We start from the raw sequence: 64,089 nt of genomic DNA, 5'->3' as shown, positions 1-64,089 counted from the left end.
TGGTGTACAAAAGAGTGAGATGAGTGATGATATTTATAGTGAGCAACAATACATAAAATAACAAAGATGGTGCTTGATTTGGTAAATGAGTGGGTGATCATAGTGCTTGATGAGTAGATGATCATAGTGCTTGAGTTGGTAAAGAAGTGGAGGATCATTTCAAAGTTTATCTTATAACACAAACGAATTTTTTCAGATTTCAAAAAAGGAAATTGCACGCTATAGGTCTAAAAAATGTATAATTCACTATCTAATACTTTGACATACTTTGCTACAATACAGTGTATATTTCTATAATAATGCAATTATGTTTTTCTCAACAACAACCAAAACTTGCAACCAAAATTAATTTAAAATAAATAATAAATTACTGTAAAATATAAACCGTGGTTAACCACATATCTCTCTCAAGTTAGATTTTAATAGGTTGAAAAGGTAAATAGATTTCATCTCAGATTTACATCACCGGCAAACAACCGCCTGAATTCCCGGTGGCGAGAGAAGAAGACCGATTTCCACGTCTCATGCACTGAGAGAAGGGTAAGCTTCTGGGATTCTAAAACTGAGGCGCGCGAGTTAGACATCACCGTAGCGGCAGCGAGATGAAGTCACGATTTCCAGTTCGACTTCACAGATCCGTATTCTAGAAGAGAATTTCAAGCCAATAAGATTTTGGTGTTCTCTTATACTATCCAAATTAGAAATATTTTTTTGTTGCATGTGTGAATCGCTATTGGAAAACTCAGAAACCCGAAAAATTGTTTATCTGCGTTTGGATGTCCTGTACATTCTATTCTATTTTTGAATCTTGTACATAGAATAGATTTAAGAACACATGTAATAGATTAGACTTATGTATTCTTGTAGATGGAATAATGTATTATCATATGTATAACATTGGAATTTTGTGTATGGCTTATTGTTCTATTAGAATTGCACGCGTTGGGAAAGATCTTGAATTGTGCATTTTTAACTGAAGAACATGTTCGGTCATAAGCTGAGAACTACGCAATTGAGACGTTGGAAATGTGTAAACTTCACATAAATTTCTATTATTCTATTTATAATAATTATATTTTACATTTAAATGTAAATTATTACAATGAATGATATATATTATATTGTTTAATATTACATGATATCATGTACCATTTTAAGATTTTAATATTTGGGTTTAGGATTTATATTTGGGTTTGGGTTTAGTAATTATAGTTTAGGGTTTAGTATTAGGAAGGTGGAATTTGAGGTTGAGGTTATCATTAACTTCTTTCATTTAATCATAGAGATTTCATAATTTCACCAATATAAACTATACTATTTATTTGGTTTCATTTTATTTGGATTAAGGGTTTATATTTGGGTTTAGGGTTTATTAATTAGAGTTTAGGGTTAGATTAGGACTTGGGGTGGGGTTGGGATAGGGTTTATTTATTAGGGGTTAAGGTAGGGTTTGTGTGCTATACTATTTTGGTGATATGGAATAGAACTCTGGTTTGATTGTGAGAAGTAAATGGAATACACCATTTTATTGAAAGAGTGTTCTATTTGTATCCACATATTTTCTGAGCATTTTGAAAACGTGTACGGTTATTGGGTATTTTTTGAGTCTAATATTACTTTAATGATATGAAATACTCTTTATTGAAAAGTCTTCTATTATCCACTCATTTTATTGACCCTAATATGTGTAACGTAAATTAATGTGTTACATGACTGACTTTGCATAATTTGATAGTGGATAATCTTCATTCTTGTTCATATCTTCCATCTTTGACGTAATCTACTCTCTCCTTCTTTTATCGTTTACTTGCAAATGAAGAGCGTATAACCGACTCAAATGATGCTTAAATGTTAGTTTGTTAATAATGTCAAAAACGATGACATATTCTTAATTTTTATTCAGAATTTGATTATTCATTAAATTAACCCATTCAAAAATAGTGACTGAATAAAGAGTGTGGTTGGCAAACACCAAGATGTAAATAATCATTTTAGAATAAATAATTCGGAGTTAAATTGATTTAGTCTGACTTCAGCTGGAAAATCACCGATCAAATAGAATACATTCTTTTTTTACTCCAAGACTTTGATTGTATTGTATATCTAGCGCATCAAATAAAGATGAAAAATATTATACTCCAAATTACACTGTCAAGGTACCAATCAAATAAAGCTAAGAATGAGGAGTTGAGCAAAGGTGGGTCATACAGTAATGTGGAGCCTTCACCTTATAATTCTTCATTCAAAAAAATTACAAATTAATTAAAAAAGATATACGAACCACAAGCAGTACAAATATGTCTATCTTTTTGTGAAAAAAGTGGAAGAACCATTTGATATGCAATATACATGATAAAATGAGTGTTTCATATACTTTTTATTTGTATACACGTGATAATTACTTCTATCTAATTAAAAAAAAAATAATAACAATACTAAATTAATATTGGCACTTAAGTAAATAATATTATCATAATACTAAATATAGTAAATAAATAATTCACACCAATATAAAATTTACACATTGATATTTATATATAGTTGATATATATAAGAGTTTATATATTATATTCAAAATATTCAATGAGGAGATAGTTTGAATTAATTATGACAGTATAATTTATTTATAATATTCAATGAATTCAGAAATAACTATTTTAGAAATAAATTAATTTATTAAAAATTAATAACAAAATAATTCCTCGAAAAATAATTAAAAAATTGATCTTACATGAATTTTTAATCAAAATATAGTTATTTTAAAATCATCCAAAATCAGATACATATTTAATTTTAAAACCTAAAATAAAAATATATATGTTTAATTTTCTATTATACTGTGAATATTTTTTTTATTTCTTTGTAAAGTATTTTTATATATATATATATATATATATATATTAATTTAAACTTGTACAATATTTTGGACCACATTTTATACACTTTCACCATTCAAGCATATGTTTTGAACCGCTAGATCCGTTTGATCCACACTTGTACCACTCGAAACACTTGATCCACTCTTGTTCCGCTTTATCCGCTAGATCCACAATGCTTGATCCGCATTCTCTATTCGGAGTCTTACTCTTGCTATTATTCAAACAGTAGAAAACTTTGACTCATTGTTGCGCTCTGTTTTGTGAGAGTAACTCGTTATCTTTCTTTTTCGTCCTTTTTCCACTTTTTTATTTTCTCTCAGTTTCACTTTTTTTCATTTCTCTCGTTTACTCCAAAACTTATCAATCATATTTGAATTACTGCTGCTAGATTAAAAAAGCACTCAAAATTTTACTCTTAATTTTGCAAGATAAATATATTAACGCTTAGTTTTGTTTCTCTCCTTTTCCACCTTTTTCACTTTCTACTCATTACCATTTTTTTTATTTACACCATTTTAATCTCATATTTACCGATCACAATCCAAGAGTGTGACCGGTTAGTTATTATTAAATGAACATTTACTTTAAACGTTAATTTCTTTCATATTTCACTAAAGGTTTGATTGGTAAAATTTGTGTAACCCAAGGTGTAATTGAATAACACAAATAGCGATGATGCTACAATTGAAAAAATTATTTACTCCAGTTTCAGCTAAAATTTTACCAGTCATGTAAATCAGAATTTAATCATTTTAATAGTTTTGCACTGGCTACTATTCAATAAAGGGAAAACAAGTCACTTTTTCTCTCTCTTGGAGTGTGCTTTGATGATATACTCTATCTTTCACCGGACAAGAGTGTAATTGAATGGCACATATAGAATAACATTTACTTTGAACTATAATTTACTCCATGTTCAGCTAAAAGTTTACCAATCACATAAATTTTTATTATGCAATATTTACTCTATGCAGGGTAAATAGAGTGAAAAAGAACTCTAAATTTTGTTTCCTGATTTTTGTAGATAAATAATTTATTTTACTTTTCTATTGTCTTTTTTCTTTTCACTCATTTTGTGTTACTCCACTTTAAACCATTTAATTTGCTCTATGTTAAGCAAAAATTTTTCAGTCGCAACCCAAATAAAATATGTTTTCTCATTTACTCCAAAAAGTAATAAAAGTGGTGAAATCTATTACTCTACAACGAACCGAAAGAAAAGTTTTACTTTAAGTTTAGCGTCTTTATTTCCTTTGTATTTCTCTTTTTCACCTTTTTACTCTATTAAATATCTATCACATCCTTAGTTTTGGAATAGTAAAACCAATAACGTAGATTTCCACTTTTGTTTATTATTATTATTTTATTTACTCTTCACTTTCAATTTCATTTAGTCTAAGTTAATTACTCTAATCTATTATACTAGTTACCGATCAAAAGCTGAGAGGAATAAAAGTTAAAGAAAACAAGTGGAAAATAAATGAAAGAGAAAAAGTAAGTTTGGAGTAAAACTTTTACTCTATAAGAAAGGGAAAGAAAGTTTTACAGTAAAAAATTTATAAGAAGACAGAAAAGTTACTCCGCATCAAAATCATACATTTTTATTTTGAAAGATTTTATTTTAAAGTAACTTATCTAAAAATAACTTTTATTCTAATATTCTACTCTAAAAAAGCTATCCAGCCAGACTCTAAAATTTTATCATTCAAGTGAGATATTATTTTCATATTTACTCTTGGTACTATTGATTAAGAGGAAAATATACACTTATTTTACTTTAAATTTTGGTAGAGTGATTTTTACTCAACATCTCTCTCTCTCATTTTTTCACCATTTATTTTCACCTCTTTTTCACCATTTTTACTCCATTTGACTTTTAAGTTACCATTCACACTCTAGAATAAAATAGAAGTAATTAAAGTGGAATGATTTAAAGTAAAAGCTATAGAGTATTTTAGAGTAAAAGTTATAAAGTAAATAAAAATAAAAGTTGACGCAACTTACTTCCAGTTAAAAAATAAAAGTGTGATTGATATTATTGGGAATAATATGGATTCAACTGAGTGGAAAATATCTGAAAGAAAAGAAGTAAATAAAAAATAGAGTAAATTGTTTTACTCTAACTAGATTTATGGACTGACAAAATAGTTTTTTTAAAGTAAAAATTTAGAGTACAAGTTTTTGTTATTCGAGTTTTCGTTGAGTTTTCACCAATCAAGTGAAAAGATAAAAATTAAAGTTTACTCTCTTTTTCGCTAATATATTTTCCTCTTTCTTACTTTATCACAAATACTTTTCTTCTTTTTTATTCAAGAGAAATTGAGAGTAACACTGATATTTTACTTTTCATTCCAATCAATTATATGTACTCTATTTATATTACCTACATTTTACCAATCAGATTATTAGAATAAAATTGTGTGTATGCTTTTTTAGAATAGTAACTAGAGTACATAGGTGAAAATAGTATTTCACTTTATTGATATATTTTTAGTAGAATTTGGAGTAATGTAAAGTTTAGAGTAAACACTTACTCTACAATGACCATACAATAACATCAAAAGAGAGAAAATACAAATGCTTTACCTTCACTTAAATAATACCTAAAGTAAATGAACAAAACGAAGATAAGTTTTTGTGCACCTGACTGGTAAACTTACAGATTAAAACGAGCGAAAATCATTTATAGCGAGAATTTAATGTTATATGTGACTTACAATCGCACCTAAAGTAAATCACAAACCTCTAATGAAACAATGATGATATTAAGAAAGATAATAAAAATGATAAAATTTGTTTTAAAGTGATTGGCAAAATAAAAATTGAACTGAGGGAAAAAAATTTGCTCTAAGAATATCTCCAACCCATTGTTATTTTTTACTCTAAATTTTATCATAGAGAAAAAATTACTCCAACCTACCTTTTTTTTTTTTCTAAAATAGAGATTACTATATTTTTCTTCGATATTTAGAGGAGAAGATATCATTCCCCTATTATAAAGGCATATTTTTTATTTACGAAATGGTCACTTAACTTTTATTGTTTTTAGAATCGTGATTAAACATTATACTTTAGTGGATTAGAATTTATATAAATAGAATTATAAACAGTATAATAATTTTATGAAAATTTGACAAATATTAAAATAAATTGGGTTAATTTTAACTTCACAAATGAAAGATGTAATTTGTAAAACAAAGAGAATATATCAAGAAGATTTATTTTTAGAAAAATAGAGGAATACGTCGAAGATAAAGTCATATTATAGAAATCTCTTATTTTAGAAAAAAATTACATTAGAAATGGTCTAAAATATTTAGTCATATCCTGCTAGTATCTCAAAAATAGAAAAAGGAAAAAATAATAAAATATAAAAGAGGTAAACCAAAATGAAAAAAATAAAATAAAATATGAAAGAGGCAACCCAAAGCTTTTTAAGAAGTAGCTTTCAGAGGCACTACATACTTGTTATATAATATGTCGATATTTGAAAAGCTCACTTTCAAATAGACATTTTAGTTTAATTAGATATTTTAATTAGTATTATTATAATAGTTGTATGTGTGTTTTAGACTCACTCTAATATTTTTATAAGCACATTCTATTTTGAAGTTTGCAAAATTTCATATTTAAAGTATAAAAGTGTTATTCTCCAAAAACAAAACTTTAAACTTAATTTTATATTTTATAATACAGTCATTATATTTGTTATAACTACTTTAAATACTTAAAACTTTATAAATAACTACTACATATATATAAATACTACAGCAATGTTAATTAATAAAATGTCACACTAAAATATAGAATTTTACATTGAAATAAATAATTAAATTACGAGTAAAATATCATATTTTTCCATAAAACTATTCTTGTAATACTCTCATATATATCAACCTGTTCTTTTACTAAGTTTTTTTTTTGTAATATTGTTGTTGTCTAAATCTAGCTTTAAATTATTATTTAATTTTATATGTAAAATTTAAATTTATAGAAAAATCTGAAATATTTATGAGATATATATATTTAAAATATTAAAACGATAAACAACTAAATATATTAAAATATAAATGTGATGTGTCATTGTAATGGCCAAAATGAAATAAAATATAAAACTTCAAATTTAAAGTTTTGACTAGTGATACTTTATACTTGAAGTTTCACTATTAATCTGAAGTTTTGAAATTCTTTTTTAAAGAGTAACAAATTTCATTTTAATTTATTTTCTTTTAAAAATGCTCTTAGACTTTGACTTGAAATTGTGATAATGGATTGAATGGTATGAAATAAATGAACAAGATAGATCATGATGGTTTAAACGCGGTAAACATCGTGCATAACAATATTTTATATGAAACAAATTATGTAAAATAGTATTTGAATGATAACAATGACAAAGAAGATACACGATTACTTTTATATATTTAAGATTTCGACATTTTGAATTTATGTAAATTTATAATATATACTTATTTTACTTTTGCTCACAATAGATATTAATAAATAATATCTAAATATAACCGTACAAAATAGACAATTTAAAATACATTGGGTGTCTTCTGTGAATTTATACAGAATTAAAACACATTTTATTCTTGTTATTAAATGAAAAATTCACTTACGTCTGAAAATAACGTTGAATGGAAACTGAAGATGCGGTCACGTTGTCCTGCATCTAAACCATTTCTCACATTCAAATCCTAAAGGTAAATACTTTTTGTTACCGTATCAATTTATTTTCTCTATTGTTGTCAGACACACTAATTAGACCATGTACATTGGTATAAAAGATTCAACAACCTAATTTCTACTTTTTACACTCCACATCATCTTTTCTCTCTTCCATCTAACAATTCAACATCCATTCATTTTTTATACTATACAATAGTTTTGTTTAATAAAATTCAACATTCAATCCCATCTTTTTTATATTAATAAAAGTTCACAATTAGTTTAATTAAATTCTTTAAAAAATAAAAAACTTTTATTTTTCAATTTTAATTACATTTTTATAAATAAAAAATAGAAAATATAGATAGTCATTAAATATTTGTTTAAAAAAATTAAATTATTAAAAAACATTTACAGCAACTTAATATACATTACAACGCAATAATAAACCCACAACACAACTAATAGAACACACATAACTTAATTAATATAATAGAAACAATACAAATCTCTTTCGGTAAAAAAAAATAGTTAAGGATATAATCAAGAGTTTAAGGGTAAAATGATAGAATATTATAGTAGAAATAGAAGTTTTTTTTGTATCCAAATCAAATAAACAAATCTTTATTTATAGAATAAAAAAAGTTATGAATTTTGATATATAAAAAATAAATTTATAAATTAATTTAGTTATAAATAATTATTGTTGAATAATTGAGATAATAAAAAAATTTAGAATCTACACAAGTCAATAACAAAGAGACACATGTGAAAGTGGATCCCATTTTCTTGTTTATTCAACAGTTGAATTCTTTCAACTTGTTGAATCCCACTCAGCATTAAACATCCTCGTTGCTTCCTCTTTTATTTTTTCAACTGTTGAAAATATTGTTTTAACAGGTTCAATGTAAGTAGCCTTACAACAAAAACATCAAAAAGTAATGTTTCAGGTAAAATATGTAAAACATGTCCCCTATATATTAGTTCTGGAGCATTACAACATGTTTTCGTAGCCACGTTTTAGAATCCTTAGAAAAATAAATTGGTCCATATAAATATATGTTATATTTTTATTAAACTAACTATCAAAATGATTAGTAGTGTACAAAAGAATATTTTCAATTCTTTTCTTAAATAAAAGTTAAGAAATTACCTAATATGATTAACATATATATGATAATTAATGATTATGAATATACATATTTGATAACAATTTTTGTATCTTTTCTATTTTCTGTTTAATTTTATATTGTTAAAAGAAATTAAACAATCATATTATGCATATAATAAATCTTTTTAGATATTCATATATTTTATATTTTGAATTTTTTTTAAACGACTATAAATTACTAAAAAAGGTAAAGGCCCCACACAGAAAATTTTGTGATCAATTGTTTAATTTTTTTTTATTCAAGCAAGATACAAATGATCATAAATCCTATGAATATGAAGTTTCATTAATATATATTTATATTTTATATATATATATATATTAATATCATTAAATTAAATTACATACTATATAAAATATATAAATATGTTAATTTCAAAATTTACATTGAAAAATTATTGAGATATTAATATTTTAATTTTGAAAATTGTATTGATAAATCTCATTTTAAAAGTTTTGTGATTAACGGTTTAAATTTTTGTTCTATCAATTATATAAATGTTATTAATAAAATCATATAAATAGTAAGTGTCAATAATAAATATTTATATTAAAATATATTATATACATATCTATGTCAATATGAATAAAATTTAATTATTTACCATATAAAGTAAATAAAATTGTTGTTTTGATTTATTTAACATTTCAACAATGATGATACATTTAGGCTTCAAATGGTATGCAGATCAAGAAAACGCAGATCAAACCTAAAACACAGATCAAGCAGAACAAATGCAGATCAAGCAGATCATGCAGAACAAATGCAGATCTAACTGGTTAAGCTAATTTATCGAATTAGTGTATTTAACCAAATGTTAAAAATAATTTTGTAAATTAAATATCTAAAACAAAAATACAAATTATTATCAATGATTTTTTTATTAATTTAATAAATACAAAGAAAGTTTAAAACTTATATAAAAGGTAAACACAATTACAACAAAAAAACCGTAAAACAAAAAATATATCATTCTAATAAATATATTGTAACTTAAAAATTATATAAAAATTATTAAAATGACAAAGAGTATTCCTTTTCCCTTTAATTATAAAAAAAAACGGAACTGAAAAATCAAATTGGAACCGAACCGGAATCGGACCAAAACCCTCAAATAACTGAACGGTTCCTATATTTCTATATTCGAAATAACCAAACCGAACCGAGAACCGAATGGGTACCCGAATATATAAAAATATTAATTATATATACATATAATATAACTACATATATATTTTTAATTTAAAGATCTGTTAAAAACATCCGAAAATAGTTGAGAATAACTAAATTATTATAATGTATCCGAACTACCCGAAATTATCAGAAACTATCTAGATAGTTTTATCCGAAATATCCAAAGTAATCCGAAATATCTGAAATTCTTAACCGAAAGTGACTGTAAAATAATATTTAAATTAAAATATATGCGAGTAAAATATATATTGTCATATCAAATAATATGCATGAATTCATCAAACTACTTTATATAAAAATATAAAATTACAAACTAATTAAATAGAAGATAAATATGTATATGTTATTTTTAACATCCTAATTTTTTATTCTTTATTTAATGAACTAACTAAAAATACTCCTTGAATTTTTGAATCTTTTTTTTATAGAATACAAATTAATGTGTAAATTCTTTTTACAAAAATTATGTTAAATTTATGAATATGTCAATTAAATATATATAAGTGTTTATAAAAGTATAATAGAATTTTCTGGTTTATAATAAAAGTAAGGAAGTTGGGTGTAGTATTTAAAGAAGAAAAAAAAGAGAAAATAAACCCATTGGGCACCTGTTTTTGGCCACCTACGTTTTTGCTATGTTTGCAGGAGAACTGTTTATACATTACAATTGATCTGTAGAGCAGTTCAGTACATTTTTTATTATTTAATTTATGTTCTGTATTTTATTGATGAAAGGAAAAGAAAATGCAGATAGGACTGCAGACCAATTCTCTTGTGTTTCTTCTGCTTTTTAACTGCACTACATTCATAGCCTTAAAATACCAAGATTTGTATTCGTTATTTTACGACAGATAAAGATTACAATGTTGCAAAAAGTTAAAACTATTTAAAGAACTAATTCTTCGAGTAGGTTTGATCGCAGAGGATCTACTCTCACTCACACTGTGTCAGAGACTCGAGATTCAGACAGAGAAGAAAAGAAAGTCATAAGACAAGGGAACAAACCTTTGACAATCTCGAGGATATCTCGCTTCCATAACTAATCTTCAATCTTATTTCATTTTGTCTTCTTCTTCACTCGAATCAAACTCATAACTCAGAAACCAACCGGGCCACCAAATAATTTAATGAATTAAATGTATTTTAAAATGTTAACTTCATTGATTTTAATGGCGCTATTGATTTGCCCTAGACAATGGGGCAAGAACCCAGCAGACAAATAATTGCGGCAAAACGATAAAAACACTGAACAAAGTAAAAGAAAGAAAGAAAACTTGTTCTCACTTGAAATGGAGATTGTGATGAAGTTCATGTTTTTAGGCTTCTGGGCTTTTAATTCTGTTTACGCCATGGACAGTCTCTTATCTCCAAAGGGTGTTAACTATGAAGGTAATGTGTTTTCCTTTTCAGGACAAAATCAATAGTGAAAAAATGTTTTAACTTTTTTTTGTTTCGTCTTGTAGTCGCTGCGTTAATGTCAGTGAAGAACAAGATGAAAGATGAAACAGAGGTTTTGTCTGGTTGGGATATAAACTCTGTTGATCCTTGTACTTGGAACATGGTTGGTTGCTCTGCTGAAGGCTTCGTTGTTTCTCTGTAAGTATTATCACACACCGCAACAAATGTCTCTTCTTCTTCTTCTTCTTTTTCTTATTATTGAATCTCTTTTATGCAGAGAGATGGCTAGTAAAGGATTATCAGGGACAGTATCAACAAACATTGGAGAATTTACTCATCTTCATACACTGTGAGTAAAGAAATTGTGTTCAATCTTTGAAAACCAAGAATGTGACTATTGTGTACAATGGCTTATAACTTGTTTAATGTTTGTAGGTTACTGCAGAATAACCAGTTAACCGGTCCAATACCTTCCGAGTTAGGCCAGCTCTCTGAGCTTAAAACTCTAGATCTCTCTGGGAACCGGTTTAGTGGAAAAATCCCAGCTTCTTTAGGGTTCCTAACTCACCTAAACTACTTGTGAGTTTTGATACAATGATTCTTGGTTTAGTCAATCTTGTGGTTTGTTAATATCTTACAAGTCTTGTAGGCGGCTCAGCAGAAACCTTTTATCAGGGCGAATCCCTCAGCTTGTCGCTGGCCTCTCAGGTCTTTCCTTCTTGTATGTCTTGCTCCACCTACCATTACCTTTTATCGATTTACTATTTCATATAATTAATCTTTAAGACTAATGTTTCTTATGAAAAACTTGAATAGGGATCTATCATTCAACAATCTAAGTGGACCAACACCGCGTATATTAGCAAAAGACTATAGGTAAGATTTGTCGAAAAACGCACATTATAAACTATGTGAATAGGTTCTTGATAAATTGTAGCTGTTGTAGGATTGTAGGAAATGCATTCCTCTGTGGTTCAGCTTCCCTAGAGCTTTGCTCAGATGCTGCTACACCTGTGAGGAATGGTATGTTGTCTTGAAAATAAGCTCTTTCAATGTGAAACATGAAAAGTTTTTAACTTGTGGTAATTGATCTGCAGCATCAGGGTTGTCTGAAAAAGACAACAGCAAACATCACAGCTTAGTGCTCTCTTTTGCATTTGGCATTATTGTCGCCTTCATCATCTCTCTAATGTTTTTCTTCTTCTGGGTACTTTGGCATCGATCACGCCTCTCAAGATCATATGGTTAGTCTCTCCAAAACTATGTTTGTGTATGTCAATGTCGAGACTTTGCTAAAATCTGCTACTTCTTATGGATGTTATAGTGCAGCAAGACTATGAATTTGAAATAGGACATCTGAAAAGGTTCAGTTTCCGCGAGATACAATCTGCAACAAGCAACTTCAGTCCAAAAAACATTCTAGGACAAGGAGGATTCGGGATGGTTTACAAAGGCTACCTTCCGAATGGAACCGTTGTAGCGGTTAAAAGGTTGAAAGATCCGAATTATACAGGAGAAGTTCAGTTTCAAACCGAAGTTGAGATGATTGGTTTAGCTGTTCATCGTAATCTTCTACGTCTCTTTGGTTTCTGTATGACATCAGAAGAGAGAATGCTCGTGTATCCATATATGCCTAATGGAAGTGTCGCTGATCGCCTAAGAGGTTATTACACCTATAAACACTTCTCATTTGGTTCTTCTTTCACAATATAAAAACATGCATTAAAATAGATATTTTGACAATTTTTTTTTCATTTCTCTTGAGCAATTTAGGCAAAATTTAGTTAAAATTTCTAAAAACCATTTTGGAGAAGTTTTAATTTTTAGAAAATACATTTTTTAATAATAAAGTCAAATTGTAAACTCTATTGAGTTGATTTTTTATTTAATTTAATCTCACGACTGAGTAAAAACTTGTTAAAATTATTTTGAACAAGTTGCCTTTATGGTGAAATTGGTAGACACGCTGCTCTTATGAATAAAGTTACTTAAAAGATGACATTGTTATGGATTTTATTCAGATAGTTATGGAGATAAGCCGTCTCTAGATTGGAACAGAAGGATATGCATTGCACTAGGTGCAGCTCGAGGACTTGTTTACTTGCATGAGCAATGCAATCCGAAGATTATTCACAGAGACGTCAAAGCTGCAAATATACTACTTGATGAAAGCTTTGAAGCCATAGTTGGTGACTTTGGTCTGGCAAAGCTTTTAGACCAGAGAGATTCACATGTCACTACAGCAGTGAGAGGAACCATTGGACATATTGCTCCTGAGTACCTTTCCACAGGACAGTCTTCGGAGAAGACCGATGTTTTCGGATTCGGGATACTGATTCTTGAACTGGTAACGGGTCATAAGATGATTGATCAAGTCAATGGTCAGATTCGAAAAGGAATGATATTGAGTTGGGTAAGTAAAAAATATTGGATCTTTCTGTTACATTCTTTGAGTTGCATATGGCATTGAATCAAAGTCTTTTGGTTGTTTTGGATCAGGTAAGGACGTTGAAAGCAGAGAAGAGATTTGCAGAGATGGTGGACAGAGATTTGAAGGGAAAGTTTGATGATTTGGTGTTGGAGGAAGTTGTGGAGTTGGCTTTGCTTTGTACACAGCCAAATCCGAGTTTAAGACCGAGGATGTCTGAAGTTTTGAAGGTTTTAGAAGGTTTAGTGGAACAATATGGTTATGAGCAGACACAAAGTGGGTATGAAGCTAGAGGTCCTAGTGTTTCTAGGAATTTTAGTAATGGTCATGAAGAGAATTCGTTTATAATTGAAGCTATTGAGCTCTCTGGACCACGATGAGACTCAAAAGAATTGACTATAGCAAAAAAAAGAAAAGGGTAATTATTCATTGGGTTTTCCTAGTTTTGTTGTCATTATCATTATCTGTAAATTATTTTTTTTTGTCTTTCTTTGAAACTTTTTTCTATTCTTTTGGTATTTTTGTCTAAAAGGTTACTGTACAATCTAGGAGAACTTTGTTATCTACCATGGTTTGCATGAGCTAATTTGTCAGATCTAAGAGAACCTCTAACTCATGTATCTGTTTTATAATAGTGTTAGGAGGCAAAACTATTTGAATTTTCTTTTATTTATTTAACTAAAACAGAAATTATTATTTTCACTCTTTGTATAGGAAAAATTACATTCTTTTATTTTTTATTTAAAAATTGATATTTTACGGAAACACATCGGAATAAATCTATTTTCTTTTAGAATTTTTTCCTTTTTAGAGAAAAAATGGCATACACATTTTTACAAAAAAATAAATTTGGGAAGTCAAACTGAAATAAAATAACTAATAAAAACAAATCAAGTTGAAACGATCTAGTAGTTCTAACTAATGAATCATCAATTTTGTTTTGAGCCCGAAGGATGTAGGAGATCTTGTAGGATTAAAATCTTCTTTTGGGTGATGCAAACTCTTTCAGTTATGTTAAGAAGCTTGACCATACCTGAGTCTTCTCGGTCATCGAAATCATTTATTTGTAACTGATCCAAAATGCAACAAATTGTGTGTCGTAACATACTTTCTATTACCCAAGTAAGCACTTCCAGCTTTGATGACACTTGTCTTTTTTTTCATCTATTAACCGACTTTTTCATGTCGTGTCTTTTTAATCCCATCCACACCCTGATATATAAGTTCAAGAACCATCCATCATACAAATATTAGGTAAGAATATAATTGGAACTACTAGTTGTGGTGGTTGCACCTCTGTAGTGAATGTTTGCTGCATAGCAAACTTGACCTTTTCTTTCTGCATGTCTAATCTGCTATAAAGGAACATTGTTGATACTTGGAAATAATTTTTCTTTTCGAGTTTCCAGAAATATCAAATTATCTACGAATAAAGATTTGCATAGTTCTCTACATCTTCAGGTCTGTGCCTCAGTTGGAGAAAATGAAGCTTTCGCCTTGGGCATCGAATTTTTTTTTTTAAAATAATAGGGCATCTTTTCATTAGTTAATGTTTTTAATTAAGGTATTTTATTAACTGTATAATTTTAAGGGCAATTAGCTGGAAAACCATGAATCGAAATATAATTAGGAAGTCATGCAAAAAATAAGTTAATTAGGTACTCAAATAAAGGCACCAAAGCCAAGTTACCATCTTGTTCCCTAGTGATGTCGTTCGTGTAAAGTAGAAAGCGACGTTTGTGTTTACCAATATTCCAACTTGTAGGTCAAATTCAAAACTCACAAAGGGGCGCGTGAATTAAACATAGAAGTAGTTGCCCTGTAGATAAATTTATGAGTATATTTATACGTTTTGATCCTTAAGTTGACCAAAAGAAAATTATACGGTTTAATACTATTGCTGGGTGTTTATAGTATATTTTTGCTATCACAAAAATTATTTTAAGTTTCAGATTCGGGTTTTTAGATATTAAATTTTAGAGTAAAATTTAGATTTTCAAAAATATAATTTGGATAATTGAATAAAATTTATGGTATTTTTCGTTAAGGGCGGACGTTCTGGTACCTATTCGGGTTAAGTTTGGATCTATTCAAGTTTTGAGTTTTTAAACCAGTTTGGATATTTAATTATTTTCGGTTTGGATTCGATACTACTTTTTGGATCGGATTCGGTTCGATTCTTCGGATTCAGGTTTTTTGCCTTACCACATTCGTGTCTTCGGATCATATTTTAAATAAAATTTCAGGTACGTTTTCAGGTGTTTGAATATTTTTGAATTTTTCTGGGTTTCGCGTATTTTTGAGATTTTCTTGTCATTTTGGATTCAAACTACCCGGACTGATCCAAAACCACTATGAACAAAAAAATAGCAAGTATTAACAGTTCCTAGACAACTAAATTTGACAGGACCCAAACCGAACACAAACCAGTAAATTGTAATGTGTTTTTATTATGAATTTGTATGTTGACCACTAAAATGATAACCAATAAAAATTTCCAAGTCATATTATGTTTATAAAAAATTTAAAATAATCAAAAAATCAATTGAAAAAGGAAAACAAATATTGACGTTGTTAACGTGATTAACAAAATACTAAACTCCATAATCTAAACTCTAAGGGGGTGAACTCTAAACCCTAAGCCATAAAACCTAAACCCTAGGGTTTAGAACTTAGTTGATGGCGTTAACAACGTCAAAAAAAAATTCTTTCTTTTTCTTGGTAAGTAATACTATTTTCTAAATTTTTTAACTTTTGTTATAAATAGAATTTGACTTGATAAATTTTTATTGACTATCATTTTAGTGAATGCACATGTTCGTCTCGAGGGTGAACAGAAAAAAAAGTTAATTATAATTATTCTATTAAATCCAAATATCTAAAATCTGGAGAATCTGGACCTAACAAGACCGACACAAACCTGACTCGAAGATCTGAATGCCGAAATTTAATTCTCCCTCCGTTCCCAAAAAAAAAATTATAGAGTATTCATGCATATTAAAAATATAATAAATGTTTATCATTAAATTTATTATTTATTTTACTATACATTTTTCTAATAAATATCAACCAATATTATTTAACCAATTCAAATATTTTCAATTAATGTTTATTAAAATTATACAATTTTTCAACATTAATTACTAAAAATACTTTAATTTTTTAGAAAATCTATCGTTTTGGAACAAAAATAAATCTAAAAGTTCTATTTTTGCCAAAGGAGGGAGTGTTAATCATATCTGGCCTAATTAGCTCGAAATCTCTAATGTCGTCATTTTAATATTTAATCATTTAAAAAAACTCTGTAGATTAGAAGCTCCGATAAAATCGTGTCCTCTCGATTCAGATTAACATGAATGGCGTTATAACATCGGTGATGAATGAAGCTTTTATTCAGAGGAGAAAGAGAGAAGCATGAAAGATAATTAAAAGAAAATATGATGTCATATCTCCAGCTATATAGGTTCTGCACATGTCGGAAGTATACTAGAGATAGGGGCAAATATTGGGATTATGATTTTGTCGACAGTGCATATGCCAGTAAGCTAAATAATGTTTGAAACATAGACAGCGGGTGCAATTGCCCTAATTTTAATCTAAATAATTAAACATGTCTACACACATCGATTTAGATAAATTGAATATGGGTTGACAAAAAAAAAAGAAAAGATAAACTGAATATGAGTTTAGATGAAGTGGGTTTAGATGAACTGAATTATACAAGGCTCATGATTGGTCTCGTGGTAACTTTTTTTTTTTTTGGTTACTCTGGTATCTGAGCAGCCACATTCTCAATTATCTCCCGTAGGGAGTGCAGCGCCCCAACGAAAGGGATGTTAAATCCGCTGTGGCCGGAGCTCGAACTCGTGATGGCGGACACCTCAGCCGAGATTCCTATACCACCAGACCACGAGAGCCGGTTAACTTGATAACGTTTTAACAGTTTTAGAGAATTTTCATCCCTCTTTGTATTTATCTTTTAGTAACAATTAGAGGTAAATTTATTCCAATCCATCTATATTTTTTTATAAATAGAATGCACAAAAAATTAAAATAAAAATTGATATTTTTTCTTTTGTAAATAGAAAAAGAAATAACAAATCCTTATTTTTATTGTTATAATTAGAGATTGTTATTAATGCGGCTGTGATGGGGGGAACGCATAGAAGAGACTGGTGCAGGGTTTTGTCTCTCCAAGGAACAAAGCAATGGCAAAGCAGGCTAGTAAGGGGGTTGGGAAGGGTCCAGCTCCCACAAAGAAGGCTTCGGTGAAGCCGAAATCAGACCAGGACTAGGTTTCCTGTTGGCTTTATCTTAATTTAAGTTTATGAATAAGTGTTGGGCTTTTGATATAAAGTCTCTATTATTTTCTGCTCAGTTTTTCTGGTTTAAATTGCCTCTGATTATGTCAGGGTGTTGGAATAAAAGAGTTGGTTCTAGTTATCATAATGGTGTCATGTCTTCTTTTTCTAATTCCCGAGTGTTGCTTATGGTATGTCTGGAGAATTATGTTTCTATTTTGATCATGAGGCTATTAGGTTCTCGTAGCTGTGTGTATGAGGTGTGGAGTTGGTTAGTTGATTGGATAGGGAGATGGGATGGTTACTGGCTTGTTTGCCAAAGTGTTAGGATGATGTGGTCTGGTTACAAGAGCAGGACGTGTGGTTTGGTTATATATTTAAGGGAAGATACATTTGGTTTATATAGTTATGTTGTGGTTTACGTTTTAGATGATGATGGTGTGGGATTGATGTGTCTAAATTCATACACTCTGTATGCAAAAAATGGTTAGAGATATGTTGGAGGACCTGTCCTGCGGACTCTCTGGCTCTCTGTGGTATGGACCAATTTTGGTTGCTTCTCGGGTTTTCCGAACAGCTTGGAACTCTAAATAGATTTGTTGTAGCGGAGATCCTCGTTATTGGTGGTGGTTTCTACTCTAGGTTAAATTCAAAGTTGGGCATGATAATTCCGGTTGTTGAAAAGGAGGCTCCAGTTATTGATGATTTGATTTTGAGACTGTGGTATGTGTTTGTCTTTTATGAGTTTTGGTGGTTACGGAATTGGTTACGTAATTGGTTTCAGGGTTTCTGTTTGGGTAGTCATATGAGGTCCTCTTGGATGCTCATTTTGAAAAACTGTGGAGAGGGGGCTCGGGCTAAAGTATTTTCTAGGTCTCATGGACAGACACAAAGAGTTTCTTTTGATACTATAGATGCGTTTTATTGTTTCATAAGATGGTCTAGACAGGCTGATTCCCAATTATATGCAACGGTTTTAGAAAAGGGTCTATCACAGTATGAAGAGAATCTAATGATTAATCAAAGGAGAATAGTAGGAAGAACGTGGAATATGATTACCAAAATTATTTTACTATGGTTGGAGAGGTTTTCAACGGATTATATCCAGAAGTGTGTTATGGAAGCGATATTTTGTAATGGTTACAATTATCGTAACGAGGGTTTTGAGAAATTTTAAAACAATATAAGGAAATTGGATATGAAAATATTGAGTTGGAATTGTAGAAGAATGGGGAGCAACTATACGATTAGTTATCTGAGGGAAATATAGCATAAACATAAACCTGCTTTTCTTTTCTTGTCGGAAACAAAACAACAGTTTAGTTTTGTTCAGAATTTTCAATTTCATTTTGGTTATAAACATCTACATACTGTGGATCCAATTGGGAGGAGTGGAGGACTGACCCTTTATTATAACCATGATTCACCGGTTTCCGTTATCTATTCAAGTAATTGAATCATAGATATTGAAACAAGCTATAAAGGAAAAACGATTTTTATTTCTTTTGTATATGGGGACCCTGTTCAGGGTCTTCGAGACCAAGTATGGGAAGGTCTTACTCGAATCGGGATAAATAGACTGGAACCGTGCTTTGTTATTGGGGATCTAAATGAAATAACAGGTAACCATGAGAATGAAGGGGGGGGGGGTGTTACTACATGTATCCACCTTTGTAGATTTTAATAATATGATCGAAAATTGCGGTCTTTTGGAATTTCCGTCTTTGGGGAATACCATTTCATGGAGCGGTTCGAAGAACAAACAAACGGTACGATGTAGACTAGGTCGGCCTTTAGGGAACGTGGAATGGAACACCCTATTCCCGTCCTCTTTTGTGGAGTATTTGGGAATGGTAGGTTCGGATCATAGGCCTATTGTGACGAGTCTAGATGGGAAACTAGTAAGGACGAGAAGGCAATTTCGGTTTGATAAGAGATGGATTGGAATGGATGGTCTTATGGACTCCATTTCGAAAGGTTGGTCTACAGAAAGGCCAAGAAATAATTCAGGTATTGTAGATAAAATTATCAATTGTAGACGTGAAATTTCGGTTTGGAGGAAAAATAATCCTCCATATGGGAAGGAAAAGATTAATTCTCTTCGGAAGGCTTTGGAGGAAATCCAGTGTGATAACACCAAAACATATGAGGAGGTGTTAAAGGTTTCCAGGAAATTAAAAGAAGCTTATAGGGATGAAGAATTATACTGGAACAAAAAAGTAGAACGACTTGGCATGCAAAAGGGGATCGAAATACAAAATTTTACCACGCTCTAACTAAGCAGAGACGAATACAAAATAAAATTGTGGGTTTGCATAATAGTGACAGTAATTGGGTTACCTCGGAATCTGAGGTAGAAGGCGTTGCGATAGATTATTTTAATGACTTGTTTGCGACGACATCACCATCGGGGCTATTAAGAATTTTTAAAAGAGGTACTCACCTTGATTACAGAGGATCAAAATAGGTCTCTAACTTCTTAGGCATCAGAGGAGGAAGTAAGATCAGCTTTATTCATGATGCATCCAGAAAATGGTCCAGGACCGGACGAAAAGACATCTTTATTTTTCCAACAATCCTGTTCGATTATTAAATCAGATATCACAAGTATGGTTAATGAGTTTTTTAGGACTGAATATTTGGATGAGAGGATAAATATGACCAATATTTGCCTCATCCCAAAGACCGTGCGACCGAGTAGGATGACGGAATTGCGGCCCATCAGTCTATGTAATGTGGGATATAAGATTATTTCGAAGGTGCTTTGCCAACGACTGAAAAGGCTATTGCCACAACTGGTATCAGAAACAGAATCAGCTTTTGTCTCTGGGAGACTGATTTCAGATAATATATTAATTGACAGGAGATGTTTCATGGATTAAGAACGAATAATTTATGTAAGGAGAAAATTTTGGCTATAAAGACAGATATGAGCAAGGCGTATGATAGAGTTGAATGACATTTTATTGAGGTGATGCTGCTAAAGCTGGGTTTTGCACAAAGGTGGGTATCTCGGATAATGTATTGCATTTCTTCGGTACAATATAATGTTTTGATTAATGGTCAGCCAAAAGGACATATTGTACCAAATTGAGAACTTCATCAGGGTGATCCGTTATCACCTTATTTGTTTATTTTGTGTACTGAGGCACTAATATCGAATATTAGGAAAAAAGAAGAGGAAAAGTTACTAACGGGGCTAAAAATTGTGCGTGGTAGTCCGGAAATTCCACATTTATTATTTGCGGATGGTAGTCTCTTCTTCTGCAAAGCCAATAGGCAAGAATGTGAGATTATTCTACAGATTTTGAAAGACTATGAAAGAGCGTCAAGGCAACAAATTAATTTTCTGAAGTCTTCCCTACAGTTTGGACATAAGGTCCCAGACGCAGTACGTTTAGAGGTACAACAGGTTTTGGGCATTACTACAATTGGTGGTATGGGAACATATTTGGAAATATCCGAGAGTCTTGGTGGATTTAAAACACAAGTTTTTGGTTTTCCTAATGAAAGGGTTAATAATAAAGTTAATAATTGGACAATACGATTCATTACAAAAGGAGGAAAGAAAGTTTTGATTAAAGCAGTGACATCCCCTATGCCAACTCATGTTATGTCCTGCTTTTGTTTACCAAAAACGGTTACGAAAAAACTTACCAGTACAGTTGCCCATTTTTGGTGGAGTGGCAGCGGCAATACAAAAGGCATGCATTGGTTTTCATGGGATAAAAACATGCAAAGATAAAGCGGACGGTGGTATTGGTTTTAAAGATATTCAAAATTTTAATACGACGTTATTAGCAAAACAACTATGGAGGTTAATAGATAAACCTGATTCTCTTTTCGCAAGAGTTTTTAGAGGAAGATACCATAGAAAATCTGATCCTTTGGATCCAATCCGATCATATTCTCCTTCATATGGGTGGAGAAGTATTACGTCAGCTAGATCTCTGGTTAATACAGGGCTAATCAACAGAGTTGGAACTGGCTCAAGCATTTCAGTCTGAAATGATCCTTGGATCCCTGCTCCTCACCCGAGGTCAGCAATACCAAAATTTCCGAATCAATATTTGAATCCATTACTTAAGGTGGAAGATTTAATTAATCCAGTCGATCTTTCATGGAATCTGGATTTGCTCAAAGTATATATTCACCATGATGATGTGAATATTATACGGAGTTTAGCCATTAGTTGTAACCCAAAACTAGATTCATATGGCTGACATTTTACGGATCACAGTAGATATACGGTTAAATCAGGTTATCGAACAGATAAATTATTTTTGGATATTGGAGCTCAGGATAGAGTGTTGGGACCAGATACTAAACCACTGATGGCTCATTCTTGGAAGCTTCAATGTTCACCAAAATTGAAACATTTTGTTTGGCAAATACTTTCGGGTATTTTACCGGTAACTAAGAATCTTCATTCACGAAGGATAAAATGTAATATGCAATGTCAAATATATGGTGATGAGGAAGAATCTATTAATCATGTGTTGTTTGAGTGTCCATTAGCACTACAAACTTGGGCTTTATCCAATATTCCCTCATGCCCATGAATTTTCCCCACCCCGTCTCTTTTCACAAATATGGACTATCTCTTCTGGCGGTTACCCAAGGAACCGAATTTGAATTATTTTCCATGGATATTGTGGTATATTTGGAAGAATCGAAACGCTAAAGTTTTTAAGAATCAGACAAGTACCCCTTTTGATATTCTCCGGACTGCGGAGATAGAAGGTGTTTTGTGGGCAGAATCTCAGACTGACGAGTCTATAAATCGTGCATCTCTACATATTGCAAATAACCCTTTTCCACATGGCGTCAACAAGTGCTATATTGATGGAGCATGGAAGGAACATGATCTTTACACGGGGCAAGGATGGGTCTACAGAAAAGATGGATCAACTGATACTATGATGGGTGTTATGTCTATTCGCAGGAGTCTATCACCTTTACATGCAGAATGTGGCTTTGATATGGGCGATAGAGTGCATGAAGACCCTACAAATCTCAGAGGTGGTGATTGCAACTGACTGCTCTCAATTGGTGAAGATGGTGTCTACACCGGCATAATGGCCAGCGTTCACTACACACATGGAGGAGTTTTTGCGATGTAAGGAATTATTTCCTAACTTTACTATCCAACATATCCCAAGGGCGCAAAATACTCTAGTGCTAGGACTTCGCCATCTGCTATGGTTTATGTTGATTCAGTTCCCCCGAGGTGGCTCTCGAACCAGAAATCTTCTTAGTTTCTTAGCCTTTTGTTGTAAAAAAAATAAAAATAACTAGAGATTGTTATTTAAGTAATATGTTGGAGTAAACTCTACGTTCGTTATAGAATTCTTCTATTTATAGGTAAAATAGTCTTAATAGTTAAATAATCAAATTAAAATTACAAACAATGCCATAATGCTATAGATATAAAATTTAAAATATTAAATTCAAGAAAATTATTAAAATTAAAATTAAAATTTAGTTTTTTAGTTTTTATTACTTTGTAATGCAATGATAATATTTAATATAGTAATTAAAAAAACTGAGGCATCAATACCATTAAAAAATGATCATTCCCAAATTCTACCCTTAATGAAAATTGCAGTTTTCTCAAAAATACTTTTATTTTTACAAGGGATTAATAAAATTCATTAATGACATTTAAGTATTTTGGTTTTGGGCCTACAGATACACCTAAATGAATTTATAAATAATGGGCATATATATATATATATTTAAAAGATATACTAACTTTAAATTTAAAATAAGTATAAATATATTATGAACTATAAATAAATTAACAAACATGAAAATATTATTTTCTTAAATATACATATCAATATTTAAAATAGATCATTTGAATATTATACATATTTTCAATACAAACCAAAATCATATATCCTACATCATATATCATATACATATTTGAATATCATTTTTCATGTATAATGTCATTTTATACATAATATTGATATGGCAACTACGAGTGTTCAATAATATTTTAAAAACTATCTTAAAATAAATTTTTTAATCTAAAATAAAAACACAAACTTATAATAGGTTATTAATAACGAAAATAAACTGATATTGTCATATCAATAAGTTTTTTATATTATAATTTTTTTATTTAGATAACATAATAAAATTTCATCAAATTCTAAGGAATCACCAATTTATGTAATATTAAAAAAAAGAGTAATTTAATCAACTTTTTTAAAAAATACTATCAGATGTTTTATGTTTTGTCGGATCAATGATATCAGATCGCAGGTTAATAGTGAGTTTTTTGGTTTTAACCGGGGTATATAAGATTTTTAATTAACAAATTTTTCATTAAATCTGAACGATTATATACAATGTATCGGATCTATAGGTTCAACCATGAATCTAGGTCGGATATTAAAACAAATCTTAAAACTCAAACATTATTATAGAACAACTACCATATTTCGAAGAAATACCGTATTTTGAAAAGAAAAAAAAAACAAATGATAAAAACCTAAAAACTCAATTGTTATGGTTCGAAACAAAAAAAATGATAGTTTGTAAATCAGTTTTCGATCAATAAATGAAAAACAAACAAATTCACGTTTTTTAAGCGCGGATCAATTTTATTTTAAACCGCTTATGTTAGTGAGTGTTCTCACGGCTTTGCATCTTCAATGCTGTTTTCGGCTAGACATTCGAATATAGCATAAGAAATATTGAGCCCAGTATCAGATGATACTAGATAGGTCGACTACCGACTTTGACTTCACACATTCGTTTAATAAATACCCCATGCCGAGTTGGTATTTGAGCCCAGTAATTGAGTGGACCGGAGTGCGAGGTTATTAAAACTATTGCGAATGGGTGTTTTTTTTTTTTCCAACTGAGTTTGTTAATATTAAGGGTCAAACCCATCCAAGAAACATTACAATAAAAGTCCACGCATCCGGCCCAACTAGCAAAAACAAAAAACGGGCCTAAATTTTAAATCCCACAGTCCAACTTCTGGAAACCTTAGTTTTCCAAGCAAGCTGCCGTCACCTGCGTTGCTGGCTACCAGATCGAGACCGTCCGATTTTCACCGCTTGAGAACCTTCCTCGGAGAGCATCCATCGATCTAACCCATCGAGATCTCGTCTGAAACCCAAGCCAAACGGTTAACCACACACCAACACGGATCTATGATATCACTCGAGCAAATAACCGCCTACAATCAATCCATCACCTCCGACTTCCATGCAGCGGTTTCAGATGATAGATCAAGAGACAGAGAGGCTTTGAAGCGCCGACTCATAGATCGAGAAGAAAGAGAATAAAAACTGTGAGCCAAAGAAAACAAGACCGAAGAAGGCGATACTAGAGGAGCTACCACCCCCCGGGAACACAAGCCGACGACAGCGGTACTGACAAAGCCACCGCCTCCCGGTAGCAAAAGCCGACGCGGCAGAGCTGTGGAAGCCTCTACCTCGCGGTTACAAAGCCGGCGATGGCGGAGCTGTCAAAGCCTCCACCTCCTGGAACCGGAGAACCACAACTAAATCGAGACAAAAGAAAGGCTTAAACGAATACCAAACAACAAGAATAAACCGGACCGGCGGTGGCTGTGGAAGCCCACTCCGCCGGTCGGCGAGATTCTCGCAACACTTTCTAAAAATTCCTCATTTTATTATTCTCTACGGTAGTATTTTCTATCATTCTCTTCACGTGGATGTAGTAATTTGCTCTGTTTAACCTACTGGATTACTACTTTTATTAAATGGAAAATTTGGAGAACATATAAACATCAGTATGAGATCGTTGAATACACACACACCCACTTTGCGCGTGAACATTGGCATCGGTCGGAGGTGGGGCTTTGCAGGGAGTAGGCTGACAGCATAGGAAGAGGCCACGTTTGGCTCCCACAACCACTAATTAGTAATCCCCGACTCTATAAACAAAACGACTTCTTCATTTGATCAACTCTCCGGAAAAAAATTAGTTTAATAATCAAAGTATTTAGCAAATAATCTATCTATCTTATTAAAAAAGAAACATTGCAACTTCTTCTAGGTGGATTTTTAAATTGGACATCACATTATTATTCATACCATAACTTTATATATCCTTAAACAGTTCAATATCAACCACCTTTTATTTAACTCCACTGTAAGATCTATCTTATTATATGTTTTACATTATTCTTCTCTTATTATACATCTATTAAACAAAACATCTATTATATCGTTATAGTATACTCACATTATCACGTTTATATTATATCATAGTACAATATATAACAAACCCTCTTTTTATTATAGTCAAATGAATACAACAAATGTCTCCAATCAACTATTTTGATCGGCATGCTTACGCACCTGCTATAAGATAGATAAGAATAAAAATTAATATTACACATGTTACAATAATTCTGTGAAAACAAGTCACTGCATCACGAGTCAGTCATTAGCGAGTCGGGTCAGCGAGTCATTAGCGAGTTGAGTCGACCGCAAGTCATTAACGAGTCCTTAGCTAGTCATTATACAATTCTGAACATCTTGGTATGGTTATCTCCTAAACCAATTGATTAAATTAACCAAACCGATTATGGAAAAACCTTTTTTCCAAGTTAACGAGAATATACTAATGTATATTCTTATTTCAATAAAAGAAACATCAATTTTTACTTTAAAAAAATCTATTATGGAAAAACCCCTTCTCCAAGTTGAGTCTACTATGGCTAAAACCTCAGTTACAATCAAATATTTCCAATCAAATTGTCAGATTTGAAAAATCATGAATATGGAAAACCTCATTCTCCAAGTTTATTCTACTAGACCTAAAATCTCGGTGTCAATAAAATCCGAAGATTTTGTAATTATTATACCTAACCTAATAGGTTAGGGAATACCCATTTCCTCCCAATATAATGTGTCCATAAATACTTGTCGATATCATTCATCATTCGACATTCACAAAAAGCTCCCAAAAAGCACAATGTCAAAAGAAAGACATTGACCAAGAAAACATACAGAGAATGTAAGAAGCTGGCATGTCTCAATCGAGCATATTGATAAAAAACGGGCCTAAATTTTAAATCCCACAGCCCAACTTCTGGAAACCCTAGTTTTCCAAGCAAGCCTCCGTCACCTGCGTTACTGGCTACCAGATCGAGACCGTCCGATTTTCACCGCTTGAGAACCTTCCTCGGAGAGCATCCATCGATCTAACCCATCGAGATCTCGTCTGAAACCCAAGCCAAACGGTTAACCACACACCAACATGGATCTATGATATCACTCGAGCAAATAACCGCCTACAATCAATCCATCACCTCCGACTTCCATGCAGCGGTTTCAGATGATAGATCAAGAGACAGAGAGGCTTTGAAGCGCCGACTCATAGATCGAGAAGAAAGAGAATAAAAACTGTGAGCCAAAGAAAACAAGACCGAAGAAGGCGATACTAGAGGAGCTACCACCCCCCGGGAACACAAGCCGACGACAGCGGTACTGACAAAGCCACCGCCTCCCGGTAGCAAAAGCCGACGCGGCAGAGCTGTGGAAGCCTCTACCTCGCGGTTACAAAGCCGGCGATGGCGGAGCTGTCAAAGCCTCCACCTCCTGGAACCGGAGAACCACAACTAAATCGAGACAAAAGAAAGGCTTAAACGAATACCAAACAACAAGAATAAACCGGACCGGCGGTGGCTGTGGAAGCCCACTCCGCCGGTCGGCGAGACTTTTCTTTTCTCTCTCTTTTCTGTTTTCTCTCTCTTTGAGCGAGTGGGTGTTTTAAACTTGAATAATGTTTGTGAATTTTGCTTAAAAATATTCTTATTGTAACGCTACGGAGTGTCACTATTTAGGCTCGAATTTCATTACTAAAGTTACAGTATTTTTTGAATTAATCCGATAAAATTGTTTAACTTTTAATTAAAATTTTAAACATCTTTTCAAAGATTTTCTGATCGGTGCGTTTCAGATTGCTCTCGTTGTACGTAACTGTCCTTTAGAGTTTGCAGAAGACGATTCATTCAAGTGGTGATCTCTTGGTTACTGTACTCGTCATCGACTTGTTAAAAAAAATGGAACTAGAAGGTAATCAAGTAAATTGCATATTTCATGATGCAGGAATTCATGTTCATCATTATTTATGCTTTTAATCTTTCAAGTCTATTTTAGTGTTTGTGTCTTATTTTATCTATGCTTTGGATACTTCAATCTTTTACTCATATAACTGAACTCTAATATTAATTTGGAAGAATCATCAAATAGTCAACCCAAGTCTCAACTATGAATCATAAGGAAATCTTAAGTGTTACACAAGAATAATACGAACATAATCTTTTGATACCAAACGCATAGAGTGTTCCAGTTCAGCTACTTAGAGAGAAACTGCGCATAAAACAGGAAACTAGCTGGCTCTTTTGATAAGCAAAGTGCAAAGTAAACCAAGAGCAAACATGATTGGCCAAACCGAGAACTTAATGGGTGAATCATCATTATGTGTGATGGATGAATAGTTAACGGCTGTGAGAATGGTTTGACACAAGGCGCAAACCAACCCAACAATATCTGGAAAGCTACCAAACCTGTTTGATCTTTGAGTTGGATAGTGAAACCAAGGAACGGGCAAACTCCACCTCCACACAACTCTCTCAACTCGACCTTTATGAAAGAGATCTACAAGGCAAAGTAGACAAGATAAAAATGACATTGACATTGCAGCCAACGTATACAAAGGTTTTTGAGTAGCAGAGATCTGGTCGAAGACACATGAAGGTATTTCCAACATGAGGTTGGTGATGACTAGAGACCATTCAATTATGACCTGTATAAAAACAATACAAGATCTTAATACAGCTCTCACATCTGTGAAAAGAATTAAATGATCTAAAGTAATATTGAAGAGCCATACATCAAGCCGATTCACTCAATCTCAAATATTTTGACATGGATTCAAATCATTTTGGCCAACAATTGTGAGCTACAAAACCTTTAAACTTCATATTAAAATAACCTTTGTTCTTGACGCTCTTAGAAGTTTTCTCTCGATGTCAAGAGCTATTTCATTCACCAACATCTCCTCATCCCTGGCAAAAAAAGGAGATCTATGAAAGCCTATAACGCATTTTAATGGAAAGTATGAATTGGAGTTATACCTCAAGTGGGAAGTAGACCATCCGGGGAGATTAATGGCTTCTGTAAAACCATCTTTCCATTCTTTAATCTGCTCGGCTTTATCCTGTCGCTTCGCAAAAGCTTCTCCAAAGCTTCCTGTCTGATTTTCAATGTCCACATGATCAACATGGTAAAGGACAGGTATCACAATCTGACCGAACCTCTTTTTGCATTTCAAGATAGCTACAACTTCATCTAAACAATACTTCGAATCCCCAAAGTTTTCCGAGAACACAATCACTGAAACTCTTGATACTTCGATTGCCTTTAACGACTCTTCATATCTCTCTTCGTATGGTAGTTCGTCAAACAAGTAGGTTTTGATCCGTTTTCTACGTAGACAGCCGCATAGATGGCTAACGAAGTTGTCACGAGTGTCTTTGACCCTGAAACTTAAGAACACATCATGTTTCATTTTAGGATCTGAATTCATCACTGAAACTTTCTTCTTCTCCAACCACCACTTTTTTCTCTATCATTTATCTTTCCACGGACCAACCACCGCTTTTTTGGTTTTTTAAAATAAACTGTAGGGAGGTGACAGGCTATACATTTTTACGTGCACGAACTGGAGAGAAGTCAACAAAATAAAAAATAAATGAATTGAATACAATTTTTGGCCCGAAAAAGTCTGGGGTAGACGTAAGAGACGGTTGTTGCCAAAAAAAAAAAACGACGTAAGAGACGGATTAGTTTCGATATAACCATGTGGATACTAAGAGCATCATTATCCCAAAACTCCTTAAAGAATCTCTTAATTAAATTTTAATAATTTTTAAAGTGTAAAAGTGAGTTAAGAGACTTACAAAGAGATTTGAACATTTAAGTGGTTTATTGCAAGTTTCTTAATTATGGGTTTTTAAAAAAAATTATAAAACACTTTCATTACAACAAACTTTACCACAATGCACAATCAAAAAACTTCAAATTGATCAATGATATTAAACTAACCAGTAGCTCTTGGTTTCTATGTGGAAAAGGAAGCGATGAAAGCGTGTACTCGAGCAGTGTCCAGGTTAGTACGCCAAAGGCAACTATTAAACCTTTCGTTTGAATCATGTGACGGAACGCACCAACCACACCGCCTAATGCCTCTCCACCTGGTGCCACCATAACCGTTCTTATTTGCAATTTAAATGCTAAAGAACCTTAGGAATAGTCCAAACAAACTCAAGGTAAGTATTTGTTGTGATTCTAACTTACGGTATCAAGTGGGAGACAGAGCAAACTTATAATCTCAAAAAGATTGATATCTACAACACAAAGAATCTAAAGTTCTAGAACTTTACCAATCTACAAATGCAATTATAAGATAGTAACGTGTACCTCGCAAATGATCACATCATCTGCACTACTGTTGTTGTGCAGCTTTTGGTGCCACTCTTCCATCATTCCGGATTTGCAGTGATTATTTCTCTAGCAAAAGATCATTAATACAAAAAGGTTAACAAGATCATAATAAAGGTTTAGCTCCATAATATGATGAACCGTTTACCTGAATAACAAGAATTTCATCACGGATTCTCTGCCCAACGTCGCCTTGACCTCCACGACCCACAAGTGCCATAGTTAGTCTCACAATTTCTCTCTTATATGGTTGCTGCAGATATATTTTCTCCATCAAATTGGTGAATCGTTCTAGCGCTTCACTAATTTCCCTGCGGAAAAAAAAGAGTCAAGGCATAAGGTCCGATCATAAGATGAAAGACAAAGGAGTTACATAAAAGTAGCTAATGAAACTCTACCGAGGTTTCACGTTATAGTTCTTGTTCCAGGTGAGATGCCTAGCGGCCATGAATTTCATCCATACCATTATACCAATACATCCACCTTCTCCTTCATCTATACAATGCTCAGTCAACTCTGTTGCGATGTTGAACCTGTTCTATGCTTATAAGTAACTTCACTGACATTAAACTACTCCATTAAGATACCTTGACTCACCTGTGCATCAATGATTTCTTCGTTCCCTCTGAGCCTTTCACCGCTGCTACAGTCCCGAACCTGTAATCGACAGTGAAACACGTTTCAATTAGCGATGCTCTGATACATTCCCGAAACCCTAATTTTGAATAAACTTAAACCTAGTCGACGAATCGAAGTGTTAATGTTACCTCTCAGCTTGAGAATTGCGTTTCTCCTCTTCGGTTAGCTTCACAGAAACGCCAAACCTCTCAGCACGTCGAATCTTCTTCTGAACATCATCGACGGGTGATACATCACCAGAACCAGTCGAGAAGCAGACTCCGATTCTCCCTTCGCCGAAAAAGATTCGACGGAAGCAAGAGAGAGGGACGCGTGTCCTACAAGACCCGTCTCTTCTGTGGCTTGATTAAGAGACGTTTCCTAAGGTAATTGCTATTTTTTTTTGTTTTTTAATTCCAATAATACCAAGAGACGGGTTTAAACAAGAGAAAACGACAAAAATAACACTAAATCAAGTTTTTGTTCCCAAACTAGCATTCAAGTTTAAAATTCACAAAAATAGCACTTAATTTTTTATCAAAAGTCACAAACTTAGGGTTTAGAGTTAAAGGGTGGGGTTTAGGATTTAGGGTTTAGAGTTTAGGGTTTAGGGTTTAGGGTTTAGGGTTTAGAGTTTAGAGTTTAGAGTTTAGAGTTGAGAAATGAGGTTTTGGGGATAAGATTTCAAATTTTGAAAAATAAAAGAATTAAAATTTTCAAAGGATAAACTTAGAAATGTGCTATTTTGGTCATTTTAATTTTTGAGTGCCATTTTTGTGATATAAACTTAAAAATGTGCTATTTTGGAGATTTGCCCTTTAAACAACCGCGATAATGATGCTCTAAAAAAACAGCCAAATATGAAAGCTACAGGTCCTAGTGTTTCTAGGAATTATAGTAATGGTCATGAAGATAATCATATCATATACAATACTAAAAGTAACATATCCTCAACCGTGGCTGTGCCACGTAGGCAAAAATATTCGAAAAAATCGAATGGGCTTTTCTTTGTTTTTAATTTGTTTACTAGATTTTGATCCGCGCTTTCAAAGCGCGGATTTATTTTCCTTTTTTTTTCAATTGACAAATATTTAGCGTCATATTTCATATATTTGTGTTTTATTTTATAAAAGACTTAAACTTTTTATCTTTCTTTATCGTGTTTCATTTTAAATGACTATTTATGTTTAAAAAATTAAACTGTATTTTTTTAATGAATTAAGTTGGTATAACTCTGATAAATTAATTTTATTATGTGGTTAATATTTTTAATAAAAAAAATTATATACTTTTAATAAAGATTTATACTTTTCAATGAAAAAAGTCATTTTTTTATGAATGCTTAAATAATATTAAGAAAAGAAAAAAAAATAATTAAGAATGGTTGAAAAAAAATATTTGAACTTGGACTCAATGGTTCAAAGGAAAAAAAAAATGTGAGAATTGGATCTGATTTTTTAATCGGTCCAAATGGTCCAAGAGAGATCTGACGTGGACAGTGGGCTGGATCCGAAAAAAGTCTAATATAGATGTGTTATTAATATTACCTCTTAATGAAATATGCAATGTTAGTAAAGAAAGGGTAAAAAGGACAATAGGATCCTGATTTAATAGTATAGATACGTAAGACCCATTAGGCCTAGTTCATTTTCGTGATTTACCCTAATTTCTCGTGCCACCTCTTACCGTCTCTATTCTTCCTTCTTCTTCGACGAGAGTGGAGAAATCGGCGATTGGATTTCTCAACGGAAATCGTTTCATCGCCACCACCCCATTAATCCATTTCTGCGCCATGAATTCTTCTTTAATGTTCATGTATCTCCTCCTATTTATATCGGGTCATTTCCGAAAGGATTCAATACTCTCAAAAATCTCAAGAAAGATGAATTCCAACAGCAAGACCTCTGTTTCCGGCGATCTTACCTCCGCGAAGTTGATCAACTACGCCGGTGAGCCTGTGAACCGTTCCTCTGAAACCGCCAATTCCTCTGTCGTAGCTAGGCCAAAAAAGCATAACTGCTGACTCCTCTGTCAACGCTGTCGCCGGTGAAGCTAGGTACAAGAAACGCCAAGGAAAGGCCGTTGTTTCCTCTGACAAGTCCGATGCAGTTTTGTCCCTGTCGGACCACACGAAGACGCCTTTTGGTCTAGAGATCCTGCTCATCAACGAGCAGGTCTGAATCGGAATATATTTGTTTGATTTATCTATTTTGGTTTGTCGAATGATTGACAGTAACGAAGGTTGTTCCGCTGTTATGAACAGGGTATTGTGATTCCACCAGGGGGGATTGACACCTATCTGCCACACTTGGTTCCTGGTTCCATATACAGACTCACCAACTTCTACGGGTCTAAGAGCAAAATTGTGTACCGTGTTGCTGAGCCAAATGTGACCGTGACTTTCTCTTGGAACTCCGTCCTCTCTGTTTCAGCGGACAGTACGGCTGGGTTTCCTGAGGATCGGCTCCGATTCTATGGGCACAAGGAATTTGATGAGGCCTGAGACCGTAAAGGAGACCTTTATGGTAAGCTCTCAATCCATATAATTGTGTAAACAGATTGGTTTTGATTATGTTATGATGAAATATTGGTTGGTTGTATCTGATCTTTGCAATTTTGGCTGTTACTCTAGAGAGTATTAAACGTTTTAAGGCTGGTTTGATCTTGACCCGAGAAAATATGTATCTTCAGTTTGGTTTTCAACGTTTTAAGGCTGTAATATTGCTTTGGCTTGGATGATCTCATGTTTCTATCTCATGTCTTTCACTGTCACCAAGGTACTGCGCCCTGAGGCTCTGGACCCTGAAGGCATCTTGGATGGCAACTTGGATGAGGAAGCTGAAGATGGAAAGGGGAAATCTGCCGATGAGAAGGTGAAGAAGAGTTCTGATGTTGTTGAGTCAGCAGAAGTCTAACGGCGCAATTGTGACTGAAATTTCTTATCTCTGTTTTTTGGTTTTATTAAAGACTATGCATTGTTACTTTCCTTTCTAGACTCTGTTTTTGCAGGATTAGAACCATTTCGGTATTACTATCTATTGGTTCACTTATCTTTTTTTTTTTTTAAACCTACATTGTTTTGGGAGTATTCAAGTGTTTCAAGTCTTTTAGTTCTTAAGCGTGAAGTTAAGTTTGATACGAGTAGTGGCATGTTATCAAGTTGCTGAAGGACAAACCCAGGTGTTTTGTTTTAATTTTAATGTTGTTCATTTACGATTTTCACAGTCTATGGTTCTTTGATCTATGTGAATGGACACGGGCTCTTTAGGGATCTGGGGAAAGGTCATTTGCCTTTTGCATATGTACTATGTTTTATGTTTTGTTGACTTATGTATTGGGTAGGTGTACGTGTGCTGACTAGAGTTTCCAGGGGTTTTTCGGAATAAATCAAAACTCATTCAATCTAATCAATGCACGTGATCTTTAGTTTAATACAAAATCAGTTTCAAATCTCAAAATCACACGGAAAATCTTGATCTGAGAAGGAAAGAAGTACTCCAGCATTTACACTCTTTCTCTATACCTCTTCCAAGTAAACCCAAATCTGCCAAATACGCATATTCCTCACGCATGAGCGCAAGAAACGTAGTACACCTTCTTCTCGGTTTTCAACTCCAGAAACTGTGAAAGCTTAATCACAATGGCTACGCCACCCCCTGACCAACCAGTGGAATCTGCAGGTATATACTTTGGTGTCTATTAGATTCATTTTTATCATTGTATTGGTAGATCATATTCAAAACAACTCACAGTTTGATCTATATTAGTGCTACTACTCATTCAGCATATGTATTTTTATACTCATTCTATAAAGCAATAGTTATTTTTATACAATAATTATGTTCCCTTACACATAAAAAAATATCAGTAATCGGAATGACCTCATGTAGCCATAGTTTATAAGTTACGTTCATTATATCGTCGCTTTGGTGCCTATTCTTTGTTATAAAATCAAATGTTAGAGTTATTTCTTGATTACTGTGATTGAACTCTATGTATTCTAACATGTACTCCCTACATTGGCTAATATGCCGCTAATGGTTCTTCGAGCCCGTATTACTGCAGCTATGTTAGAACCAACATTCAGATCAATACATAAACATAAACTATATCGATACATGTTTCACACTGAATTTAAAATTGTAATCACTGAAACTGATAATGTAGATTATTTTAAAAAAAGATTAGAAAAACTGGTATTCATCTATTCATGGAACAAGTTTCTACTTCGATAAAAATATCGATAATATAAAGAAAAGTTATAAAATTTTAATGATAAAGCCAAATACTACCGTCAACTCAAGCTAAAAATACAATACTTTCAGCTTAATTTCTTTTATCAGCTTATAAGTTCTTAACATTTTACATCATGAAAGAAGAAGTGTTTGAAGAGAATGAAAGAAGAGAAGATGGAATGATTAGATGATACCGGTTGAGTGGCTCTGATACCAAACTGATACGCCCTAAGAACGGAACAGTCAGCCGGTACGGTTTTGATAAGAACTCCGAAGGGAGAACGGATTGATCATTGGGTCTCACGAAGGGTGCGGAATGGCCTTCGATATTCCCGTGTCTAATTGTCGCCTGATATGACTCACAGGTTCGACAAGGACACGGTTCTCAATCTGTTGCCGATGTGACTCACCGGTCCGACGAGAAAGAGAGAATTGTTTGGAGCTAACCACACCAAGCAATCAAGACAAGTTCTTGAAGAAGAACAAAGAGAGTAAAAACTCAAGTTTTATAAAAGGAAAATCGATCCAAAATCTGAAGTTGAGTTACATACTTATAGAATTATTAGTCAAAGAGAATTGATGAGAAATGTGTAAAAACAATGCATAGAAAACATAAGCTTGACCAGATCTAGTCAAACACGAAAAAGAACAAAAAGACTGGTCAATGGTCTCTTCGCCTACTTCTGTCCAGATTCAATGTATTCGGCGGCACAAACCGCGGTAAGGATCAGTACATGAGCCGGACGGTCCGTTCATCCTGAATGGAGTTTCTCACGAACTGAACTGAACCAAATGTGACCGAGATCATCTGAGAGCTTCAGTATCATTGTTAGAGAATTCCTGATGATCAAACTCGAAGATTGGATCAAAGTACTCGGTCAGTCCATCAGTACGTTCGTCAGTACATGCAGTACGGCCCAGCCTAACGAGAAATGAGAAGCTACGGTCTGAATCGGAATCAGTGCGCTCGAAGTTGATTCTGGCTCGATCATCAGTCCTAGCTTGACGAATTGGTCGGGAAGGACGGGCTTCAGTACGGTCAGTTCAGACCGTGTGACGTGGATCCAGCCTAAGCTCCTTGCCGGACATACGCGGGTCGATCCAGTACACTGCACGGTCGGTCTGTCTGGTACAAACGGATGGATGAACCTCAGCCAAAATAATCTGATCGTCTTGATCATCATCCGATGCTGATTCCAGGTGCTGATCCATAGACTGGGGCGCATCATTCCCTCCTTCAAAAGGATTTGTCCACCTATCTGGAATATCTGCAAGAAAAGGGGAAAGATCAGAAACATTAAAGCTAGAAGAAATGTCGTACTTACCTTTCAAGTCTAGCTGGTAGGCATTGTCGTTGATCTTCCTAAGGATCTGGAAAGGACTGTCGACTCTAGGCATGAGTTTGGACTTTCTCTCTTCTGGAAATCGTTCCTTCCTTAGATGAACCCAAACAAGATCACCTTCTTTAAAGATCACTTCCTTTCTTTTCTTGTTTGCCTTCCTTGTGTAGATTTCGGTTTTGGCTTTGATGTTGTCATGAACTTTCTCATGGAACTTTAGAATCGTGTCCGCTTTCCTCTTGCCATCTGTACTAACTCTTTCACTCAAAGGTAAAGGCAAAAGATCAAGTGGAGATAAGGGATTGAAACCATAAACAACTTCAAACGGAGAAAAGTTTGTAGAAGAATGCAAAGAATGATTATATGCAAATTCTACATGAGGCAAACATTCTTCCCAAAGTTTCAAGTTTTTCTTAACCAATGATCTAAGCAATGCAGATAAGGTCCGATTCACAACCTCAGTTTGACCATCGGTTTGAGGATGACAAGTAGTAGAAAACATCAGTCTACAAAGTTTTCCAAAAATAGCTAAGGAAATTAGCATCTCGATCTGAGACAATGGTCCTAGGCATACCATGCAATCTAACAACATCTCTAAAGAACAAATCAGCAATATGCACGGCATCATCAGTCTTATGGCATGGAATGAAGTGAGCCATTTTAGAGAACCTGTCAACTACCACAAAGATGGAGTCTCTACCAGATTTTGATCTAGGCAAACCAAGTACGAAGTCCATTGAAATGTAAACCCATGGATTAGAAGGAATGGGAAGAGAAGAGTGCAAACCTTGGTTCAAGGCCTTAGACATGGCTTTCTTACACACCACACATCGGCTGCATATTCTCTCCACATCTTTCATCAAGCTCGGCCAATAGAAGTGCTCATGGACGACCTTGTGTGTTTTCTTGACTCCAAAGTGTCCCATCAAGCCTCCTCCGTGTGCTTCCCTGAGAAACAACTCCCTCAAAGAACATTGGGGAACACAAAGGCGGTTATCAAAGAATAAGAAACCAGAAATCTGATAATACTTCCCATAAGCTGTTTTAGAACTTTTTCTGAAAACTTCTTTGAAATCTGGATCAGTTCCATAAATGTCTTTTATAAACTCAAAACCCAGCAATTTAGTTTCAAGGGCCGAAAGTAAAACATACCTGCGTGACAAGGCATCAGCCACCACAGTCTCCTTACCTTGTTTGTATTTGATCACATAAGGAAACATTTCTATGAACTCCACCCATCGTGCATGACGCTTGTTCAGTTTCTGCTGACCCTTAAGATGCTTTAAGGACTGATGATCAGTGTGGATGACAAATTTCTTAGGCCAAAGATAGTGTTGCCACGTTTGGAGAGCTCTCACCAAGGCATACAACTCCCGATCATATGTGGGATAGTTAAGCGTGGCTCCACCAAGCTTCTCACTGAAATAAGCAATTGGCTTCCTATCCTGCATCAAGACAGCACCAATTCCGACCCCGGAAGCATCACACTCAATCTCAAAAGTTTTAGTAAAATCTGGAAGAACAAAGTAAAGGGGCTTGAGTCAACTTCCCTTTGAGGTCTTGGAATGCCTCCTCTTGGGCTTGTTCCCACTTGAACCCAACATTTTTCTTTATCACTTCGGTGAGAGGGGCGGCTATAGAGCTGAAGTTCCGGACAAACCTTCGATAGAACCCGGCCAGGCCATGAAAGCTTCTCACCTCGCCCACGGTCGTTGGACTGGGCCAGTCTTGGATGGCCTTGATCTTTTCCTCGTCCACCCTGAGTCCATATGAACCTACAACAAAACCTAAGAAGACCACATGATCTGTTCCAAAAGAACACTTCCCAAGGTTAGCAAACAAGCGTTCTCTTCTTAGTACCTCAAGAACTGATTTCAAGTGTAATTGGTGTTCATCAATGCTTTTGCTGTAAACAAGAATATCATCAAAGTAAACTACAACAAAGTGGCCTACAAACGATCTCAAGACATGATTCATTAGGTGCATAAAAGTACTAGGTGCATTTGTGAGACCAAAGGGCATTACAAGCCACTCATACAAACCTAGTTTTGTTTTAAAGGCTGTTTTCCATTCATCACCTTCTTTCATCCTAATCTGATGATAGCCACTTTTCAAATCAATTTTAGAGAAGACACAAGCACCATGAAGTTCATCAAGCATATCATCAAGTCGAGGGATAGGATGTCGATACTTTACCGTAATGTTGTTGATGGCACGACAGTCCACACACATCCTCCTCGAGCCATCTTTCTTTGGTACAAGTAGGACAGGCACAACACAAGGGCTAAGACTCTCCCTGATGTATCCCTTCTCAAGTAGCTATTCAATCTGTTTTTGCAGCTCCTTGGTTTCAATTGGATTGGTGCGGTACGCCGGCCGGTTTGGTAGGGAAGCGCCCGGGATAAGATCGATCTGATGCTCAATGCCCCTTATTGGTGGCAATCCCTTGGGATTCTCTTCTGGAAAGACATCAGAGAAGTCCTGCAAAATACCTAGCAATTCACTCGGAATCTCTGGTGCATGGTTAGAAGAAGAAGAAGCCAAGAGAGATTCTTTACAAACAAGTAAAAGAAATGGCTTTTGAGAGCAAAGAGATTTTCTTACCTGACATTCCTTGATGTAGAAGTTGGAATTTCTGGAGGAGGCTTCAGGTTTTTCTGCTTTAGACTCTTGTTCACAACCTTTCTTGAGCTGAACCTGGTTTTGATGAACCTCCAAAGGTGACAAGGGAACCAAGGTAATTTTCTTTCCTTTGTGATCAAAAGAATGTCAGTTTGTGAACCCATCATGTGCTGCCTTCTTATCAAACTGCCAAGGCCGACCCAAAAAGATATGGCAGGCGTCCATGGGAAGGACATTGCACATGATCTCATCCTCATAACGGCCAATGGTGAGTGGAACGGTGACTTGCTCCTTGACATACTGTTCACTAGTTCATTTAGCCACTCTAACCTGAAAGGACGAGAAAGATGTCGAGTAACAAGCCCAAGTTTCTTTACAAGGGTGTCACTGGCCACATTAGTGCAACTACCTCCATCAATAATCAAAGAACAAACTTTAGAAGAAATGAGACATCTAGAGTGAAAAAGATTCTCCCTTTGTTCTTTGTCATCGGTTTTTGGTTGCACACTCAAGGAACGTCTAGTGACAAGTAGTGGACCAGATGTTGGGTAGTCAAGGCTGTCCTCATCAAAGATCACACCTGAATCCTCCACAAAGGTCGAACATAACTCGTTAATCACGCCATCGACCTCCTCATCAAAATGGGTCCATGTGTGTCGTCCAAGAGTTTCCTAGTAACAAGATGTGGACCACTGGCTGGAAAATAAAAGGTTTCTTCATCCTCATCAAAAATTGGTCCAAGGTCCTCCTTGTCTTCCTTTTCATCCTCGGACTCAACTTCACCATTATCCATGAGAATCATCACCCGTTGGTTTGGACACTTGTTGGCATAGTGTCCTAGACCTTGACACTTGAAGCATCTGATGTCTCTTGCACAGCTTGGGTTCTCAACTGCTTTTCCTTTATCAATCCCAGCAGAGACATCAGTTTTCAAAGCAGTATTTGTTGTTGAAGAAGACTTACCTTTGTCTTGGTAGTTTGGCTTAGAAGGGAAGGACGGTTTTGGAGCATAGGCCGGCTTAGAGTAACTCTTTCTCTTGACTTGCTGTTCGATCAGGATAGCCTTGTGTAGCATCTGCTCCATGTTTTCGTAGTCTTGGAGCTCCATACGATCCTAAATGTCTCGGTTGAGCCTGGTAAGAAATCTCGCCATGGTGGCATCTAGAGGCTCGTCCACATCTGCCTTGATCATCAAAGTTTCCATTTCCTGATGACAGTCCTCCACTGGCTTAGTACCCTGAAGCAAACGCCTAAGCTTCTGATGTAGATCACGGTGGTAATGGTCAGGAACAAAGCGTCGCCTCATCAGCATGGTAAGCTCGTCCCATGTTTCAACTGGTGCTTCACCTGTCCTTCTCCTGTGAGTCACAACTCGATCATACCAGTCAATAGCATAGCCCAAAAATTCAGCAGCAGCAAGCCTAACCTTTTTAAGATTTTAAAAATTTTGGCAATCAAAAACCAATTCAATTTTTATTTCCCATTCTAAAAAGGCGTCTGGATCATTCTTGCCATCAAAGCTCGGAATTTTCAATTTCAATCCACCCAAACCATTATCAGCTCTATCATTTCTACCAAATGGATTGACTTCACCTTGATTTTGGTTTCTAGGGCCTCTCCTAGGTCGGTTGATTGATCTGTCCTCGTCATCTTGGCTGTCCTCCTCATGGACGTCTCTGTCGGACCGGCTGTGTCTCCTTGGCCGATCTCTTCTTGGTCCGGTTTGAGAACGAGTTGGCCGGTTGAGTTGAAGCTCATCAAGCCTCTGATGGATCTGATCCAAACTTGTATTCAACAAATTAGTCATAGAATCATTCAAGGCCCTCATTTGCAGATTAGACAATCCGGCCATAGAGTTTCCGGGATGGTTCCGTTCTTCCTCACTACTCATGGTTTCCTGAAAATCATAAACACGGAAAGTTAGATAAAACCTCACACACTCGAGTGTTTGATCCTTACCCACACACGTGTTTCTCTCAAGTTTTATAGTGATTCACTCAAGATCTTTGTTTCTCAAGGTTCTATGTAAGACAAATCTAAGAAAATCCAATGGGTAGATCCAAACAAAACAATGGGATTTTGGTAAGAAAGAAAGATAATAAAGTTTTGGTTTGGAATCCGCCTTAACCACCTCAAAGGCTAGATTTCTCCTCAGCCAGTAGGTTTACTCTTCCACCACCAATCCACAATCGAAATCTCTTTTTTTCTTTTTTTTTAATATATATGGATCTTTTTTTTTTATATGGATGGTAAAGAGGGGCCCGGATTCAAGATAGGAAGAAGAAAAAGTGTTTGAAGAAAATGAAAGAAGAGAAGATGGAATGATTAGATGATACCGGTTGAGTGGCTCTGATACCAAACTGATACGCCCTAAGAACGGAACACTCAGCCGGTACGGTTTTGATAAGAACTCCGAAGGGAGAACGGATGGATCGTTGGGTCTCACGAAGGGTGCAGAATGGTCTTCGATATTCCCGTGTCTAATTGACGCCTGATATGACTCACAGGTCCGACAAGGAGACGGTTCTCAATCTGATGCCGAATGTGACTCACCGGTCCAATGAGAAAGAGAGAATTGTTTGGAATCTTGAAGAGAACAAAGAGAGTAAAAACTCAAGTTTTATAAAAGGAAAATCGATCCAAAATCTGAAGTTGAGTTACATACTTATAGAATTCTTAGTCAAAGAGAATTGATGAGAAATGTGTAAAAACAATGCATAGAAAACATAAGCTTGACCAGATCTAGTCAAACACGGAAAAGAACAAGAAGACTGGTCAATGGTCTCTTCGACTACTTCTGTCCAGATTCATTGTATTCGGCGGCACAACCTGCGGTAAGGACCAGTACATGAGCCGGACGGTCCGTTCGTCCTGAATGGAGTTTCTCACGAACTGAATTGGACCAAATGTGACTGGGATCATTGGATAGCTTCAGTATCGTTGCCTTAGAGAATTCCTGATGATCAAACTCGAAGATTGGATCAAAGTAGTCAGTCAGTCCATCAGTACATTCGTCAGTACATGCGGTACGGCCCAGCCTAACGAGAAATGAGAAGCTACGGTCTGAATCGGAATCAGTGCGTTCGAAGTTGATTCTGGCTCGATCATCAGTCCTAGCTTGACGAATTGGTCAGGAAGGACATGCTTCAGTACGGTCAGTTCTGAGCGCGACGTGGATCCAGCCTAAGCTCCTTGCTGGACATACGCGGGTCGATCCGGTACACTGCACCGTCGGTCTGTCTGGTACGAACGGATGGATGAACCTCAGCCGAAATATTCTGATCGTCCTGATCATCATCCGATGCTGATTCGAGGTGCTGATCCATAGACTGGGGCGCATCAGTATATATACATACCCTCGGAGAGGATTCACACACATCTCTTTGTTCCATCAAAATCGTTAAAAGGCTTTTTGTGAATGTTCCAAAAATGGCGAATCAACTTCTTTATTTCTCTGAGCTCAAGGATGGTTGGTGCATGCAAAGTGTAGTAACGAGGAACTTTCATTTCTGGGAACCTCTGAATGTGAAGAAAGGTGGAAAGCTGACGGGAGTTGATCTTCTACTGGTTGATGGAAAAATAAAGAGGACTACATGCTTTTTTTCTTTACAATATTGGTATCTGTAATCGTCTTTGAGAGATATTTTTGTTTTATTGTCTATTTTGGTGGGAAGTTGATTTGTTGCTACAGTGAATAGTGGCTGGTTTTCTATACAAAGCAATGGTGTTTTAAGATTTGAGGAATGTTTAACTGATTTACAGAAATGAATTAGTATGAGAACAAATTTCACATCAGACAAAGCAGAGACATCTTCATCGAAGAACATGCGTAGTGGGCCACAAAGTTGGATGGCATAGCCACAAACTCTCGGTTGTTTCAGTTAAGTTCCCTTTGATGTTTAAAGCTCATTGTATAAAGAGCTTCTGAGTTCTTCCAAAGCTCATCCTATAATTCAGAAAACATTAAAAGAATACAAAAACAGATCAATATGAAATTTATTTCCTTCAAGAGAATTTCGTTAAACATGTGATAACATTAAGTTATTAGAATATAAACAATCCCTTGATGATCCTTTAGTCAATAATCCGATCAATCCCATTTTACTTGACAGTTGATTAACCAAAGACAATGTGGGGAGGGTAAAGCATCTTTTGTTTATAAAGAGGAATCTTTGAATATCTGAGAAATTTGTAAAAATGTACGAGGTAGATAAGAAATGGAGGAAGAGGATAAGTTATTCACCCTCTTATGCAGCATCACTATTTTCCTTTTGAGAAATTTTCTTGCATTTTTCCAAACAAAGAATCAACCAAACCCATCATAAACAAATACAAACAGGAGGATGAGGTTCGTACATATGGTGACATGGAGGACTGTGAGCCATTGGATACATATGCTGATGAGGAGGATGATATTGATCTGGTAGAGCAGAGTATAGCACAGTTTCTGGCGGTCCATTGTTCTGCGGAGGAGCACCACCACTAACTCCTCCTCCATCACCACTATCGTGGTCTATGAGCTGCTTCTTTTTCTGTTTTCTTCTTCGCAGCTCCATCTCCTGACGGACGTTAAGGTAGACCTTTGTCAAACGTGGCAAATTGCTTCACCTGATCACAATCACATCCTCCAATATATAATAAAAATAACATTTTAAAAATTTAGATGGAAAGGTTATTTATTTTAACAACATAGAAATATTTATACTAATAAAAATACAATTATTTGTTTATAATAATGATATATAGTAAATTATATATATATATATATAATAATTAAACTATATATAATAAATTCAATGTAAAAGTTGTATTATGAAGATTATACAATCAGTTATATCGCAATAATAGTTATTTGGATAACATGGTTTACTTGGTGTTTATATAATAACATATACACAAATTCAAACAAACATATATATTTTTAAATAACAATTAATTGTATTAGGTTTCTAAGTTTCTTACCTAATTTAACATAATTTTTAAAATAAATAGGCTATTTATTTTTGTATCGTTTAAATCAATACTTACCAGAAAATGTGGATAAAAAGTATTACTAAAATTCAGTAAACAAGCATATAAATTTTTTATGTATTTCGTGTTGAACTCAGCCGGCCATACAGCTTTAAGAAATAACATTTTATTTACTACTCTCTTTTTTCTTAGATGACGCTTTATGATTATGCATGCATGTAAAAATATGTTTATTTATTGTTTTGCTTAATGAAAACTTATTAATTATTTGTTTAACCACACTTAAACTAATAAACGTCATGTATTAAAATAGAGGAAATATCAATATCGACGTAAAAGAAACCTTGAAAACAAAGTTAAAAATATATTTGGTGAAATAATTAAATAGTGAAATAAATATATAATTTTCAAGGCAATCTGCTACTACTACAAACAAATTTTTTTTAAAATGATATACAGATTGTATTTTAAGTTGATTTTGGTTTGCAAAAATTAGTAGTATGGAAGAGTCTGACATTAATTTTAAAATAAGTTGTGCTTAAGAGTTTCGAAAGTTTTTGTAAAATGAGGAAGTTGCAGTAAATGAGTCTGACATGACTGCAAATTTTCTCATGAATCAGTTGCTCAAATTTGATGATATCGTTGCAGAAAGAAAAGCTCGAGTATAAGAAGTTTCAAACTTGATTGCAACAAGAACATAATTATTGCTTACATGCAAGAACAATATTGGGCAGTGGGTAACTTAAACAGAAATAGAAAATTTTGAGCATGTCTGATCCAAAATGTTTATTTATTTTAGATGCATATATCCTGAATACAATGAACCAGAAAAGTTAAAAAAAGAGTTTAATGAGAAAGACTCATCAACTGGTAGTTAACACATCATAGCAACAAATTTTATGACCAAACAACAACATATATATATTAAAAACTGAAATATAAATTATACAATATATTTTTTTTATCGAAAGACTATGAAATAAAATTTAGTTTGTTGACTAAAAAATATTAAGTTATGTTGGGAAAAAGTATATTGTATATTTGTGATAAAAATTCCCGTCACATACGTGATTACAAATTTAATTAAATGAAATTACAAAATATAACATGATATATACCTTCAAACATTTATACAGTTTTTTATAACATTTAATGTCAAAAAATCAGAAAGGTTTGAGAAGAAAAACTCATCAAGTGGTAATTGACACACCAGATGATATGCATGTAAAAAAATATTTTGGACCAAATTTTTTTAATATACAATGAAAAAGGTTATTCCAAACAATAAAACAATTATGGAGTGTAACAAACTTAATCAAATAAATATACATCAAAAACTAGACTAAATAAAATATTATAGAAGAATATTTACATTATTTAAGTATTCTTAAACATGAAAATCAACAACATAAAATTATTTATTAATAGCAATGAAAAACATAATGGCTAGAAAACAAAAAATAAATAAATATCATAGTAAACTATGATATAAATATAATGTGATAGTGAAGTTATCACTGATAATAAAATAATCATGTCAAAAACACATCAAAACAAATGAATTGAGAGATACAAAATTTAAAACAACAGAATAACGTGTCAATATACTCATCAAACTATATAAAAATAAAGATACTCAAACCTAATAAACTCTCACATACACTCAAAACTTTCCCTTCCAAAATTTTAGTCATGTTCTCATCTTCGAGCTTTGATTTTCAGTTGACCAGTTACTAATTTACCATTTAAACATACTCATTGAACCGACAAACCATTGTCTTTCTCTTTATATTTCATTCGGTGTAACATCACTGGATTGGTTTATATTAACCAAATAAAAACATCACTACATGACTGAAATAACTAAAATAGATATTGTGAGACTAAATGTTTAATAGTAAATATATCATTCGATGTAAAAATAAGTATGAATCATTATATTTTACAGAAATAAACCGCGCGGCCAAACAACTAGTTCGTTTATAATTGAAGCCATCGAGCTCTCTGGACCACGACGAGACTTGAAAGAATTGACTATAGCAAAGAAAAAACGGACGGGTTATTCATTGGGTTTTCCTAGTTTCTTTGAGTTGTAACTGTAAATTATCTTTTTCTTTTTCTTGTTTTTGAACAACATCTTTTCTTTTTTCTTTCATCTCTTTTCCATCCCTAGCTCCTTTGCTATTTTTGTCTAAAAGAGTAAATGGTCCTATAATAGAATCAAGGGCCACTTTATTATCTAACGTGGTCTGGATGAATTAATATGCAGATCTAACCCACACTTGGAAAATATTAGAGAATAATTTTTATGACAATTTTGTCTTCTAAAATGTTTCAAGTGCAACAACTTCAAAGACGGACAAGTTACTGAGTTAGTATGATCGTTGAGCAATGGTCTATGTTGATTTTATAGCATCAGTTTGACTAAGCCAAACCGTACGTTCTTAGACATAATTATCGTTGTTGGCAAAACAATGATTAAGAGAAAAAACAAATATGGTCAATGTTAATTTCTTCTACATAATACAATTAAAGAAAAAAACTAGACATAAAAAAATATAAAATCAAATGGTGGATTATTAAGGTTTAATCATTTTAGAGGATTTGTTTTTTTGTGCAAAATCATTTTAGAAGGATAAATGATGATGTTGTTGCCTAATAAACTACGAGAAAGTTGTGAAGAGCAAAATAACCGAAAATCATACCAAAACTTGTTTATAACAGAATTGATTTCATTATCCGGCAAACTAAGAAAAGTGAATTTAAAACTGGTTGTATTGTAGCATGATAAATACGTACTTATTATAAATTTCGAACTTCAGTTTTGTACATAATCATAATAGAAGAAACATAAAATGAAGTAATTCAACAACCAAAATCATAATAAAAAAGCTAAAGTTTGAAATTTTAAGGAAATCAAACCAAAAACCAGAATTTTCAGTTCTCGATTTTAGGTGGTACTTAAACGTTCGCTTAATCAACAAATCAAACATAAATGAAATGATTATTCTAGACTGGTTTTTGGAAAATCGGTTTAAACACTCAAAAAAAATTTCTAGCCATTTTTGAACATTGGAAATTTGTTATACATTTTTTACAGCTTATAACCAAAAATTGCAAACTGAAAACATTGAATCGAAACAGTGCCGAATAGAAAATAAAATTTAATAACTTTCTTTCCCGACCGTTTTCGAAGAAAACCCTAGAAAGGCGGCTGCACGTTTTTCCCCGACGTCCGGTGCTTCTGGCCGGCGTCAGAGGTCTTCTCTTTACCTCAATCTCGTTTTCTCTTTGTCTCCTCGACGATTTCCGTTATTCCCGACGATATGTGGGATGTCTCTGGAGCTCAACGGAGGTCCCCGGTGGTACTCTGTCCGCGGCGGAGTGAAGCTGGTCAGGCCGATGGCGAATCTGGAGCAGACGCGAGCCGTGTGAAGCGGAGGTCTCGAGGTGGGTCGGCTCTTAGGGTTTTGATTGCGGAGCTTGACGAGCATTTTCCCCTTGTCTCGTTGGTTCTCATCGCGGAGGCAGTGGCGCGTGGTAGCGTTTGGTGTCACTTTACTGCAGATCTGGAAGCCAGACTTGGTGACAGCTTGATACTCAGATGTGGAGGCAGAGGGGCGCGTGATGGTGTGTGGAGCTGTCCCGGCGTGGGGGTGGTTCAGCGCTGTAGCTCGCCCAGATGTACTTCGGAGACGTACCATAGCAAATAAGGAGGACGGGTGTTCACTGGACCGGTTCTTTGTGTTGTGTGTACTGAACATATCTAACCCCGATCTGAATCATCTATGGTCTGGTTAGGAGAGGGAAGTGAAGTACTTCACTTTGATCAAACGGTGCTTCGTCATTGGCGTGAAGGCGGCCAGCAAGAGAAGTCTTTCCTCTGGTTCTCGGAGGTGGAACATGGCGAGTCTCAAACTCTTTCGCGTGGTCTACGGAAGATGTCATGTGGCTTGTTGTTTAAACGCGTTTAGTGGTAACGCATTCGCAGTACTGACTAGTGACAGATCCGGCAGCGTTGCTACTTCTTCTATTTGCAGGGTTTCGGCTCAATGTGAATGGAGCCACTGTCTCAACCCGACTTTCACAGTTTCAAAACCGTTGATTATAACTTCTGTGGTCTTCCTTCGCGAGAGTATGCGTCTCATGGGCGATGTAGCAACTGGCTGTGTTTTAACAGTCTCATTCTTGTACCAGGATGCTAGGTGCTTCAATGGACTTTCACTATAGGAGTCACATAGGTTGTGGTCATGTTTTGTTAACTGTTTTTGTTAGTGGTAGAATTAGGTGGTTTAAGAGACGGTTTGTTCCGGGTCTTGTGATGAACTTGTTCTCGCAGTAGTGAAAAATACAATAATGTACTTTAGGTTGCGTTGGATCCGAGTGAGAGATCACCTAGTGAGTGTTCCAGGGTGTTGCTAAGATGCATTGTTGTATGTGTGGTTAAACTGGTGTGGTCAAATGTTTTATACCAATTTATCGGTTAATGAAATAGTTGAGAGCAAAAAAGAAAAAAGAAAACATTGAATCGAAACAAAAATTATAAACCGGATTGGTGAAGATTATTATGGAATCAATTTCTTTTAGTAACTAAAAAGGCCATATAGGCCCAAGATTATGTTATATATATGGGGGCATCGTAAATTTGGCCCATTATAGTTCTAAGAAAGAAACCCTAGTTCCGTCCCATATAATTCATTTCACTTCCCACTCGACGCAGCTTTCGTTTCCGCAACTCTCTTTGCTTCTCTTCTCTTCTTTTCTAACTCGACTTTGATCTCCTTACAATGGTATTTTCCCCCTCTTTATGGATTCGAATCTCAATTATGATCTGTGTTTGTTCAATGGGTTCACGAATCAAGCTCTTACTTTGTGTTGTGTCTATCTATGATTGTAGGCGTCGGAGAAGAAGCTGTCTAACCCAATGAGGGACATTAAGGTCCAGAAACTTGTTCTCAACATCTCCGTTGGTGAGAGTGGTGATCGTCTCACTCGTGCCTCCAAGGTCCCTTTTGTTTTTCTCTGATTTAAATCGTAGCCATGTTTTTTAGTACAGTGTTTCTGAATCGTTGTGTTTGGTCTTTATTAGGTTTTGGAACAGCTCAGTGGACAAACCCCTGTTTTCTCCAAGGGTATGTTAATGTCTTCGTATATTAAAGTTTTTAGTTTTCATTTTTTATTATTTTGTTAATAATATGTTTTATTGATTTTGTGTAACAGCGAGATACACTGTGAGGTCTTTTGGTATCAGGCGTAACGAAAAGATTGCGTGCTATGTCACTGTGAGAGGTGACAAGGCAATGCAGCTTCTCGAGAGTGGTTTGAAAGTTAAGGAGTATGAGCTTCTTAGGAGGAACTTCAGTGACACTGGTTGCTTTGGATTCGGTATCCAAGAGCACATTGATCTTGGTATCAAGTAAGTTTTTTTTTTTGCTGTTAATTTGGATTACATTGGTGCTTTATTCTGATAGAATATTGTGTTTGCATGTAATAATTATTTTCCCTGCTATGTAGTCATGTGGAGTGTATATGTTGTGGATTTGATTATAGATGAGAAGTTCATGTTTTTCCAATGTTAAATTTGGGTTTGAAGAAATACAAAAAATTAACTGGTTTTGTATAGTTATAGGCTGGATATTAGAGAATATTTTTGGCTTGAAACTGATAAGACTTGCTTGTTTTTGTTGAATGTTAGGTTTAGGTTTTGATATAAGATGATCACTTATTGGTTTGATAATATATGAAGATATATACCAGTTTTTTGGAATTTTCAGATTAGTTTTTATAAAATGTTTAGACTTAACTGTTTTATTTGTGGAATGGCAGATGCTTGTTTTTGTGATTCTTATCTCTCTTCATTTTGTATGTTTAGGTACGATCCATCTACCGGTATCTACGGAATGGATTTCTATGTTGTTCTCGAACGTCCAGGATACCGTGTGGCTCGTCGCCGTAGATGCAAGGCTCGTGTTGGTATCCAACACAGAGTGACCAAGGATGATGCAATGAAATGGTTCCAAGTCAAGTATGAAGGAGTTATCCTCAACAAGTCTCAGAACATCACTGGCTAAAACCAAACTTCAATCTTTATTGATTTTTGTTTATTTTAGCTTTATTTCAAAGTTTCAGTTTTCACGATTTTCTGGATGTTAAAGAATTTCTTGTTGTAGTAAAACCTTTTTTGACATCAGCATGGTATAATCTAAATTTCCAAGAACGTTGGAAGTGTTTTCTCTTCTTCGAATTTAATGTCTTCATTTACAATAAAATCGAAGCAGCTCCCTTGACTGAAATCTCGCATGTTTTCGAGCTACCCAACTTGCTAATCTCAAGATTCTTAACAGCCAGAAAATTATGGTCAGCTTTTGGTTTAACTAAAAAATTCATTTGTTTTGAAAAGAAACAAATCCCAGTTCAAATGAAATAAATTTATCGAATTCTAACTAAGTTTGACAAGTAAAAATATTTGCCTAAAGAACAAATTTGTGGAAAATTTAGCCAAGTATAGCAAATTTGATTAAATTTGTGGTTCAAATTTTTTTTTTTGTGTTTCAAAAAAAAGAAGAAGCAAATTTGTGTACAAACAAATATGTTTAAAATAAAATAAAATTGTTGTAATATATTTATATTATAATAGTTAAATATTTAATTATTATGCAAATTAGGGATTGAACTGAAACATATTGAAGTGTGTCAACTTTAAGTTTATTGGTCGCATAAAACAAAAATATGAAAACAATTTTAGTAAATTTATGGACAAAATAAATAAATCCATGGTTAATAAGTCAACTATTTTATGTGACTTTGATAGAAGAACTTTTTTATGATAAATCATAACTTTTCATTTCTTTTTGTTCAACTGAAAATACAATAATGATAATGTTCTAAGTGAACTTTTTGCAAACAAATAAATCATGGATTAAATAGACATCAAACCAGCACTTAAAATATAATAAGATTTATTATAGTAATAAAATTATAAATTTCTATAATAATTATTAATACTAGAAAATATGAGATTTGAAAGGATACGAATTATATATGATACGTTTTAAAATCATTTATAATAGATTTTTAGACATCATATCTTCACATATTGTAATTTTATGCTTAATTTTATATTTAAAATTATATTATCTAGAATGTATTTAGTTATTTAGATTGATTTTAATTATATTAATATTACTATTTTTCTTACTATTGCAGATAATATTAAAAAAATATTAATTAATGCATGTTAATATATTAAATAATCTGATATGTTTTAAAACAATATTATGAGAAATCTTCTAATTAATATGAAAGTTAACATAAGTTTTTCAAATAAACAACACTAAAAATTTAGTATTGTGAGGAATGCAATGGGTATCTGACTAATATTAACAATTTCTCAAATTAATGGACATTAAATTAACTTATATTGGATAACTAATTGGTATGTCACTATTGTGGATTCTCTTACTTTTAAAGTTGGTTTCTTGCTGTATATAAACCCTATGCCTGCTTATATATATATGCTCAATATCACATCTAAGCAGCCACGGGCTTAATTCATACTTAATATAATTTCTGAAATTCTCTGATAAAAACTCTAAAGACCCAACAATGGCTTGCAAACTCCTTTGCTTCCTCATCCTCGTGACCTTCGTTTCTCAAGGTATTTATGTTTCTTCATGCATTTATATCTTCTTCTTTTTCGGGTGCACTTCATGCTATATACCATATCAAACTTATTATGACAAAATAATGTTCATTAGTAAGTTTTGACCCATGTAATGATTTTATAACGTCATTCTAACAAAACTCTAGTCTAGATGTGTTCATCATATATCAAATCAAATTAGGACTTCAAGAAAGGAAACAAATAAATATTTTTCTTATACGATTTTTGCTTTAAACAAAAGAAAATGATAAAATATATTGCCTTTGAAAATTTGGAAGGATATGGGTGCGACCGTAGCAATCTAACTCTGAAACAATCAAAGACCGGCAACTTGTATAAGGACGTAACAGAGTGGGAAGTGAGAGTGACGAACCCATGTCCATGCGATTTCAAGAACGTAAAGTTGACGTGCACCGGTTTCAAATCGGTCTTACCCATTGATAAATCGGTGTTGTCGAAATCTGGTAAAGACTGTCTCCTAATCAACGGACAGTCTGTCGGGTATAAATCAGACTACGTCTTCAGATATGTGTGGGCCACTAGCTTCAACTTCAAGATCCTCGATGCCACAAGCGCTTGCCCTTGAATTTGTTTTTAGCGCATGAAACTGATGATATTGATATCTAATCCAATATTATCCACATCTTTAACTTGAGATAATTCTTTGACCAAAAAAAAACTTGAGATAATAAAGCAATGAAGATAAATCCTTAAGATTGAACTAAGAAGAAGACAAAATTTAAGTTTTTTTAATAGTTACTTCTTTTTTTGTTAAAGACGTTTTTTTAATAGTTACACTGAAGCAAAGTTAAAAACAGAACCAAATCCTCAAAATCTATCTTTATTATGTCTCTCCCTTTTTTAGATAATAGAGTTATGGAAATTTGATACCATATCAGAAACAAAATCATTTTCAAGCAAGAACACTGATAGATTTATATAAACAGAAATACATCAAAAGGACACTGAATCAACCACAATAATTTTTCATATTCGATTGACTGAATAAATAAACCATTAACACAAATCGATCTTATGGTAACATTAATTTTTTTTTTGTCAGCGGTAACATTAAAATTATATTTTGATATTTTATTAAAATTATTTTATAATGTAATGTTATATAGGCTTTATACCATCATAATTTATAATTATAGTTGCTCAAAAACATGAATTATATTTAAGAAATTTAGTCAAAATTTTCTGACACTTGTATTATACATATACCAAAATTCTAACTATATTAAGATAAACTCAATTCTTATAAATACTCAAGTTTTGACTGCTTTTGCTGTTACCATCTACAAATACTGGATCTACGAATAATAACGGGTTTTGACATTTTACAACAATCACAAAAACCATTATAAACTTTTTTATACTATTCCAAATCTCGCAAAATCAAAAGCTTGTTCCAGCTAAGCTAATGTTTACGGTTGCGAGATGATAAATAAAAATAAAATTTTAAACTATATAAATATAAAAATAAAAATATTTTAAATGAGATAATACAAATAATAATATATGTATATATATTAGATTTTAATTTTATTATAAAACTTTAAAACAAAAGTATTTGCTATAATTTTTAGACATTAATATATGTATACATATATATAAACCCAATTTTCTTTTAAAAAAATTTGATACTTTGATTTTATATGTATAATTTTTATATTTATTATTATAATATAATTAAAATATTTTGATAATTATATAAAGTGTTAACATTGTTAATTTATTATTAAATTGTTGTTGTATTTAGTAGTCAACCAATCATAAGTACATTAATTTATAACCGCTATACTAGTCGATTTATATAAATCGCTTAATAACATTTTAAACTATAACCACTCGCATTCACGAACTCTTGCAGCCGTATCCGCAACCAATGCGTTTACACCAGTCAAACTCTCGGTATTACATCTTAGCAGCTGCAGTCTCAGTTCATACTTAATACAATTTCCTAAATCCTTTGATAAAAACTCCTCAGACCCAACAATAGCTTGCAATTGAAGGCAATTTCAGAACTTAAGAGTGCATTATGAACATAATATATAAGACTGAAATCTTAACTGATGGTTTAGCCGTTAGGTGAAAGGGATGTCAAATAGAAGAAGTTCCTTGGGCGTAGAATAAAGCTGCGGTAGAGTTGACTAAACATAGTATCACGATCCATACAGTATCATATCCCGTTCACGATGGGCCGTTTTTGCCTTCGGCCTAGGATAACGTCGTCCTTTAGACCCCTAATTCACTGACCGGCTAACAAGGTCATGGTCTAACTAATGCTACCAGACCAGAACAAAGTCAAAGCATTTTAAAACAAACATTTCATATATATATATATATATATACATGTATATTTGTGTTGATATGCATCATACATAGATGATAGATGTGTATATTTATGTTGATATGCACAAATTCATGTGTATATTTTTGTGATTAACGAATCATTTTTCAAGCAAGAGCATTGATAAATTTATATAATAAACAGAAATACATGACAAGGACATTTTAATAAACCTAAAGCAATCTTTCAATATTCGAATGACTTTGAATAAATAAACCGTTAACAAAACCGAGATCCTTCGGTCGTTAACATAAAAACAATAACCACTCACTCACTCTCTTATTAGTTCGAACAGCATCCAGCTTTCTTGACGGCAGAAACATCTTTACCGATTTCGATCTTGTCTCCTCTCGACGGGGCGTTAGCTGACTCGCTGGCTGCTTCCATGGCCTTTTTACTCACAATACTGTGGATCTGAGTGAGGACTTGCGCGAAAGCGTCCTCGACATTCGTGGACTCAAGAGCAGAGGTTTCCATGAAGCAAAGAGATTCTTTCTCGGCGAATGACTTGGCGTCCTCTGTCTGAACAGCCACGAGGTGGCGGAGATCAGATTTGTTGCCCACGAGCATGACTACGATGTTCGGATCAGTGTGGTTTCTGAGTTCTTTGAGCCACGTCTCCACGTTTTCGAATGTGGAGTGTCGGGTTACGTCGTAGACAAGAAGCGCTCCAACAGCTCCTCGGTAATACGCGCTAGTGATGGCTCGGTACCTATTAAAATGAATCCATTAGAAACATTGGTGAATGAATCACTAAAACAATTAAGAATTAAAGAAATGAAATTACACAGACCAATCTAGCTCTCTTACATACAAGATAAAAGGTTAAACTAATCGTTGGATCTAAGACAGAACCCATGTTTGTTTGTTTTTTCTAGCTGTACAAACACAAATCCAGATCTGTAAAGCCAATGAATGAATGAATCTACTATAATCAATTGACAAATATCTAATCCAATCCAAGATAATGAGGACAATGGAGAAAGAGAAGAGACCTTTCTTGACCAGCAGTATCCCAAATCTGGGCTTTGATGACTTTATCATCAACATTCAAACTCCTAGTCGCGAACTCGACTCCGATGGTGGATTTGGACTCGAGGCTAAACTCGTTCTTCGTGAATCGTGAAAGCAGATTAGACTTTCCAACACCGGAATCACCGATGAGAACAACCTTGAAAAGGTAATCGTATTCATCATCTGCTTTGTAACCAGCCATTTGGATTCGATTAAGGCAAGCAACAAGAGGGAGAAAGATCAGAATGCTTCTTTTTTTTTTTCAAAAGTTTTAAAACCCTTCACGAGATTCACGGCTTCGTTGTATCTCTGAGATCTTTTCGATTTCTACAGAGAGAGAGAGACGCGGAATTGAAACTATCACCGAAACGAGAAAGGGATAAAGGACTTGTGTTGTTGTGTCTTCTTAGAAAAGTTTGTTGAATTAAATTTACTAAAACACCCTGCTCACGCGTTCGGATCTTTAGCTAGTTGCTTCGTTGGAACGATGCCTATTTTCGTCATTTCATCAGATCTCATCTTTTATGTTATTTTTCAAAAAAAATCAAATGTTAAAAAAGAGGAAATGCGTCTGCCGGAAGGCGAACCCGGGTCTATTGCTTGGAAGGCAATTATCCTAACCGTTGGACTACAGACGCTTTTTTGTTTTCTAATCTCATTTCAAAAGTACTAATTCTCTTAATTGATACCTTTTCTCATTTCCTTGTAATTTTATCTTTTTACTTTCTTGCATTTGTTAAAAACCACCTAAGATTGTGCTACGATGAAAGAGGTTTGCAAAAATAACATTGCACAAGAATCTGAGTTTTATCTTTTTCGTTTCTTGTTGTGTTTCCTTAATCGCTTATTTATTTATTCAATGCATGTATCCCACATGGCTTCCTACGTATGCAGACCGTGTCTGACATCATATGGGTCCTAAGCACAAAATAATTATATGGTCAGGGGTATTGAGCTTCTCACCTTAATTCCTACCAAATGCTTTTGTAGCCAACTGATCAAGGAAATAATTTGTCTAATAATTGGCCCTTTAACTTAATTTATCTAAGGCTCCAAGCACATGGTTTGAATGAAAAAAACGGATCAAGCGTTCCGTATCTAGCGGAACAAGAGCGGATCTAGCGGTATAAGTGCAGATCAAGCGGATCGAACGGTCTAAAATATTTGTTTGAATGGTGAAAGCGGATAAAAGATGGTTCAAATTATAATTTCAAATGTAAAAAAATTATTTCATTCTAGATACTATTTTTTTCTAAAAAAATAGTTAATGCAACAAATAGAAAATATATTATTCAAACACAAAATATATTATTGAAACAAAAACATAACATAACTTTAAATACAACATTGGTATGGTAAACAATATTACATATTATTTTTTTTGGTCCATAGTGAATTTGCTATTTGTTCTCTCATATTTGCCATCAAATCTCCGTCAGCAATATCTGGTGCGTCCATTTCATTTGTATCTGTCTATGCTTCGGTGTTTCCAATATGCGTTTGTCCCATTATTTTTGAAAAGCCATCATCTATAAAATTCAAAATTCTAATAAAATTATGCAGACCTATTGTAGCCAATACTACTTTTTTTTCATTTCAATATTATATCTTGGAAAATCACCAAAAATCCTCCATTTTTTTTTCTAAACTCAAAATATCATTTCAATAACTAAACGCAGAGATGCATGCCAACAATTAAATTTTTTTTGCTTGTTCAGAGGAGGAAGAGCATTTTCGAATTGCGACATATGATAAAATGACCATGTTTCGTGAAGATCTATATGGAGCAAAAAAATTTTGTTTATTTGGATAGCCTGAAACAACAACATAATACTTATCCGGTGGTGGTACAGGAAATTCAAGATCATTGTTTACGCCTTCATAAGAACTGACGTATCATAACAAGATCTTATAGCTCCATTCCATTCCAAACACATGTGAACCACTTTGTAATTGTGAATAAATATTTTATTAATTTTTCAACTGAACCACTTTGTAATTGTGAATAAATGATGAATGGAGAATGTAAAAGCAGTTCCTTCATTAAGGTGTGCGAGCTGTCTTTTTCTCACTCCCCGTTCTATGCCTTCCTTGCTTTCAATCAGGCACGGCCCTAAATCATCACTACTGAGTACCATAGTCAATATCTTCCTGAGTATTATTCTAAATATTCTGTTGGTTTCTTATTTTAGTCTTGTTCTTTTTAAAAAAAATTAATCCAATTCCTTGTTTTCTTTACTTACAGCTTTATTGATTTCCAGTTTTTTAGAACTATATACTGTTTTAGCTTAAACCATTCATCTAGTATCAACCATTGAACGAAACACTCTACTGTTTTAATCTTTTTGTCACACTATTTTCACTCACTTATCTGGTGATCTTAACACTTTGAGAATATCTAATTTACTATGTTCATATTCCTGCTTGTTTTTCTTCTCATCCCTACCTAATTTTGATATCTAACTTTTGACTTCTAAACTAAAACAAAAGAACCCCTAGCTATAAAACTCACACCAAACATCGCAGTAGCTTCCCCATGGGTACATCCGCCAATTAAACGAGCATCCAACTGTATTTTATAACACTTACTCTCTATTTTTATCAAAAACCAGATAATTTTGGGTATATTTTATACTTAAAAATGCGAAATTTGAAAAAATTATTCAATTATATTTAAAGTTTTTATGTTATAAATGTGGATACACAATGTTGCATTTGAAATGTTTAGTTGTTTAATAAAAAAAAGTACTAGGATACAAACTCCAAAAACAACAAAGATGTAATCACATATAAATTGACAAAACAGATTTTATTAAGATGATATCGAGGTTACAAGATCAAAAGTATAAAGAATATATGAAACAAAGAGATAAACAAAGAGGTTGATATGATAAAGAGAGCTCGATGTGGAGTGTGTTGATGAACATGGTTTTGCGTCTTACTTCGACTTTCTTTTATATCCGTTTATCATGCTCATATCGCCTTACATCTGTGCTCCTATATCCTTATTCCTGATTATGTGAATCTTGGGAATTTTTTTGCCTCAAAATTTAGGACTGTGATATCGACTTAAAATTTGACAACTAATTTATATTTTTTTAGTAGACGACGATCCTATTTCCTCAATGTTTTTTGATCTCTTGGAAAATCATACCTGGGCCTATTGAGTACTCAGTGATCGGTTTCTTTCAGATCCAACCTGGAGATTAGATTTGAACCCAATAAAATTAACTTTTGTTGTCTATACCATTATTGCAAAGTGTTTTTTTCACATTCGAACAGTTAGAGTGGCTAATGTCGTTGTTACCCTTAATGAATGATTAAATTTATTATTATCTAAATATAAAAATGTATTTTAAAAAAAAAAAGATAGTTCTTATATATTTTGTGTTGTTATTTGAAAATAATATCTTTTAATATATTTTAAAAATAAAAATATAATTATATATGTATTGCTTTGTTTTAAAAAATAATATATTTTAGTTATACAAAGTTAAACATTAAAAACAAAACACATAATTACATATTAATCAAGTAAAAATTTTACTCTTATATAGTCGGAAGAGAAAATTGAATAATTTTGAAAATTTGTTTATTAATAATGAATATAGTATGTAAAGACATTTTTATTATATATAACACATGTAAGTTTTCAATTTTTTTAACCCAATAACATATATCTTTTTTTGTAACCCAATAACATATATCTATATATATTGATGAATAACTTTATCATATATAAATAAATTTGATAATCGATTTAAAGTTTTTGAGAACATAAACAATAACATATCATGATAGTTTTTATTAGTAATGCATGTAATAATAAGAAACTTAAAACGATTATGTCCGCATGAACGTACAAACCACTTAATTTAATAAAAGTAACTTAACCAATCACATAAGATACTAAAGAGAATATATATGTGTGTTCCACAGAAAAAAAAAATGTATATATATCTCTTATATATTAATTGAAAAACATTATAACATTGTTTTGTAGCCACGTGTTATCATGAGAATGAAATTCAGAATTCTTAGAAAAATAGGTTGGTCTATCTTAACTTATATTATACTTTTTATTAAACTAACTATTAAATTGATAAATAGTGTACAAAAGAATGTTCTGGCACTTTCCTTAAATAAAAACTACGGAATTGCATAATATGATTAACGTATATATGACAATTAATGATTATGAATAACAAATATTTGATAGTATTTTTAGTATTTTAGCTCTTTTTTTTTAATTTTATATTATTAAAAGATATTAAACAACCACATTAACCATACAATAATAAAAAATATTTTTCTTATATGTTATATTTTGAATTTTTAAAACGACTATAAACTACTAAAAACTTTAAATGTCTCACACTAAAATTTTGTGATCAATGGTTTAACTTTTTTTGGTAATAACAAGAAACAAATGATCATAAATCGTATGAATATGAAGTTTCATTTACTAGATATTCATATTATATATTAATATAGTTTAAAATTAAACTATATAACATAGAAAAATACTTAAATATGATAATTTATAAATTTGTATAGAAAAACTATTGAAACCTTAATATTTTAATTTTAAAATTTGCATTCAAAAAATTACACATTAGAAATTTTGTGTTTATTGTATGAGTATGAATTCTCAATAATAAATATTTATATTAAAATAGACTATATATCAATGTCCATGTCATTGAAATTTAATTATATACCATAAAATGATTGTTTTGATTTATTTACCAAAAATGTATCGTAAATAAACAAGATGTATTGTTTTGATTTATGTTTTTACTCTAATTTAGTTATATACATAATACATAAATGAATACAAATAAATAGTAATAGATAAAAAATATTTATATATATAACATTCATTCTGTGCAATTTGCGCGGGTCTAAAGCTAGTATATATATATATATATATATAAATCAAATAGTTTTAAATTTTACAGAGAAAGTTGTAAAGTTAATTATAAAGAAAAAACTAAACGGTTGCTATATGTTGGGAAAGAGGTAGTATGTTATAATTATATTATATATTGTTTTTTTTTGTGTTACGTATATATAAAGTGTTTATTTGTTTGATCATGTTACGTAAATAATAGAAAGTAGATGAAGAATAATAAAGAGTAAGAATCGTAATAAATGAGAGGAAGAAGTAGTATACCAAAGAAGAGAGATGGATGTTATTATGTTCGAAAAGGGGCAAAGTAAAATGAACGTATTACAATCTCTTATATAGACAGAGAATTCGACAAATATTATTGTGAATATTAATGGCATGGGCTCCATCTTCATTTCCTTACGAAACCATCTTGGCTTTTGTAACACTTCCCCTTGGAGACCATCGTCATTAATATTTCTTGTATTGCATTTTAGTTGCCTCGTTAAAAACCTTTCTTGGAAAAGCCAGTGAGAAAAACCATAGCAACATAAAAAGAGTACAACTCAGAAGCTCCCCCTCGAGTAGGCGATCATTATAAGTCTTGTTGATGATGCATTCAAATGTTGTAAACATGTTTTCTGAATGTCGTAGTTGGTAATGACTTTGTAAAGAGATCCGCAGCATTGTCACAAGATTGAACATATCTCACTTCAATTTCTTTATTCTTCTCGAGTTCTTGGGTATATGAGAAGAACTTCGGTGGAATATGTTTGGTCCGGTCAATTTTGATGTATCCTTCTTTTATTTGGGCGACGCACGCTGCATTGTCTTCGTATAAAATGATTGGTTTTAGACTGATGTATATTCCTCTACTTGAATGGATGTGTTGACTTATTGATCTAAGTCAAACACACTCTCTACTAGCTTCGTGGAGAGCAATTGTTTCAGCATGGTTGGAGGAAGTAGCTACTAGTGTTTGCTTCTGAGAGCGCCATGATATAGCAGTTCTTCCAACTGTAAAAACGTATCCTGTTTGTAAAAACGTATCCTGTTCGTTTTCTTCATGTGGTCGAAAAATGATCATTTTCGACATTAAGTAATCTGACGACCATAGGAGTACTAAGTGGAGTTGCTTTGTCCATGTTGAATCTTTTCAACACTCTTTTCGTATATGTAGACTGGTGTACAAATATACCTTTTTGAGAATTCTCATTTGTAGGCCAAGACAATACTTTGTTTGTCCGAGATCTTTTATCTCAAATTCTCCTTTTAAATAATCAGATGCCTTTTGTATTTTGACTTTAGTCCCAATAATATTTAGGTCATCAACATATACGGCAATGATAACAAATCCAGATGATGTTTTCTTGATGAAAACGCATGGGCATATATGACTGTTTACATATCCTTCTTTAGTTAGATGTTCACTGAGACGATTATACCACATGCGTCCAGACTGTTTTAAACCGTATAATGATCTTTGAAATTTTATTGCACATAACTCTTTAGGTTTAGAACTTAGTGGTTCTGGTATTTTAAATCCTTCAGGGATTCTCATATAGATATCAGTGTCCAAAGATCTGTATATGTATGCAGTAACAACGTCCATTAGACGCATTTCTAGATTTTGATTAGCTGCAAGACTCATCAAAAATCTAAACGTGATTGCATCCATAACAGGAGAATATGTTTCTTCATAATCGATCCCAGGTCTTTGAGAAACTCCTTGAGCTATAAGACGAGCCTTATATCTCATAACCTCGTTTTTCTCATTTCGTTTCCGAACGAAAACTCATTTGTACCCAACTAGTTTCACAACTTCAGGTGTGATTATAATAGGACCAAATACCTTTCGTTTGTTAAGTGAATCAAGTTCGACTTGTATTGCATCTTTCTATTTTATCCAATCATGTCTCTTTTGACATTCCGAGATAGATTTTGGTTCAGGGTCATCACTCTCTTCATCTATTTCCTTCGAAACAAAGTATGAGAAAAAATCATCAACACCATTCACTTTGTTTCGATTCCATATTTTTCTGTTATGAATGTAATTAATAGAAATCTCATGACTTTCTTCAGAGTCATGATGTTTAACATTTTCATCGACCTCATTGTTAATCTCTTCCAACTTTTCTGCTATATTGGAAGGATTTTGTTTTTCTGCCTCCTTTCGTTTTCTGAGATTCTTATCCTTAGAACAAATAGGTCTACCACGCTTCAAGTGTATTTTAGACTCTCGTGTATTATCTTCTACTCCACGTTCATGTGACATTTCTACACGAGTATGAGCATTTGCAGCCGGTATATGTGATTTTGTAACCAATTTGGTGTGTGCAAAAGCATCGGGTAGTTGATTTGCGATGCTTTGTAAATGCATAATCTGACGGACCTCTAATTCCGACTGTTTTGTAGGGGGATCAAGGTGTTGCAAAGATTGTACACACCATTTGATATCCTTTCCTACTTGTTTATTTTCTCCCCCTAGAACTGGGAATACTTTTTCATCAAAGTGGCAATCACCAAAACGTGCCATAATACGTCACCAGTTTGCGGTTCTAGGTATCGTATAATTGATGGAGAGTCACAACCAACATATATGCCTAACCTCCTTTGGGGTCCCATCTTTGTACATTGGGGAGGTGCAATTGGCACATATACATCGCAACCAAAAATTCTTAAATGAGAAATATTTGGTTCTCGTCCAAATACTAACTGTATTGGGGAGTATTTGTGATATGCACTTGGTCTCACCCGAATCAGTGCTTCTGCATGCAAAATAGCATGTCTCCACACATAAGTTGGGAGTTTAGATTTCATGATCAATGGTCTCGCAATTAGTTGCAGACGTTTAATTAATGATTCAACCAAACCATTTTGTGTATGAACATGAGCGACAGGGTGTTCAACCTCAATTCCAGTTACCATACAATAATCATTGAATGCTTGAGAGGTAAACTCACCAGTGTTGTCCAGTCTAACTCTCTTTATCGGATAATCAGGAAACTGAGCTCTTAGTTTGATTATCTGAGATAAAAATCTCGCAAATGCCACATTCCGAGAGGACAATAGAAAAACATGTGACTATCTACTTGACGCGTCGATCATTACCATAAAATAATAGAATGATCAACAAGGTAGATGTATAGGTCCACAAATATCGCCTTGAATTCGTTCAAGGAACTTTGGTAACTCTTTATCTATTTTGGTTGGCGATGGTCTTATAATCAACTTTCCAAGAGAACACGCAGTACATGTCATTTTATTCCCCTGATAGACTTCTTGGGGTTTCAGTGAATTACCATGTGAGTTCTCGATGATTTTTTGCATCATTGTAGTGCCTGGATGACCAAGACAATCATGTCATAGTGTAAAATCACTAGAATTTTTCTTAATCACCAAATGTGATTCAATGACACTTATATATGTATGATGCAGACCAGAAGGGAGTTTTGGTAATTTTTCCAACACCTTTTGTTTTCCCGATTTTTCAAGAGTAATATACATATACTTCGTTCCATCCTCAGTTGCAGACTGAGTATCAAATCCTTAAAGATATATGTCTTTGAAACTCAACAAATTCCTTTTAGAATTTGGAGAAAATAGTGCATTATTTATCGAAAATTTTGTCCCATTGGGTAACGTAAAATAGGCTTTACCAATCCCTTCAATCAAGTCTGCATGACCCGATATTGTGTTAATAGTGATATTTGTCGGTTTTAGTTTAGAAAAATATTTTCTGTGTTTCAGAATAGTGTGCGGTGTTCCACTATCTGGTATACAAATATCTTTAGTATTGATCTTGGTTGATGTTCCATTTGTAATGTCCATTTCTG

At 33.4% G+C, this 64,089-nt stretch overlaps 7 protein-coding genes, 1 long non-coding RNA gene, 1 other non-coding gene and 1 pseudogene across 15 annotated transcripts in view; 5 read left to right on the top strand and 5 right to left on the bottom strand.

The window, feature by feature from the left end:
• The first annotated feature begins 11,088 nt into the window (after positions 1–11,088).
• On the top strand, positions 11,089–14,380 carry LOC106302152 (probable LRR receptor-like serine/threonine-protein kinase At5g45780). Its single transcript, XM_013738681.1, has 11 exons — positions 11,089–11,305; positions 11,380–11,512; positions 11,592–11,663; positions 11,750–11,893; positions 11,964–12,035; positions 12,131–12,190; positions 12,261–12,337; positions 12,412–12,558; positions 12,639–12,977; positions 13,336–13,727; positions 13,814–14,380. The coding sequence occupies exons 1-11, from the start codon at positions 11,206–11,208 to the stop codon at positions 14,120–14,122; spliced, it is 1,845 nt and encodes a 614-aa protein (XP_013594135.1). The 5' UTR covers positions 11,089–11,205; the 3' UTR covers positions 14,123–14,380.
• An 8,255-nt stretch (positions 14,381–22,635) lies between these two features.
• On the top strand, positions 22,636–23,082 carry LOC106302995. Its single transcript, XM_013739377.1, has one exon. The coding sequence runs from the start codon at positions 22,636–22,638 to the stop codon at positions 23,080–23,082; it is 447 nt and encodes a 148-aa protein (XP_013594831.1).
• Positions 23,083–28,287: 5,205 nt separating this feature from the next.
• On the bottom strand, positions 28,288–31,548 carry LOC106301941 (alpha-glucan water dikinase 2). Of its 7 annotated transcripts, XM_013738430.1 has the most exons (8): positions 31,311–31,548; positions 31,141–31,200; positions 30,942–31,076; positions 30,523–30,854; positions 30,148–30,296; positions 29,178–29,764; positions 29,036–29,108; positions 28,288–28,846 (listed from the first exon to the last, which is right to left on the bottom strand). In XM_013738430.1, the coding sequence occupies exons 6-8, from the start codon at positions 29,627–29,629 to the stop codon at positions 28,430–28,432; spliced, it is 942 nt and encodes a 313-aa protein (XP_013593884.1). In that variant the 5' UTR covers positions 29,630–29,764; positions 30,148–30,296; positions 30,523–30,854; positions 30,942–31,076; positions 31,141–31,200; positions 31,311–31,548; the 3' UTR covers positions 28,288–28,429. The 7 variants fall into 7 exon arrangements, 3 of the variants coding, with proteins under 3 accessions (XP_013593884.1, XP_013593885.1, XP_013593886.1); XR_001262310.1 differs by lacking the exons at positions 28,288–28,846; positions 29,036–29,108 and having other exon boundaries at positions 29,500–29,588; positions 30,148–30,344; positions 30,523–30,612; positions 30,692–30,854; XR_001262308.1 differs by lacking the exons at positions 28,288–28,846; positions 29,036–29,108 and having other exon boundaries at positions 29,500–29,588; positions 30,523–30,612; positions 30,692–30,854.
• Positions 31,549–32,827: 1,279 nt separating this feature from the next.
• On the top strand, positions 32,828–34,377 carry LOC106303867. Its single transcript, XR_001262571.1, has 3 exons — positions 32,828–33,335; positions 33,425–33,686; positions 33,939–34,377. It is a non-coding gene; the product is annotated as an uncharacterized LOC106303867 (long non-coding RNA).
• Positions 34,378–36,440: 2,063 nt separating this feature from the next.
• LOC106302994 lies at positions 36,441–42,684 on the bottom strand (annotated as a pseudogene).
• Positions 42,685–48,997: 6,313 nt separating this feature from the next.
• LOC106303666 (60S ribosomal protein L11-1) lies at positions 48,998–50,558 on the top strand. Its single transcript, XM_013739966.1, has 5 exons — positions 48,998–49,119; positions 49,227–49,334; positions 49,419–49,461; positions 49,550–49,745; positions 50,202–50,558. The coding sequence occupies exons 1-5, from the start codon at positions 49,117–49,119 to the stop codon at positions 50,398–50,400; spliced, it is 549 nt and encodes a 182-aa protein (XP_013595420.1). The 5' UTR covers positions 48,998–49,116; the 3' UTR covers positions 50,401–50,558.
• A 1,309-nt stretch (positions 50,559–51,867) lies between these two features.
• Positions 51,868–52,594, top strand: LOC106305539. Its single transcript, XM_013741902.1, has 2 exons — positions 51,868–51,986; positions 52,271–52,594. Exons 1-2 carry the CDS (start codon positions 51,935–51,937, stop codon positions 52,576–52,578), a joined length of 360 nt encoding a protein of 119 aa, XP_013597356.1. The 5' UTR covers positions 51,868–51,934; the 3' UTR covers positions 52,579–52,594.
• A 1,857-nt stretch (positions 52,595–54,451) lies between these two features.
• On the bottom strand, positions 54,452–55,740 carry LOC106301511 (ras-related protein RABA1c). Its single transcript, XM_013737927.1, has 2 exons — positions 55,344–55,740; positions 54,452–55,060 (listed from the first exon to the last, which is right to left on the bottom strand). Exons 1-2 carry the CDS (start codon positions 55,562–55,564, stop codon positions 54,631–54,633), a joined length of 651 nt encoding a protein of 216 aa, XP_013593381.1. The 5' UTR covers positions 55,565–55,740; the 3' UTR covers positions 54,452–54,630.
• A 188-nt stretch (positions 55,741–55,928) lies between these two features.
• Positions 55,929–56,000, bottom strand: TRNAG-UCC. The gene has a single exon. It is a non-coding gene; the product is annotated as a tRNA-Gly (tRNA).
• Positions 56,001–61,160: 5,160 nt separating this feature from the next.
• Positions 61,161–64,089, bottom strand: part of LOC106302993 — a 3,902-nt gene continuing 973 nt past the window's right edge. Inside the window, exon 2 of the mRNA XM_013739376.1 lies at positions 61,161–61,285. Within this exon, the coding sequence (XP_013594830.1) occupies positions 61,161–61,285 (125 nt within the window). The remainder of the gene's footprint in view (positions 61,286–64,089) is intronic.

This window comes from Brassica oleracea, chromosome C7 (genome assembly GCF_000695525.1).
Source record: "Brassica oleracea var. oleracea cultivar TO1000 chromosome C7, BOL, whole genome shotgun sequence".
In the NCBI taxonomy this organism is placed as follows: Eukaryota; Viridiplantae; Streptophyta; class Magnoliopsida; order Brassicales; family Brassicaceae; genus Brassica; species Brassica oleracea.
Note: the sequence above shows the minus strand (reverse complement) of the source record. Positions and strands in the feature narration are given on the sequence as shown.

Bases quoted from the DNA above. Each gene is read 5' to 3' on its own strand.
- LOC106302152 (XM_013738681.1), top strand. From the start codon at position 11,206: ATGGAGATTGTGATGAAGTTCATGTTTTTAGGCTTCTGGGCTTTTAAT. The intron at 12,978-13,335 runs GTTATTACACCT...GATTTTATTCAG, and splicing joins TGTCGCTGATCGCCTAAGAG to ATAGTTATGGAGATAAGCCG. The intron at 13,728-13,813 runs GTAAGTAAAAAA...GTTTTGGATCAG, and splicing joins AAGGAATGATATTGAGTTGG to GTAAGGACGTTGAAAGCAGA.
- LOC106303666 (XM_013739966.1), top strand. The intron at 49,335-49,418 runs GTCCCTTTTGTT...GGTCTTTATTAG, and splicing joins GTCTCACTCGTGCCTCCAAG to GTTTTGGAACAGCTCAGTGG. The intron at 49,746-50,201 runs GTAAGTTTTTTT...TTGTATGTTTAG, and splicing joins CACATTGATCTTGGTATCAA to GTACGATCCATCTACCGGTA.
- LOC106305539 (XM_013741902.1), top strand. From the start codon at position 51,935: ATGGCTTGCAAACTCCTTTGCTTCCTCATCCTCGTGACCTTCGTTTCT. The intron at 51,987-52,270 runs GTATTTATGTTT...AAAATTTGGAAG, and splicing joins CGTGACCTTCGTTTCTCAAG to GATATGGGTGCGACCGTAGC.
- LOC106301511 (XM_013737927.1), bottom strand. From the start codon at position 55,564: ATGGCTGGTTACAAAGCAGATGATGAATACGATTACCTTTTCAAGGTT. The intron at 55,061-55,343 runs GTCTCTTCTCTT...TCATTTTAATAG, and splicing joins GATACTGCTGGTCAAGAAAG to GTACCGAGCCATCACTAGCG.
- LOC106301941 (XM_013738430.1), bottom strand. From the start codon at position 29,629: ATGAATTCAGATCCTAAAATGAAACATGATGTGTTCTTAAGTTTCAGG. The intron at 29,109-29,177 runs GTATAACTCCAA...TTTTTTTGCCAG, and splicing joins TGGTCTACTTCCCACTTGAG to GGATGAGGAGATGTTGGTGA. The intron at 28,847-29,035 runs GTTATTTTAATA...GTTTTTATACAG, and splicing joins TAAGAGCGTCAAGAACAAAG to GTCATAATTGAATGGTCTCT.
- LOC106302995 (XM_013739377.1), top strand. From the start codon at position 22,636: ATGGACTATCTCTTCTGGCGGTTACCCAAGGAACCGAATTTGAATTAT.